Source organism: Arachis ipaensis, chromosome B4 (genome assembly GCF_059453495.1).
Source record: "Arachis ipaensis isolate K30076 ecotype BB chromosome B4, ASM5945349v1, whole genome shotgun sequence".
NCBI lineage: Eukaryota > Viridiplantae > Streptophyta > Magnoliopsida > Fabales > Fabaceae > Arachis > Arachis ipaensis.
Window position 1 is genome coordinate 46,180,400 of NC_142439.1, and position 72,089 is coordinate 46,252,488.

The following is a 72,089-nucleotide window of genomic DNA, read 5'->3' on the forward strand; positions in this document are numbered from 1 at the left end:
CTTTATGAGTATTGGGAACGCTTCAAGAACCTCTTAGATTCATGCCCCCACCACAAGATTGATGAGATGGTATTGATCAGCTACTTCACACAAGGCATGAATCCTCAGGATAAGACTACATTAGATGCTACAAGTAATGGCTCTCTGAAGAAGTATAAGACGGCAACAGAAGTGTGGCAGCTGATTGCCGATCTAGCTGAATCTTCCCAGAATGATAGGTATAGGACCAACCATCCTAAGTCTGTTGTGGAGGTTTCTTCTAGCAGTGAGACTATTGCACTCACACAGACTTTGGAGGAGATGACCAACATACTAAAGCAACTCCAACTGAATCAACAACAATCTTAGCCCCCCTCACCACAACATAGTCAACAACTGGTTCCTCATAGAGTGTGTAGGATATGTGCCGATTACAATCATTACACTGATGAGTGTCCACCGCTCCAACAAGAAGACAACACCTTAGCAGCTACTCATAACTTATATGACTGCCCAAATCAAGGATACTATCAACAAAGCGGGAATTATAACCAAGGTGGGAACTATAACCAAGGTTGGCAAGATAACTCCAACCATGGGTGGAGAGATAATTCCACCCAAGGCTGGAGGGATACTCCAACCAAGGATAGAGGGACAACTATAACAGAGGAGGCAGAGACAACCAAGGAAATCAGAGGTAGAATAATAATAATAATCAGCAGCATCGAAATCAGCAGAACCCTTCCTATCAACATCAGAACCAGAACCAGCCTTACAGAGTACCTCACCTAAGGCAGTCTCAATTGCCTCAGGACAACCAATAGTAGGCTCCTCAGATTACTTATCCCCCTTCCTCTTTTAATGATGAGATACTTCGTTCTCTTGCACAAGGACAACAAAACATTCAGACTACACTTAACTCTACCATAAATGGTCTGAATGCCACTTTACAAGCTCTCGTCTCCAAGATGGATTCATTCTCCGCTCCCAATAATCAACCTTCAAGCTCCAGTGGAATTCCTTCTCAACCTCTACCCAACCCCAAAGGTAGAATCAACGCCATCACTTTAAGGTCTGGAACCACACTACAAGAGAGAAATCATGAGGAGCCAAGCTTGCAAGAAAACACCCCAGTTGAGGACATGGTTAAAATGGAGGATGTTGAAGAGGAAGATGAAGTACAAATCATGGTTGAAGAAGAAAAAACTCAACCAAGGAATGGAGAACCAAAGGAAGCTGAAGTCATAAGAGACGCCATTCCTATCCCATTTCCACACCTTGCAAGGAAGCCCAGAAAGTAGAAGGAACTCGATCCCAAAATGGTAGAAATCTTCAAAAAGGTTGAGGTAACTATTCCCTTTTTTGATGCAATGCAGCAAGTACCTAAATATGCAAAATTTCTAAAATATTTGTGCATGCATAAGGATAAGATTAATGAATTAGAAACTATTCCTTTAGGTAGTTCTATATCTGCTTTAATGGGGGATATACTTGAAGAATGTAGTGATCCAGGTTCATGCATGGTTAACTGTACCATTGGGGTGTAATATTTTCTGACTGCATGTGTGATTTAGGAGCGTGCGTGAGTATTATGCCATTGTGTGTATATGATGCTTTGAGGCACCCTCCCTTAAAAAGGTTGGCAGCTCGTTTTATTTTAGCAGATAAAAGCATCATCACAGTGGTTGGAATTGATGAGGACGTGCTGGTGAGCATTAAGGGGCTCACATTTCCTATTGACTTCTATATTTTGGAGATGCCCCCTAATGACTCAGGAAGACCATCATCCATCCTGCTTGGAAGGCCATTTCTGAAGACTTCAAAGTTCAAGCTGGGTGCCTTCTTAGAAACTGATTCTTTTGAGATAGATGGAAGAGCAGTAAGCTTCAACTTGGATGAAGCTATGAAACACCCTCTGGAAGATCATTCTATCTTCCAATGCGACATCATTGATGAGACTGTATCTGCAGTCCACTAAGAAGAAATAGAAGAAATGCACATAGAGCATGGTCCAAGTGTGGGGAAACCTTCTGAACACAATGAGGACACTTTGCCATTATCACTAGCTCCAGATGATCAAGTGCCTAGCCATGAGCAGAAAATGGAGCTAAAGCCCCTTCCACCCCACCTCAAGTATGCTTACCTTGAGGATAATCAGAAGCTCCCATTCATCATTGCAAGGGAACTCACTTCCCAACAGGAAGAGCAGCTGCTTAGTGTGCTGAAAAGACACAAGAAAGCAATTGGGTGGAGCTTGGCGGATATTTTGTAGGCATCAGCCCTCAAGTTTGTGAGCACGGGATATTTTTGGAAGAGGGAGCAAGGCCTGTCCGTCAACCTCAAAGAAGACTGAACCCCACCATCTTGGAGGTTGTCAAGAAGGAAGTAACCAGACTGCTAGAAGCTGATATCATTTATCCAATCTCAGATAGCGAATGGGTTAGCCCATTATAAGTGGTGCCCAAGAAGTCTGGAGTCACAATAGTGAAGAATGAGCATGGAGAACTCATAGCAACTAAAGTGCAGAATTCATGGAGAGTTTGCATTGATTACAAGTGCCTCAACCAAGCCACTCGCAAGGATCATTACCCCTTGCCATTTATTGATCAGATGCTTGATCGCCTGTCAGGTAAATCACATTACTACTTTTTAGATGGTTATACAGGCTATTTTCAAATTCATATAGCTCCTGAAGATTAGGAGAAGACTACTTTTACATGTCCCTTTGGAACGTATGCTTACAAGAGGATGTCCTTTGTCTTATGTAATGCACTGGCTACTTTCCAAAGGTACATGATGAGTCTTTCTCAGATCTTATTGAGGTCTGTATGGAAGTTTTCATGGATGATTTTAGCATATATGGTGATTTTTTTAGCCTTTGCTTGGATAGTTTAGCTAGAGTATTAGACATGTGTGTTAGTTCAAACCTTGTATTAAATTTTGAGAAATGTCAGTTTATGGAATAACAAGGTATTGTTCTAGGACATGTTGTTTCTAATACAGGTATTTATGTAGATCCAGCAAAGGTAGATGTAATTTCTAGTTTACCTTACTCCTCTTCTGTGAGGAAAGTTCGTTCATTCCATGGTCATGCAGGTTTCTACTGGAGATTTATCAAGGACTTCAGTAAGGTAGCATTGCCTTTATCCAGACTACTGCAGAAGGATGTGGAGTTTGAGCTGAGTGAGGACTGCATGGAAGCGTTTGATAAGCTGAAAATCGCCTTGATTCAAGCTCCGATTGTGAGAGGACCAGACTAGAGCCAGCCATTTGAGATTATGTGTGATACCTCCAACCATACAGTAGGAGCGGCACTGGCTCAGCGCGAAGGTAAGGATCCTTTCATAATTGCATATTCTTCTAAGACCTTAGACGCTGCTCAATCTAATTACACTACCACAGAAAAATAGCTTCTGGCTATTGTTTTTGCTCTGGATAAATTCCGAACTTATTTACTTGGTACTAAGGTGGTAGTGTACTCAGACCATGCAGCTCTAAAATATTTATTAGCTAAAAAAGAGTCGAAAATAAGGCTAATACGTTGGATATTGTTGCTGCAAGAATTTGATTTAGAAATTAAGGATAGGAGTGGTGATGGGAGCGGAAATTGACGAGTTAAGAATGATTATAAAATATGCATTGCAAGTATAGTTCTTAACCAACCAGAAATCTGCTTATCAATTTAGAAAGGTGTCACAAAAATTAAAATTAAAATACTGGGAGTATGAATCCCAGGTCGTCTCCGAACGAGTTGCAGAAAAGTGTGCTATTTTATTAATCAGATGGTTTCAAAAAGGTTTGAGTTGAATGGCAGAAAATTAAATTAGAGAATTTATATATAAATCTAAATAAAAGCCTTGACTGGGAGTTGATTAGTTGGAAGCCCTATTCTTGTTGGAGTACTCTCAAGATTAATTGATAATTGGGGGTTATTATGTTTAGTTGCCCCTTACTAAGTAAGGGAAAGTCAAACGACTTGGAATGCTATATCCATCCACAAGTTCCAATCCACTCTTGGGAGGATTGGTGTTAATGACTAGAGAGTAATCCAACAATAACCCCAATTACAATCTTTCTCTTGAGTATCCCAACTTCAAGGGTTTCTTTCAATCAACTCCCCATCAAGTTAGGGAACTACTCGCTCATTGTAAATGTGAAATTCATAATATAAGAAAGGGAATTAAAGAAAGACATGATAAATAATAATCAAAATATTAATTAAAAATAAAGATAATTCTTGTATTAATAAATGCTAAAATAATCCAGTAGTGAAATTAAGTAAATTAAGGAACATGGAAGAGTAAGAGACAAGTAAAGAGAACGAACTAAAATGTCGAAGTCTTGATGAGGCAATAACTCTTCTCAATATCCCAATGCAAAACGATGAACATAACAAATCCTAAAAACTATGAATGTCTAGAGAGAAAACCTAGAGGAGAAGAAGACTAGATCTAAAAACTAAAACTATGCGGAATGAATGTTGTTGTTGGTTTTTGCATGTTCTCTGGCTCTAGTGTGCTTTTCTGGGCCGAAAACTAGGTCAAAATAAGGCCCGAAATCGCCCACAACGATTCTGCAGATTATGCAGATCACGCATGTCAAGTGGTCGCGTCATCCATGCGGCCGCGTCGCTTGTGCTATTCCATGCCGCGCGGTTGCGTCATCCATGCGGCCGCGTCACTGCAATTTCCTCTTCTTCGCGTGGTCGCGTGAGCCATGTGGCCGCGTCACTTTTCGCTGGTCATCTCCTCAATTCCTTGTGTTCCTTCCATTTTTGCAAGCTTCCTCTCCAATCTCCAACTCCTTCGTGCCCTATAAAGCCTGAAACACTTAACACACAGATCACGGCATCGATTGGAATAAAAGAGAAATAAAATACATAATTAAAAGTCTCTGGGAAGCAAGTTTTCAATCATGCAATAACTTTAGGAAGGAATTGTAAATGCATGCTTGTTTAATGAATAAGTGGGTAAAGATCATGATAAAACCACATAATTAAACACAATATAAACCATAAAATAGTGGTTTATCAACCTCCCCACACTTAAACATTAGCATGTCCTCATGCTTAGTTGAAGGAGATAAAATGAATGAGTAAGAACATGTAAAACCTATGAAATGCAATGCAACCTATATATGAATGCAACTATATGATTCTTGTCCACTTGATCAAAAGTAAGTAAGCTCTTCAAAATAATTACAAATCAAATTCCACTAACTCAATTCTTATATAGTAAGAACAGATAAAAATTCAAGAAGATAGCTCATGAAAGCAGAGAAAATAGAAATTCAAGCATGGAACCCTCACTGATGATGTATGTACACTCTAGTCTCTCTAGTGTATAAGGTCATCACTCTATCCTTCTCTAATCATGCCCTCTAATTTTTGTTCTTCTCCTAACCAATCAACAACATTTAATATATCAATGCAAACATCATGAGGTCTTTTCAATACATATATGGCTAAGTAAGCTTATAAATTAAATCTTTAATTAACCCAAGCTTTAACATAACCTATATATATATTCTATGTAACTTTAGAATTCATACCTAGCTACCCATAAATCTCTTTCACATCCATACTCATGTATCAACCTTTTATTTGAATTTTATCATACATGCATTGATCTTTGAATTCCTAACTTAATATTGGGGTAATTTTGTCCCCTTATTTATTTGTGGAATATTTTTGGATATTTTTTTTTAAATAGAAACATAAAAATAACACAGCTTATCAATGTACATAGATTTTTAATTCTTATAGTTTCACATGAGTAGGTATCCAAATTCCCATTATATTATCATGACTCATTCCCTTATTATCCTTTGTTCCCACAATTTCCCATACTTGATTGCCTCACACAATTCTATCTTAAGCTAACCAAAGATTCAATTTGGGATATATAATTGTTTTTCCGTTTAAGGCTATTAATGTGGTAAAATATAGAACAAATGGGATTTAAAGGCTCAAAGTGGCTAACAAAGGTAACTGGAAGGGTAGGCTTTATTTGGATAAGTGAGCTAAACAAATAATGGCCTCAATCATATGCAAACATATAAATATAATAAACATTGGACATATAGGATGAAACAAAATATAGATTACAATCATAGAGAAGTAAACACACAAGAATAAAATAATTATGGTTAAATAATGTAACCATTCATAAAGGCTCAAATCTCACAGGTTGTGTATTCTTTAGCTCAAAAATCATGTTCCAAATACAACTTCAAGCAAATTTAACATAAAAATTTTAATTAAAATTAGTGAAATTTTGTTCCAAAGATGGGGTCTTAGAAGAAACTTATTGTCTTTTTAATCAAGCAGAGCATGCATGTAACTAATCTATTACTATGCAATTTATCCTATTCTACAAAAGAAAAATCTAACTAAATATCCTAATTTATGGGTGCTAGGGAAGATAAATTACCTCCGGAAGTTAGGTACTGACCGACCTCCCCACACTTAAGGCTTTGCACCGTCCTCGGTGCCATCTGTCAGGAACAAAGGTGGGCTAGTAGCAGTATCTCCACAGTCGGGACCATCATGGCTCCATGTGCTGGTAAAGGAAGTGGATTCCGGGGTATCTGAGTCCTTGAATTTACCCATGATCAGCTCCTTGAGGTATGTGAATCGGCGCTTGTTACGTCGCTCTCTCATCTTAGCTTTCTGTTCCTGCCGATCCAACTTTTCAAGTATCTGCTGGAGCAGTTGGGCTGTTGTAGGTGCTTGTGGTATTGAAGAAGGAATATCTTCAACTGGTACAGTGGGCTGGCTGGTAGTGGCTGCTGGAAGTCTAAGGTACTTCCCGTTGGGGACATACTGATCATCCCGTGGAAGCATGGCTTTGGTGTCCCCAGCTCTGTAGGAGACTCCGGCTGTTGAGACAAGATCTAAGACCAGGGCGGGAAAAGGTAAGTTATCCGCAATTTGTACGTGTCCCACGGCATTCCGGATATGTCTTGGTAGATTCAGAGGTTGGTCTGTAAGGATGCACCATAGTAGAACGGCCATGTCCGCAGTGAAGGAGGACTCGTGAGTGCTCGGAAAGACGTAATGGGACATAATCTGTGCCCATACGCGAGCCTCCAAGGTGAGTGCTGAAGCCGAAATTCCCTTAGGGCGGGTACGATGTTATCCGTAGATCCATCTACTGCCAGGCAGTGCGATAACTCTGAGAACGGCGTCCCAGTCAAATTGGTACATATGGCGCTTGAGTGCGGCTTCTTGAAAGACATCCAATCCTTCTGGGATAGGGGGAAGACTTAGAACTTTTTGAATGGCTTCTTCAGTAATGGGGACTTGCTTTTGACAGACGTAGACAGACTGCAGGGTTGGTAGGTGGTAGTTGGAGTAGAACTTGACTACCCAAGAAAGATTGACCTGCCTTGGCTGTCTTTGTAGGAAACCCCATTGTCTTCGGGCAATCTGCGGCTCAACAAGTGTAGCAATGTGGTTCGGGAGGAGAAGAAGGTATTCGTTGTTGTAACTCCTTTCTACCAGGATGGGGAACATCTGCTCACAGTAGCGATTGGAGAATCGCGCAGTGTCCTTTGATGGGAAGGCTCTTTCTTTATCATCAACATTTATGATCCTCTTAATTTTCTTTGTTGAGGGCTTAACTACAGTTGAAGCGGGTTCTTCCACTAATGCTCTCTTTGTACCTCATCTTGCTAGTTGTTTGGGGGTAGCTTTCTCCTTTCCTTTCTTGGTGGCCATCCTGAAAAAGGAAAGAGAAAGTAAATTAAATTTAAAGGGGTAAAGCAAGGAAGAGAACGGAAAAGGATGGATGTAAATGCACATTAAAAGGTAAATGATGTTAACACACGCTCATGAGTACATGTGAAAACTCATTAATGGAAAATAGCTAGTGCATATGAGGACAAGTGAATGCAAGGTGTTTATTGGCATGCCGGCAAAGGGCATGAGTAGCATAGATCAAGCATCACTCGTAACAAACCATCACGTTTGTATTGACAATTAAATTCAATGAATAAAATAGTAAAGGGAATTTGTGAAAAGCAAACATTGAATAGTAGGATAATGTAGAAAAATGCATAATGCCATATTGGCTTTTTCACAAACACATAGCATGCATGTTAGAAGAAGCTCTTGAAAATAAGAATTTGAACATGCAAGTAATCCCTTAAAAAGCAATATATAATTGTCAAACAAATTTACAATAATCCACAAGCATATAAAAATAAATAATGACTCAAATAAATTGATAACACCAAGTAAAAAGGGAAAAGAAAGAAAAAGAAAATATGAATAATGAAGGTAAAAAGAAAAGAAAAGAAGATAACATATGAAAATAATAGAAAAGTAAAGAGGGAATGAGAAATAAAAACCTTGTTAATGGGGGTGAGAGAGAGTAAAAAGTGAGAAAGAAGGAAGAATGGAGGAAGGGAGGGAGAAGAAATAAAGAGGGAAAAGAGAAAATAGGATTTGGGGGGGAAAAAGATATGATAATTGGCAAATCAGGAAAACTGTGCGGCGCAAGCGACGCGGTCACGTGGGCACGCGGTCGCACGACTTGCGATTAAACTTAATGACGCGGTCGCATCGGTCACGCGGTCGCGTGACCCGTTTTATGCCATTGGCGCGAGGGTAACCTCGCACTCGCACAACTCTCTGTTCAAAATTATATTAGTGCCAAATTTTGGGTGACGCGATCGCATGGGGCATGCGATCGCGTGAGTGGGCTTTAGAATGATATGACGTGATCGCGTCGGTCACGCGATCGCATAAGAGGGACTGTGCGTCCAGCGCCAGTCTAGAACCACTCTAGCACAACTTTCGGCTGTGCACCCTTGTTACGTCGAAATCCAGGTCACGCGGCTGCGTGGGGCATGCGGTTGCGTGGGAGGCCATTGTTCCCATATGACGCGGTCGCGTCAGCGACACGATCGCGTGGAGTGATTTGTGCCATTGGCACGCCTCCAGCCCTGCTCCTGCGTAACTCTCTGTCCATATTATTATTGTCTCCCATCTCCTTACGACGCGGACGCATCAATGAGGCGGTCGCGTCGCGTGATTTTTTTTTTTAAATAAAAGTATGGAAATGCAGATGCACGAAATGTACTAATGAAGAGAAGAGTTATTGAATAAGAAAACTAAAAATAAAGAAAAGAACAATCATACCATGGTGGGTTGTCTCCCACCTAGCACTTTGCTTTAACGTCCATAAGTTGGACGCTCCACTAGCTCAGTCTTCAGCTATGTGGGGATCTTCCAAGAGGAATATCTCGAGCTCCTTATTTTTCTTCAGCTTCTCACCATGGTACAGCTTTAAACGATGTCCATTAACTTTGATAGGTTCAGAGCTTGAAGGATGGCTTAGGTGATAAACTCCGTACGGTTCGGCCTTCTCTACGCTGTATGGACCTTCCCATCTTGATCTCAACTTGCCTGGCATGAGCCTCAGTCGAGATTTATAAAGGAGGACTACGTCCCCAGGTTGGAACTCTTTCCTCTTGATGTGCTGATCATGTACAGCCTTCATCTTCTCCTTGTATAGTCTTGAGTTCTAATAAGCTTCTAGGCGAAGGCTTTCCAGTTCCTGCAGTTGCAACTTCCTTTCAGCTCCGGCTCTTTCAATTCCCATGTTGCATTCCTTTACTGCCCAAAAGGCTTTATGCTCTATTTCAACAGGGAGATGACAAGCTTTTCTGTAAACTAAGCGGAAAGGACTCATCCCAATGGGTGTTTTGTATGTTGTTCTATATGCTCAGAGTGCATCTTGTAGCCTGGTGCTCCAGTCTCTTCTATGAGGTTTGACTATCTTCTGCAAGATACGCTTTATTTCCCTATTTGACACCTCGGCTTGCCCATTAGTCTGAGGATGGTAGGCTGTTGCAACTTTATGAATTATCCCATGCTTCTTCATTAGTCCTGTTAGTCTCCTGTTACAAAAATGGGTGCCTTGATCGCTCACGATTGCTCGTGGTGATCCAAAGCGACAAATAATATGGTTTCTCACAAAGGAAACAACAGTGTTAGCATCATCATTGCGGGTAGGAATTGCTTCCACCCATTTGGAAACGTAATCTACAGCTAACAATATATAGAAATAACCATTAGAATTTGGAAATGGACCCATGAAGTCAATGTCCCAAACATCAAAAATTTCACAGAAAAGCATAATCTGTTGAGGCATCTCATCCCTCCTGGATATATTACCAAATTTCAGGCATGGGAAACAAGATCTACAAAATTCAGCAGCGTCCCTAAAAAGAGTAGGCCACTAGAATCCACAGTCTATGATTTTTCTAGCAGTTCTTTGAGGGCCAAAATGTCCTCCACTCTAAGATGGACTGGAATTCTGATTGAGGCACACACCGTCTAATTATCTGGTCAGCGCCACATCTCCATAAATATGGGTCATCCTGTATATAATATTTAGACTCGCTTTTCAGCTTGTCTCTTTGATGCTTAGAAAAGTTTGGAGGAAAAGTGCGGCTAATTAGATAATTAGCTATAGGCGCATACCAAGGGACTATCTCAGATACTGCTTGCACGTTATCAAATTGGAAATTATCAGCTATAGGAGTAGAATCATCTGTAATATGTTCAAGGCAACTCAAGTGGTCTGCCACTAAATTCTGGTTACCACTCCTATCCTTAATTTCTAAATCAAATTCTTGTAATAGCAGTATCCAACGTATAAGCCTTGGTTTGGACTCCTTTTTAGATAATAAATACTTATAGCTGCGTGGTCTGAATACACTACTACTTTAGTACCAAGTAAATAGGCTCGGAATTTATCCAGAGCAAAAACAATAGCAAGAAGCTCTTTCTCAGTAGTAGTGTAATTCGACTGAGTGGCATCTAAAGTTTTAGACGCGTAAGCAATAACAAAAGGATCCTTACCTTCACGTTGAGTCAGTGCTGCTTCTACTACATGGTTGAAAGCATCGCACATTATTTCAAATGGTTGGCTCCAGTTTGGTCCTCTTGCAATTGGAGCTTGAGTCAGTGCGGTCTTCAGCTTATCAAACACTTGTTTGCAATTTTCACTGAACTCGAACTCAATATCTTTCTGCAGTAGTCTGGATAAGAGAAGTGCTACCTTACTAAAGTCCTTAATGAACCTCCTGTAAAAACCTGCATGGCCAAGGAAAGAACGGACCTCCCTCACAGAAGAGGGGTAAGGTAAACTAGAAATAACATCCACCTTTGCTGGATCTACAGAAATGTCAGTATTAGATACAACATGTCCTAGTACAATCCCTTGTTTAACCATAAAGTGGCATTTTTCAAAATTTAATACTAGGTTTGTACTGACACATCTATCTAACACTCTAGATAATCCATCTAAGCAAAGGCTAAAGGAATTGCCATAAACACTAAAATCATCCATAAAAACCTCCATACAGTCCTCAATAAGATCAGAGAAAAGACTCATCATGCACCTCTGGAAAGTAGCTGGTGCATTGCACAAGCCAAAGGGCATTCTCTTGTAAGCATAAGTCCCAAAAGGACATGTAAAAGTGGTCTTTTCCTGATCCTCAGGAGCTATATGAATCTGGAAATAACCTGTGTAACCATCTAGAAAATAATAATGCGATTTACCTGACAGGCGATTTAGCATTTAATCAATGAATGGGAGAGGATAGTGATCCTTACGGGTTGCTTGGTTGAGGCATCTGTAATCAATGCAGACCCTCCAGGCATTCTGAACTCTGGTTGTCAGGAGTTTTCCATGCTCATTCTTCACTGCAGTGACTCCAGACTTCTTTGGCACCACTTGTATTGGGCTTACCCATTCACTGTCTGAGATGGGATAGATGATATCTGCCTCTAGTAGTCTGGTCACTTCCTTTTTGATAACGTCTAGGATAGTGGGGTTCAGTGTTCTCTGGGGTTGACGGACAAATCTTGCTCCCTCTTCTAAAAATATTCTATGCTCACAGACTTGAGGGTTGATGCCTACTATGTCTGCCAAACTCCACCCAATTGCCTTCTTGTGCCTCCTCAGCACACCAAGTAGCTGTTCTTCCTGTTGAGAAGTGAGTTCCCTTGCAATGATAACTAGGAACCTCTGCCCATCTTCCAGGTAAGCATATTTAAGGTGTGGAGGAAGGGGTTTTAATTCTAACTTCTGATCATGTTCAGGCTCTGGGTTGTCTGGAGTTGGTAACATTGGTAAAGCACTGTCAATGTCCTCTGAGAATGTCCCCACACTTGGATCTTGTCCTGTGTACTTCTCTTCAAATTCCTCCTGATGGACTTCAGCCACGGTTTCATCTATAATGTCACACTTGAAGATAGAGTGATCCTCTGGAGGATGCTTCATAACTCCATTCATATTGAAGATCACTACTCTGCCATCTATTTCAAAAGAGTATGTTCCTGAAAAAGCATCTAATTTAAACTTTGAGGTCTTCAGAAATGGTTGACAAACCACTATTTTATGGTTTATCTTGTGCTCAAATGAGTGGATTTCATCAACTCTTTACCCACTTATTCATATTATTTGCATGGTTTTACATTTGCCTTCCTAATTATGTGCTTTGATTGAAAACATGATTCTTTGATCTTATATTTGCTTATTATTAATCCTCTCTTATTACCATTAGATGCCTTGATATGTGTGTTAAGTGTTTTCAGATATTAGAAGGCAGGAATGGCTTGGAGAATGGGAAGAAAGCCTGCAAAAGTGGAAGGAATGCAAGAAGTTGGAGAAATTGCTAAGCTGTCCAGCCTGACCTCTCTGCACTCAAACGGCTATAACTTTAGCTACAGAGGTCAAAATGACGCGGTTCTAGTTGCGTTGAAAAGCTAACGTCCGGAGCTTCGATTTGATATATAATATGCTATAGTTCCCTTGACGCTAGGTGACAAGACCGCGTGATCCATGCGGCTGCGTTGCAGTGACAGAAATCCAGCGTGGAAAAATTTGAAACCAGCGAATTCTGGACTGTTTCTGACCCAGTTTGCGGCCCAGAAAACACAGATTAGAGGCTATAAAGTGGGGGACTGCATCCATTCATGAAGAAGGGCTCTCATTATTCACAATTTTAGGAGTAGATGTAGTTTTTAGAGAGAGAGGTTCTCTCCTCTCTCTTAGGATTAGGATTTAGGATTTCCCTTAGTTTTAGGAGTGACTCTCAATCCCAAGTTCAATGTTCTTTTACTTTATATTTATCTCTTACGTTCAGATACTTTAATGCCTATATTAGTTATGTTGCCTATCTGGCTTATGCTACATTCATGTTATGATTTTCTTAATTGATATTATTTGAGGTATTTCAGATTTAAGATTGCTTTGCTTTATTTATATTGATGCTCTATTTAAGATTGCTTTTAATTTAAATTAGATATTTTCTCCCTTTTGGCTTTGGTTAGGTAATTGGTAACACTTGAGTTGTCAAACTCAAGAGTGGTTGAAATTGGCAGATTTTGCTTTAGCTAGGATTGCTCTAACACTAGTCTCTCCACAGGAGTTGACTAGGATTTGAGAATCAAGCTAATTAGTCCACTTAACTTAACTAAGTGGGATTAAAATCCAATTCTCATCACATCTGATAAGGATAACAAGGACAGGATTTCCCATTCTCATACCTTGCTAAGAGTTTATTTTACAGTTATTTATTTATTTTTATTGCTCGAAAATATACTTGTGCGCATTGCCCAAACTTCCAAAACCCCCAATTTACAATCTTCATAACCAATAATAAGAACATACTTCCCTGCAATTCCTTGAGAAGACGACCCGAGGTTTGAATACTCGGTTATCAATTTCAAAGGGGTTTGTTACTTGTGACAACCAAAACGTTTGTACGAAGGGATTTTTGTCGGTTTAGAGACTATATCTACAACGCGACTGTTTTTATGACATTCTTTACTGGCAAAAATCCTAACGTCAAAATGGCGCCGTTGCCGGGAAATTGCAAACGTGTGCCTTATTATTGGTCATTGTAAATATTTGCTTTTTGCTTGTTTATTTGTTTTTATTTTTGCTTTTTCATAAATTAAGAGGTTATTGGTTTTTATTTAAATATAAAAAAAAATTTTCAAAAATTTTTTCTTGGTGTTCATCTTGATCTTCAAGTTGTTCTTCGTGTTCATCTTGACCTTCAAGTTGTTCTTAGTTTTTTTCTTTGTTTTTTATCTAAAAATTTTTAAGTTTGTTGTCATTTTATTATTTTTCTCTTTCCTTATTAAATTCAAAAAATCAAAATTTAAAAATCAAATTTCGAAATTCAAATTTTAAAATTTTCAAAATTCAATTTTAAAAATTTTTCAAATTTCAAATCTCAAATTTCAAAATTTAATTTTCAAATTCAAAATTTAAATAACCTTTTAATTTAAATTTGTTTTTATTTTTGTTTTTAATTTTTATTTGCTACTATGAACTCTCACCCCTTTGGCTATGAGTCTGGTTACAATTATGTTGCAGGAAGAAGAAATTACAATGAGAACAGGCATCAAGGTTGGAACAATCAAAGATGGGAGGAGCCACAAGGATTTGATCAACCCTCATGGCAACAACCACCTCCAATGGACTATCAACAACCACCACCATGTGCCTATGAACCCTTTCCTCAACATAACTTTGGACCACCAAACTCACAAGCCCCTTTCCGCCATTCACCTCCATATGACCCTAATCCTCAACCACCATACCAACCACCTTATGAGCCATATGAACCATATATAGAACCACCCCAATTCCAATCCAATCACTCCCAACCACCACCACTTTCTTTTGTATCATGTCCAAGTCCGGCAACCCGAGAAGTAGAGGTTCGCCTAAGGGAAACAGTAATTAAATTTCAGGCAACCGCTCAACAACTGGAGCAAGTATTAATTCAATGGGCTTCTAGGCGCTCAAATATACAAGGGTCAACCACATCCCCATGTGGATAGTCTAGTGAAGAGCGTAGCATGAAGGAGATACCAGAAACCCCAGTGGACAAGACAGAGAATGAATTCGTACTAGAACAAGTAGAAGAAGCTGTCATTGTTCAAGAAGAAGAGTTGGTTGAAGACTTAGGAGATGCAGAACCTCCATGGGAAAGTCAAGACATTGAGCCTCCTTCCAAGACAGTTGAAATTGATGCTGAGGAGGGTGTACAACCTCCAAAGCATATCATAGTTGAAGACTTGGAAGAGGTTGATCAAGAGATGGAGATTCAAGAAGAAGAAGCACAACCTCCCATTCCCTTGGAAAGCAATGAAGAGGAGATTGAATTGAAAGAGAGCTACCAAGAGGAAGAGGTTGAAATTGAAGAAGCTTGTAAAGAGGTGGTAATTATCAGAGAAGAGCACAAGGGAGTGGAGCTTGCAATTTCATTGAAAATACCTCCCCCTAAGTTGCCATCATCCTTCACAACATTCAAGTGGGTAAAATTCATATCCCATAGCTTTCTAATCCCACATGAATATGGGCTACTGGAGACGGATGGTCAACTTATAGCTCTTTGTGGCATTAAGAGTAAGATGAAGATGGCCAGTGATAAGAATTGTCAAGCAAGGTTCAACATGGTTGTGTGCTCAAAGTTTAAATGCAAAGGTTGGTGTAAAGCTCAACTGAATGGGTCTAGGAAGTTGTTTAGTCGCTTACGTGAGAATTTAGACTGCTTGCCACCCGGAGGGAACAATATTGCTCAACCAAAAGACGGGTGCAAAGGCAAGGTCTGGGACCCCGGAATCCATTCTATCAATCACCACTCTTGGGGCCTGGTCACTTGCTTTAAGTTACTTGAAGGCTTTCTGCGCCTAGTTTGGGATCCCGGAGGCCATTGGAATTACAAACATTGGTAGAGATTCCTGGATGAGTTCAAGCACAAGCCACCATAACAGGAAGCTCACCAAATGTCCAACTTAAGGACTTTAACTAAAAGTGCTAGGTGGGAGACAACCCACCATGGTATGATCGTTCATTTTTTATTTTTATTTAGTTTTATTTGTTTTCGAGTTTTATTTTATTATATTGAACCTGGAGTTTTGCATCACTTTCATATTAACACTGCATTCTTCATTTTTTAGATTATAAAAAAAAAAAGCGAGCACGCGACGCGATCGCATCAGCGACGCGTCCGCGTCGCAAGGAGATGGGAGACAATATTAATATGAATAGAGAGTTTCGCATGAGCAGCGCTGGAGGCATGCCAATGGCACAAATCACCCCACGCGACCGCATCGCTGACGCAACCACGTCATATGGGAATAATGGCCTCCCACGCGACCGCGTCACCCATGCGGCCGCGTGACCTGAAATCGGCGTAAAAAGGGTGTATGGCAGAAAGTTGAGCTGGAGTTGGGCTGGACTCGTGCTGGCAGCCCAAGCCCTCCCACGCAAACGCGTAACCCACGCGTTCGCGTCATATTGGAAATAAGGCCACTCACTCGATCGCATGCCCCACGCGACCGCATCACCCTGGATTTTGGCAATACTATGATTTGAACAGAGAGATGTGCGACCGCGAGGCTGCACTCGAGCAATAGCACAAATCGATTCACGCGATCGCGTGCCCCACGCGTCTGCGTCACCCAACCTTATCGTGCACCACGCGACCGCGTCACCCACGCGACCGCGTCGCCAGTGTCGCACAGCCTATCCAGATTAGTGCCAATTTTCTTCTTCCTTCTCTCTCCTTTCTCACTTTCTTTTTCTTCTTCTCATCTTTTTTTCCCTCTCATTTTATTTTATTTATTTGCATACTTTCATTCATTGCATATTTTTATTTTTTTCTAAATTTATTATTTTACCATTGGTGTTCAAATGTTCTTATTCAACTGTTATTTCTTTTCTGGTATTTATCTTGGTGCTTATGACTTGTTTTATTCTGGTTAGGTAATATTATTTAAATCAATGCCAATCTTTTATACCTGTATTACTTTTGTATTGATTTTTAATTTATATTATCTTTCCTTCCCCACTCTCTTCCCCATTGTTGCATATTCTGCACCACTGGTATGCTATGGCTTCTATTGTTTTCTCACTTACATGTTGTAGCTACCATGTAAATGAGACCCTTTTCATTTGGCATTAACCCAACCATAGTTCATTTATTTTCTTATCTCTATTATTGGGTTACCTTTCTTCCCTTTTTCTTTCAGGATGGCCACCAGGAAGAGAACCGGAAGACGTTTACATGGGGAGACAGACAAGTCCATCTGCACAATCCTTAAAGAAAAGCAACAGTTGAAACAAACCGTCCACCTACACATCTCAGCATGCACCGAGGACGGTGCAATCTTTAAGTGTGGGGAGGTCGATACCGATCTCCATGAGTTAGTACTTTCTTGTCTTAAACACCAATGTTTAAATTTTTCTTTGTAGTTAGTTGTTGCATTTGCATGTTTGATTGCATGATTATTTGATTTTTGTGTATATTTTACCACTTGGTTAAAGTAATATTTTCTTTTTCAAGAAACCTTTTAAAGTATTTCACTAATTTGAATAAAATTTTTTGTTACACTTGTTTGAAGAAATATTATATTGGAACATGGTTTAGAGCTCGAACACACAAAACCTGTGAGATTTTTTAGCCTAATTGATTGGTTGCATTTTGTCAACCAATAATTTATTTTTGATGTGTGTTTTCTCTCTCAAATTGTGATCTTTGTCTTGCTTGATTCTATATTTCCATTATTTAATGTATGCATGCACTTATATGATTGAGGCCTTTGTTTCACTGAGCTTACATACCCATATGGCCTTAACCCTTCATTATCCCTTGCAAACCAATTTGAGCCTATTATACCCCTTTGTTCTTTACTTTAGCACATCATTAACTCTAAGCGGAAAACAATAATGTCCTTAAATTTGAATCCTTGGTTAGCTTAGACTAGTGAGAGTGCTCATGAATTAAGTGTGGGGAAAAGTGGGTTTGGAAACATTTGGTTTGAGAATTGAGTATGTTAAAATTTTCTGAAAATGTGAAAGAATGTTGAGAATATGTTCATGCATTCAATACTTTAATCATATACATTGAGAAAAACAAAAGAAAAAAAATATATAAAAAAAGGAAAAAAAAAGGAAGAAGAAAAATAAAAAAAAAGAAAAAAAAAAATAAAAGGGGACAAAATGCTCCAAAGTAAGTGGTGAAAGCAATGCATATGTACTGTACTTAGAATTAGAATGCATGAATATGTGGAAAACATGGTTGATGGATAGTTAGATTTTGTACTGTAATTACATGGATTGTTTAAGTTAGGTGGAAAATTTAAGTTAATTAAGGATTCAGATTTCAGTCCACTTGGCCAAATACAATCCTACCTTGACCCTAACCCCATTACAACCCTTAAAAGACCTCTTGATATGTGTATCTGTGCATCAAATTTATGTTGATTGTTAGATGAAGAGCAAGCCTTAGAAAGCAAGGATAGTAGAGAATTGAGAGAATCGAACCTTAAACACTTGAGTGATTAGAGTGTATACACTACCAGTGAGGGTTCGATGACTCAATTCCTTGTTCCCGGCTTTCATGAGCTATTTTCTTCTACAAGTCTATTTGCACTTCATTTTCATGATTTGAATTAGTGAAATCCAATTCATATTTGTTCTTAAAAGCTTTGTTTATTTTTAACCAAGTAGGTAGAAATATCTTAGCATGTAGTTGCATTTATAGGTTGCATTTCATACATCCTACCATTATTCCTCTTCATCTTTATAGTCTCTCTTGAGCTTAGCATGAGGACATGCTAATGTTTAAGTGTGGGGAGGTTGATAAACCACTATATTATGGTTTATCTTGTGCTCAATTGAGTGGATTTCATCAACTCTTTACCCACTTATTCATATTATTTGCATGGTTTTACATTTGCCTTCCTAATTATGTACTTTGATTGAAAACATGCTTCTTTGATCTTATATTTGCTTATTATTAATCCTCTCTTATTACCATTAGATGTATTGATATGTGTGTTAAGTTTTTTCAGATATTATAAGGCAGGAATGCCTTGGAGGATGGGAAGAAAGCATGCAAAAGTGGAAGGAATGCAAGAAGTTGGAGAAATTGCTAAGCTGTCCAGCCTGACCTCTCTGCACTCAAACGGCTATAACTTTAGCTACAGATGTCCAAATAATGCGGTTCCAGTTGTGTTGGAAAGCTAACGTCCGGGGCTTCGATTTGATATATAATATGCTATAGTTCCCCTGACGCTAGGCAATGCGACTGTGTGATCCATGCGGCCGCGTCGCAGTGACGGAAATCCAGCGTGGCAAAATTCGAAACCAGCTTGCGGCCCAGAAAACACAACTTAGAGACTATAAAGTGGGGGACTGCATCTATTCATGAAGGAGGGCTCTCATTATTCACAATTTTAGGAGTAGATGTAGTTTTTAGAGAGGGAGGTTCTCTCCTCTCTCTTAGGATTAGGATTTAGGATTACCCTTAGTTTTAGGAATGGCTCTCAATCCCAGGTTCAATGTTCTTTTACTTTATATTTATCTCTTACGTTCAGATACTTTAATGCTTATATTAGTTATGTTGCCTATCTGGCTTATGCTACATTCATGTTATGATTTTCTTAATTGATATTATTTGAGGTATTTCAGATTTAAGATTGCTTTGCTTTATTTATATTGATGCTCTGTTTAAGATTGCTTTTAATTTAAATTAGATATTTTCTCCCTTTTGGCTTTGGTTAGGTAATTGGTAACACTTGAGTTGTCAAACTCAGGAGTGGTTGAAATTGGCAGATTTTGCTTTAGCTAGGATTGCTCTAACACTAGTCTCTCCACAGGAGTTGACTAGGACTTGAGAATCAAGCTAATTAGTCCACTTGACTTAACTAAGTGGGATTAAAATCCAATTCTCATCACATCTGATAAGGATAACAAGGACAAGATTTCCGGTTCTCATACCTTGCTAAAAGTTTATTTTACAGTTATTTATTTATTTTTATTGCTCGAAAATATACCTATGCGCATTGCCCAAACTTCCAAAACCCCCAATTTACAATCTTCATAACCAATAATAAGAACATACTTTCCTGCAATTCCTTGAGAAGACGACCCGAGGTTTGAATACTCGGTTATCAATATCAAAGGGGTTTGTTATTTGTGACAACCAAAACGTTTGTACGAAGGGATTTTTGTCGGTTTAGAGACTATATCTACAACGCGACTGTTTTTATGACATTCTTTACTAGCAAAAATCCTAACGTCAATGGTCTTCCGAGTAGGATTGACGATGGCTTGTCTGAGTCATTTTGGGGCATTTCCAGGATATAAAAATCAGTGGAAAACGTGAGTCCTTTAATGCTTACTAGTACATCTTCAGCAACTCTAACCACTGTAATAATGCTTTTATCTGCTAACATAAAACGAGTTGCCGACCTTTTTAAGGGAGGGAGCATCAAAATATCATATATAGACAAAGGCATTATACTTACACATGCTCCTAAATCACACATGCAATCAGAAATTATCACACCACCAATAGTACAATTAACTATACAAAGACCTGGGTCACTACACTTTTCAGGTAAACCTCCCATTAAAGCAGATATGGAACTTCCTAAAGGAATAGTTTCTAATTCATTAATTTTGTCTTTATGTATACATAAATCTTTTAGAAACTTTGCATATTTAGGTACCTGTTGAATAACATCAAATAGGGGAACAGTTACCTCAACCTTTTTGAATATCTCTACCATTTTTGGATCAGGTTCCAGCTGCTTCCTGGGCTTCCTTGCAAGTTGTGGAAATGGGATGAGAGTGGCGTTTTCTGTAGTGTATGTGCCTTTTAGTGCTTCCTCCTGTGGTTGCACTTCTTCTTCTTTAGCCACATCCTGTATGTCCTCTTCTTCTTCAACATCTTCTATTTCCACTACCTCTTCAGCTGAGGCGTATTCTGGTGGGTTTGGCTCCTCTTGATTCCTCTCCTGCAGTGTGGTTTCGGACCTTAGGGTGATGGCATTAATACCACCCTTGGGATTGGGTAATGGTTGAGAGGGAATCCCACTGGAGCTCAAAGGTTGATTATTGGAGTTATTCATTGAACCTATCTGGGAGACAAGTGCTTGCAAAGTAGCGTTCAGACCATTCAGAGTGGCATTAATATTGTTTTCCATGGTCTACTGTCTCTGATCAATAGATTGTAGTAAGTCATCATTGGCAGATGCAGAAGGATGGGTAAATTGAGAGGTCTGCTGTTGGGTATTCTGTGATCCTTGGGATTGCCTTAGGTGAGGTGCTCTGTAAGGCTGATTCTGATTCTGCTGCCTGTTGTTGTTGTTATTCCACCTCTGATTCCCCTGGTTATTTCTGCCTCCTCTGTTGTTGTTGTTGTCCCTCTAATTCTGGTTAGAATTGTCTTGCCATCCGTGGTTGTAATTGCCACCTTGATTGTACCCTTGGTTGGGGCGGTCATAGAAGTTATGCGTGGCTGCCACGGTGTTGTCTTCCTGCTGGAGCTGCGGACATTCGTCAGTATAATGGCTATAATCAGTACAGATTCTGCAAACTCGTTGTGGGACTAACTGTTGGTTTTGCTGTGCTGGAGAAGGTTGAGCTTGCTGAACTTGTTGTTGATTCAGTTGCATTTGCTTCAGCAAGTTGGTCATTTCACAAATACTCTGAGTTAGAGCAGCAGTCTCTCTGCTAGAGGATACTTCTGCAACGGCTTTTGAACGGCCTTGTTTCTGCCTGTAATTCCTAGTAGATTCAGCTAAATCACTGATTAATTGCCATGCCTCATCAGTGGTCTTGTACTCTTTCATAGACCCATTGCTAGCACTTTCCAATGTGGTCTTATCTTTGGGCCTCATGCCCTGTGTGACATATTCGAGTAACACTATCTTGTCAATCATATGGTGGGGGCAAGCTTACAGAAGATTATTGAAGCGCTCCAGTACTCATAGAGCGTCTCGGATTCATCCTGAACAATCATGGAAATATCTTTCCTCAGTTTATCAGTAACTTCAGCTGGAAAGAACTTTTCCAAGAATTATCTTCTCAGTGTATCCCAGTTGGATACAGTTGCTGCGGGTTGAGTGTAGTACCACTCTCTTGCCTTTCCCTCAAGAGAAAATGGGAATGCTTTCAGCAAAATTGAAGTTGCATCTGCACCATCACGCCTGACAGTAGAACAGGCTGCTTGAAAATCTCTCAGGTGCTTGATAGGCTCTTGAGCAGGTAAGCCATGAAACTTGGGCATCAAATTGAGCAATGCGGTCTTTATTTCAAAATCTGTATCTACCGCTGGGTGATGCGCTTGAAATGGTTGCATTGTAAAATCAGGGGCTCCAGCCTCCTGGATAGTAACTCTCCTGGCTGCTACCATGTTACCTGCGCGTGAAACAACCAAATCAGTAGAACGGGGGCTGGTTTCTTTCTCAAATGACGTTTCAGATCCACCCTTAGAGAGGACTAACCGACGCCGAGCTTGCCTTATTCGTGAAATAGTTCTTTCAATCTCAGGATCGAATATTAGCAAGCTTGGATCAGGAAGCGAACGTTTCATCTAACGAAAGAAACAAGCAGCTCATAGTAGTAAAATAAAATAAAATGCAAATAAATAAATTTCAATTAATAACTTTAGCACTCTATTGCAACTCCCCGGCAACGGCGCCAAAAATTGATGGAAGCGGAAATTGGCGAGTTAAGAATGATTATAAAATATGCGTTGCAAGTTTAGTTCTCAACCAACCAGAAATCCGCTTATCAATTTAGAAGGGTGTCACAGAAATTAAAATTAAAATACTGGGAGTATGAATCCCAGGTCGTCTCCCAACGAGTTGCAGAAAAGTGTGCTATTTTATTAATCACATGATTTCAAAAAGTTTTGAGTTGAATGGCAGAAAATTAAATTAGAGAATTTATATATAAATTTAAATAAAAGCCTTGACTGGGAGTTGATTAGTTGGAAGCCCTATTCTTGTTGCAGTACTCTCAAGATTAATTGATAATTGGGGGTTATTATGTTTAGTTGCCCCTTACTAAGTAAGGGAAAGTCAAACGAGTTGGAATGCTATATCCATCCACAAGTTCCAATCCACTCTTAAGAGGATTGGTGTTAATGACTAGAGAGCAATCCAACAATAAACCCAATTACAATCTTTCTCTTGAGTATCCCAACTTCAAGGGTTTCTTTCAATCAACTCCCCATCAAGTTAGGGAACTACTCGCTCATTGTAAATGTGAAATTCATAATATAAGAAAGGGAATTAAAGAAAGACATGATAAATAATGATCAAAAGATTAATTAAAAATAAAGATAATTCTTTTATTAATAAATGCTAAAATAATCCAATAGTGAAATTAAGTAAATTAAGGAACATAGAAGAGTAAGAGACAAGTAACGATGAACATAACAAATCCTAAAAACTATGAATGTCTAGAGAGAAAACCTAGAGGAGAGGAAGACTAGATCTAAAAACTAAAACTATGCAGAATGAATGTTGTTGTTGGTTTCTGCATGTTCTCTGGCTCTAGTCTGCTTTTCTGGGCCGAAAACTGGGTCAAAATACGGCCCGAAATTGCCCCCAGTGATTCTGCAGATTATGCAGATCGCGCATGTCACGTGGTCGCATCATCCATGCGGCCGCGTCATTCAGCTTTCTGCTTTGCCACGCGGTCGCGTCATCCATGCGGCCGCGTCACTGCGATTTCCGCTTCTTCGCGCGGTCACGTGAGCCATGCAGCCACGTCACTTCTCGCTGGTCATCTCCTCAATTCCTTGTGTTCCTTCCATTTTTGCAAGCTTCCTCTCCAATCTCCAACTCCTTCGTGCCCTATAAAGCCTGAAATACTTAACACACAGATAACGGCATCGAATGGAATAAAAGAGAAATAAAATACATAATTAAAAGTCTCTGGGAAGCAAGTTTTCAATCATGCAATAACTTTAGGAAGAAATTGTAAATGCATGCTTGTTTAATGAATAAGTGGGTAAAGATCATGATAAAACCACATAATTAAACAAAATATAAACCATAAAATAGTGGTTTATCAAGTGGTTCCTAGAATTTAGTGGCGGACCACTTGAGTCGCCTAGAGCACATTAAGAGTGACTTTACTCCTATCAATGATGCTTTTCCATTTAATAGCTTGCATGCAATATCTGAAGTAGTTCCTTGGTGCGCCTATAGCTAATTATCAAGTTAGCCATACCTTCCCTCCCAATTTTACTAATCATCATATGGATAAGCTGAAAAGCGAGTCCAAATATTATATATGGGATGACCCATATTTGTGGAGGTATGGTGCTGACCAGATAATTAGAAGGTGTATGCCTCAATCAGAATTCCAGTCTATTTTAGAGGCCTGCCACTCCTCTGAGAGTGGTAGACATTTTGGCCCTCAAAGAACAGCTAGGAAAATTTTAGATTGTGGATTCTGGTGGCCCACTCTTTTTAAGGATGCTACTGCCTTCTGTAAATCTTGTTCCCCATGCCAGAGGTTTGGTAATATATCCAAGAGGGATGAGATGCCCCAACAAATTATGTTGTTCTAATGGTTTCTCATATGTACTGTTAGCTGTTGATTATGTTTCCAAATGGGTGGAAGAAATTCCTACCCGTACTGATGATGTTAACACTGTTGTCTCTTTTGTTAGAAATCATATTATCTATCGCTTTGGATCACCACGAGCAATCGTGAGTGATCAAGACACGCACTTTTGTAACAGGAGGTTAGCAGGTCTACTAACGAAACACAGCATTGTTCACAAGGTGGCGACTGCTTACCACCTCCAGACTAATGGACAAGCCGAGGTGTCGAACAGAGAGATAAATCGTATCCTGGAGAAGATCGTTAAGCCCCATAGGAAGGAGTGGAGTACCAGGCTACAAGATGCGCTTTGGGCATATCGGACAGCATACAAGACACCAATCGGGATGAGCCTCTTTTTCCTGGTTTATGGAAAAGATTGTCACCTCCCAGTAGAGGTAGAGCACAAAGCATTCTGGGTGGTAAGAGAAATCAACATGGGATTTGAGAAGGCCAGAGCTGAAATGAAGCTGCTACTACAAGAATTAGACAACCTTCTCCTAGAAGCATATGACAACTCCAGGCTATACAAAGAGAAGATGAAGGCTATGCATGACAAGCACATCAAAAGGAAAGAATTTAGACCTGGGGAGCTAGTTCTCCTTTACAACTCAAGGCTGAGGCTCATGCCTGGCAAGCTGAGATCAAGATGGGAAAGTCCCTACAGAGTAGAGAAGGCAGAGTGATGAACGAACTTTGCTTGATGGTCTAGAATTTCTTCTTATAGAAGGAATAACTTCGTTGTAAGCATAGTTCCAAACCAACAAACAATTCCCACATCAAAAAAAATTTGGTTTTGTCATAATTAACAAACCCCAAATGAAAATTAACCGGAGTATTTGGACTCTGGGTCGTCTCACAAGGAATTGCAATGAAGTGGTCAATTATTGGCTATGAGGGGTATAGGGGGGTCTTGATTGATATGAGGGCAAGAATTTAAACGTGCAAGGAAGGTAAAGCAAGCAAACAATTTAAAGAAAGCAAGTAAGGAAGAGAGGCATTCATGGCAATGGATTGAGATCATAGGCTTTCTATCCTAGTCATGCATGATTAATTCATCTCATTTAGTTAACTCACACATCGGGAGAATGTCAAACAAGACTAATTAATCATGTCACAAATATAAACAAGAATTTATCTCATTACGTCAACTCCAACAAATAGGGAGAAAGTCTAATGAGACTAGCTAATCTCAATCTAAAAGTCCTAATCGACTTACTAATTAAAATAGCAAAAGATTAGCGTCAATGGAAACAATATTCCAAAAGTCCTAATCAACTCACTAATTTAATTAGCAAAAGATTAGCGTCAATGGAAACAATATTAGCTAACAACTCTAGATCACCAACACGAGTTGGGTTTTCATGACTCAAGATCGCCCAATTACTCTTTCCAAGCCAAGAATGCTCAAAATCTACTCTAACATCCTTCCAAGTATTTTATCAAACACTTGGAAGGCATACAAGGAAAGCATAATAAAATTGCAAGGATGTAAATCTACACTACTCAACTGCAATGAATTAAACAACAACAAATCCAAATCAACAATAAAGGAACATGAATCATAAATTGCATGGAATTGAAAATAGAAGAACAAAAATGCATTAACATAAAAGTAGAGAATTACATGAATGAGATACAAAATTAAAGAGAGAAAGAGTAGAGGAACAAGGAATTATAAAAGAAAAGTAAATCAAAGCATGAATTAAACCTAGATCTAAGATGGAAATTAACCTAACCTAATTCTAGAGAGAAGAGAGAGAAGCTTCTCTCTCTAGAAAACTAACTAAAGGCTCATGTTGGCTAAACTAATTGCTCCCCCCTTGCCCAATCTTGAATTCTGCATGAAATAGCTTCAGAAATGAGTTGGGTTGGACCCAAAGTGCTTCAGAATTCGCTAGGGGCGAATTCACTTTAGTGGGCCACGGCAGAATCGGTGCGCACGCGTACATGACGCGCGCGCCCCTGAGCGCAAAGTAACATATGGCAAATTTTATATCATTTTGAAGCCCCAGATGTTAGCTTTCCAACGCAACTGGAACCGCCTCATTTGGACCTCTATAGCTCATGTTATGGTCGTTTGAGTGCGAAGAGGTTGGCTTGACAGCTTTACGGTTCCTTCATTTCTTCATGAGTTCTCCCACTTTGCATGCTTTTCTCCTCACTTCTTCCATCCAATACTTGCCTAATGAACCTGAAATTACTTAACAAACACATCAAGGCATCGAATGGAACTAGGGTGGATTAAAATCACCAATTTAAGGCCTAAAAAGCATGTTTTTACATTTAAGCACAAATCAAGGGAGAATTGCAAAACCATGCTATTTCATTGAATAAATGTGGAAAAAGGTGATAAAATCCCCTAAAATAAGCACAAGATAAACCACAAAAACGGGGTTTATCACAGAGCCATACGGAGTCTTTCACCTGAGTCATCCTTCAAGCTCCAAATTCATCAAGGTCAGTGGACATCGCTTAAAGCTACAAAAGGGAATTGACCCGAGAGTTGCGCGGGAGTAGTGCTGGAAGTATGTTTTATGCACAAGCAAGCCCACGCGTACGCGTACTTAACGCGTGCGCATCGCTTGCGTTATTCGCCACCCACGCGTAAGTGTCTATAACGCGTACGTGTGGACTTGGAAATCGGCGTAAATGGGTGTTTTACACGAAAGATGTGCTGGCTTGGGGCTGGATTCGTGCTAGACACACAATCTTCATCACGTGTACGCATCCCTGACGCGTGCGCGTCATTTTCACTTTTTCCAAATCCACACGTGTGCGTACCTGACGTGCATGCGTCGTCTGCCTTTCTCGCCCTCGTGCATATCAACCCGAGAGTTGTGCGTGTGCGGGGCTGCCGTCGCGTAGTTCACACAAACTGAAGACACGCGTACGCGTCCATGACGCTAACGCATCATTTGAGCTTTATGCGACCCACGCCTATGCGTGCTGTACGCGTACGCTTTGCATGCGACACACAATTAAATCAAAACGACACCAGATTTCAATCCTCCCCCCCCCCCCAAAATCCTAATTCTTGTTCAATCCTTATTCTTTATTCTTCATTCTTTCTTCTTTATTCCTTATTACTATCTATCACCTTCTTCCTCCTTTTTTCATCTTCTACACCAGGTTTCTTTTCTTTGTCTCCTCTACTCTACTTTTTCATTCTTCTTTCACATTATTGCATTTACTTATTTTTCTTTCTTCTAAATTTTCTTTCATGCTTAGTTATTTATGGTTTCTTCTTTTTCATTCTTTTCTTTTTCCATGTGTTTCATGTTGGTGTTGGAGTTTTCTTTTGGATAGTACCTTATTTTCATTGAGCTTGTGGATATTTTGAGGAGTAATTTGACAATTGATATTTAATTTTGGCTTTCATATACATTTGGATTACATTATTTTTGTTCCTATTTCAACTGGCACACCAAGTGTTTGTGAAAAAGCTTTTATGGCATTTTGAATCCTACTTTCTTTTACTCTTTTACTTGAATGGCTCTTTTTCACAACACTTGTAATCTACATGTATTTGGGATTATCATTCACAATTGTCATCATTACAAATGCTCTCTAATTTGGCATATTTATTAGATGATGGTTGAGTTATGCTTCTCATGCCTATTACTTGCATGCTTTTACCATCTTGCATCTAATTATTATGAATTGCCTTCTTGATCATAATTGATGTCTTACCTACATGTTGTAGCTACCATGTATTTGAGCTAACATCTTTCCTTTGGCATTCATTATCACCTGGAATTTCTTTCCTCCGGTTCTTTAGTTATCTATCTTTAATATTCTTCCTTTTCTTTCTTCTTCAGACATGGGTACGAAGAAAAGAAACGAGAAGGCCACTGATAAGCCACCGGCTAGGAGAGGAACCAAGAGAACACTGGCAAAGGCACTTCCATCTACCAGTGTCAAGCCGCCAACAAAGCGGGTAAAGAGGATTATTAAAGTTGATGCAGCAGTGATCGCCTTTCCCGCACGGGACTCCACACGGTTCACTAACCGTTATTGCGAATAGATGTTCCCCATCCTAGTTGAGAGGAACTACAACAATGAGCATATGCTCATTGTCCCAACACACTTTGTTGATTTTATGGAGCCCCGAATAGAGAGGAGATAGTGGGGATTTTTGAGGAGATAACCGCAAGAGGCCAACTTATCATGGGTAGTTAAATTCTACTCCAACTTCTACTCGCCTACTCTACAGACTGTCTATGTTCGTCAGCAGCAAGTCACTATCTCCGAGTGTGCCATACAGAGAGTACTAGACCTTCCACCTAGTCCAGAGGGATTGGATGCATATCAAGAAGCTTCTCTTAAGCGCCAAATGTATCAGTTCGACTGGGCCAGTGTCCTTGGAGTTATAGCCCAACCTGGAAGCAAGTGAATCTACGGGGCAGCATCGTTCAAAACCCAAGAACATCTCCACCCAGTCACTCACCCTAGAGGCTCGCGTGTGGGCACAAATTATGTGCCATTATATCTTTCTGAGCACTCACGAGTCGACTTTCACATTAGACATGGTTGTCCTCATCTGGTGCATCCTGACAGAGCAACCTCTCAACCTGCCCCGACACATCTGGCAAGCAATGGGACATGTATAGATTGCGAGTAACCTGCCTTTCCCCGCCTTGGTTTCAGATTTAGTCTCTGCAGCAGGAGTGTCCTCTCGGGTAGGCGACATGAAGGTCATGATCCCTAGAGCTGACCAGTATGTCCCGAATGGGAAGTATATCAGGCCACTAATTTCCTCTACAAGCCGGCCTGCAGGCCCATCTTTGGATACTCCTCCTACTTCTACTCTACCATCATCCATACCACAGGCACCATCCATCCATCAGATGTTCATTCAGATCCTTGAGAGGTTCGACTGGCAAGACCGACGGATGGAGCAAAGGAAGCGCCGTAACAGGCGCCGATACAACTATCTGAAGGACCTCATAGTTGGTACACACCCACCTCTAGAACCAAAGGACACCCCGGACTCCCCTTCATCCAGTAGTACAGAGAGCCAAGGCAAACCAGACACTGGAGGCGACACTTCCAACCCTATCTTGCTCCTTACTGAAGGCACGGAGGACCGTGCCAAGGCTTAAGTGTGGAGAGGTCAGTCCTTGACTTCCGGAGGTAGCTTCTCTCTCTCTTAACACCAACATTTTACTTTTTCTTTTGTTAGATAGGATAGATTGCATGATAATAATTGTTTGCATGTATGTTTTGCTTGGTTAAAGTAATGAGTTTCCTTTCAAGACCCTTTTTATAGCATTTCACTAATTTAAATTGAACATTTGTGTTAAACTTGTTTGAGGATTGTAAATTTGAACATGAATTATAGCTAAGAACACACAACCTATGAGATTTGAGCTTAATTACATGGTTACATTATTTAACCATAATATTTTATTCTTGTGTGTTTTCTTCTCTATGATTGCAATCTATATTTTGTTCCATTCTATATGTCCATTGTTTAATGTATTTACATATTTGCATATGATTGAGGCCATTATTTGTTATTAGCTCACTTATCCCAAATAGCCTACCCTTTCAATCACCTTTGTTTGCCACCTTGAGCCTTTTAATCCCTTTTGTTCTATGCTTTACCACATTATTAGCCTTAAGCAGAAAAATAATTAATTACCCCAATTGAATCTTTGGTTACCTTAAGAGAGAGATTGTGTGTTAATTAAGTGTGGGGAACTGTGGGAACTTGGGTTGATGAAAGTGTACAGTGCTTCATTGACAAAATATTGGGAATTTGGGTACCTACTCATGTGAGACTAGAAAAAAATAAAAAAAAGTCTGTGTGCATTGATATGTTATGTTTACCTTTATATTTAAAAAAATATTCAAATAAAGAAATAAATAAGTAATTAAATAATGGGACAAAATTACCCTAATCCTAAGTTTAATAAAAGATCAATGCATATGTGATAAAATTAAAGAAATATTTGGTACATGAGTATGTGATACAAAAGTGGGAATTTTGGGTAGCTAGGCATGAATTTAGCGTTACATAGAGTGTGTGTGTGTGTAGGTGAAAGCATAGGCTATTCAAAGATTCATATTTTAGCTCACTTGGCCATACATATATCCTTACCCTTACCTTAGCCCAATTACAACCTTGAAAAGACCTCATGATGTTTGCATTGGTATACTAAATTTTTGTTGATTGGTTAGATGAAGAACAAAGTTTAGAAAGCATGACTAAAGAAGAGTAGAGTGAATTAACCCTAGACACTTGAGAGATTAGAGTGCATATACACTACCAGTGAGGGTTCAATGCTTGATTCTATGTTCCCTACTTTCATGAGCTATATTCTTACAAATTTACTTGTCTTTTATTGTATGATTTGAATTAGTGATATCTGATTTATTTTTGTCTTGAAGAGCTTATTTACTTTTAACCAAGTAGACAGAATCATCTTAGCATATAGTTGCATTCATAGGTTGCATCTCATGAGTCTTACTTTCCCCCATTCATTCTTTATATCTCCTTGAGCTTAGCATGAGGACATGGTAATGTTTAAGTGTGGGAAGATTGATAAACCACTATTTTATGGTTTATCTTGTACTCAATTGAGTGGTTTTTATCAAGTCTTTGCACACTTATTCATACAATTTGCATGGTTTTACAATTCCATCCTAGTTTTGTTATATGATTGAAAACTTGCTTCCTAAGCCTTTAAATTATATATTTTTTATCCCTCTTTTCTACCATTCGATGTCGTGATCTATGTGTTAAGTGTTTTTAGGCTTTATAAGGCAGGAATGGCTTAGAGGATGGAGAGAAAGCTTGCATATATGGAAGGAGCACAAAAAAATAAAGGAGACAACCAGCGAGAAGTGACGTGCACGCATGGCTCACGCGTGCGCGTGCATTGGAGTTCGCACGGCGACGAGTGCGCGTACCTGACGCGTACGCGTGACACGCGAAGATGATCTGCAATGCGTACACGTGACTGACGCGTACATGTGACAAGAAATATCGCCAATCGACGCCTATGCGTGACTGACGCGTACGCGTGACGTGCGCTACCTACAGAAATCTCAGAAAATGCTGAGGGCGAATTTGGGCTGAGTTTGGACCCAGTTTTCAGCCCAGAAACACAGACTAGAGCCAGGGGACAAGCAGAGACTCAACACAAATTCACATTACAGATAGTTTTTAATTTTAGATTGGAATGTTAGAGAGATATCACTCTTCCTCTAGGTTTTCTACATACTCATAGTTTTTATAGTTTATGCTTTTGCTTTGGATATTGAGAAGGGTCACTACCTCCGTTGAAGTTGCTATTATTCTAGTTTGTTTTCTTATTCCTTTACTCTTTTAATTGCCCATTAACCCTGTTCAGATAAGTATGTTTATGATTTTTGGATTTATTAATGCAAGGAATTATTTTTAATTTTAATTGATTTCCAATTATTGTTTAATTTATCATGTCTTCTTTTTATTCCCTTTACATGCTTGAGAATGTTATATTCATGTCAATGGAGTAGTTTCCTAACTTGATTGGGAGTTGATTAAAAGGAGACCCTTGAGTTGGAATACTCAAGTGTAATTCTAATTGGAAGTTGCTGGCTAACTCTCTAGTCTCTAACTCTAATCCTTCCTTAGGAGAGGATTAGGACTTGAGGATAGAGTTGGTTGGTTAGTTACTTGACTTTCCTTTCTTCAGCAAGGGATGACCAAGAAGAACAACAACCTTTTACTATTACACTTGGGAAATTCAACAAGGATAGAACTTCGAATTAATCTTCTCCCTGTCAAGGCTTTTATCTTCATTATATAAATTCTCTCGCCAATTTTCATTGCTTTAATTTATAATTATTTACTTTTCTGTTTCTCAACTCAAAAATTTCTCGGAAAACCCCTGACCAATAAACTGCACTCTTTTGTCAACTCATTGGGAGACGACTTGGGATTCTACTCCCAGTATTTTTATTCTCAATTTGTGACAATTTTTTTAAATTGATAAGCAGAATTTTCGTCGGTTAAGAACTGTACTTGCAACGCTACTTTTACTAAAATTTCTTAATCGTCAATTTTCCGCTACGTCACTTACTCTCTAAGAAACCTGTCTATGCTGCTCCTCATAGAGGTTGAAGGAGAGATAGGAGCTTACACTACAAGAAAAATACCCATTCAGCCACACTTTTTTTAAGCTACATTTGAAAAGCGTAGCCTATTCTATGAATAGGCTACGCTTTTCTCCATGTTGCCTTTTTATAAGAGAAAAGGATACACAATTGTGGCATCATTTAAAAAGTGTAGCCTTAGGTATTTTAGAAATCACTTATAAAGCGTAGCCGTAGGTTGATATCTATAGGTTCACTTTTCGTATCAAAGAGGACGCTTTTAAAGGGTAGCCTATTTGTTAAGTTTTGGGTGCATTTTAAAAGTGATGCCTAATGTATCTAGAGCAAAAAATTTGCCACTGAGTGAATTTTTTCCCTCTTAATTTTTTCCTGGCGTAAGGACGCACACTCAGCTCACACTTGGTGAAAATTTTCCTTCCAAGAGAAGAAAACTCTTTCACCTTTCACCTTTCACCTTTCAAAGAAGAAAACCAAGAGTGACCGGTGTTTTCACTACTTCTTCTGTTTGTAGTGGTCTCGAATGAAGGGTTATTTTCTTCTTCCTTACGTTTGCTTTCCTTAGTGAAGGGTTCAGAGAAGAAAACCCTCAGCTCAAACTCAGCTCACACTCAGAGAGAAAACCCTCAGCTCACACTCAGCTCGTCATCACCCTTTCACCTTTCAGAGAAGAAAACCCTCCAAGAGTCACCATTCACCGCGCGAAGAAAACCCTTTCAGAAAACCCTTCTGCATCCCGCGAATCGAAAACCCTCACCATCGCGAAGATCGAACCCCAGTCACCACTCACCACCACACACCACTCACCACTAACCACTGACCGTCGCTCCTCTTCGCCCTCCTGCACTGATCGTTGCGCGCCGCCCACACCGTCGTCGATCTCTGCGCTTCTCGTCGTCCTCTCTGTGCTCACGTCGTCGATTAGGTATGTATTAATTTTCATTTGATTCTGAAATTTGGGGGGTTTAGGGTTCCGATTTTAGTAACCGGTTTCTGCTCTGTAATCACAAACACAACAACTATGGTCTTGTTTATTTCTTGTATTTCAATTAGAATGTTGAAATTTGAGAGTAACGCATGAGCCAGATACGCCATTTTTGAGCTGAAATCATATTTGGTTTGGGTGACATTTTAAGATGTTTATTTATTTTTCAGGTGACATTTGTATTGAACTGTATTTAGTTAATTAGATTCCAGTAATTTGTTTGGTGTTTTGTTCACGGCATCTGAGGCCAAGACATTCTTTTTTACCATTTGATCACGAAAATTTTCTAAACACTTGAATAGTTTTGATTCCATCCAATACCCAATTCTGTGTTTAGGGTAATCAACGGTGCTGGAGGATTGCTTCTAAATTTATGAATTTAATTAATTTGTTACAAAATTAAATGGTTTGTTGAAGAAAAAGTTTATTTGTCCCATCATGGTTTGGATTTGTGGTTGCAATTCTAGCTGCAGTAAAATTTGCAGTTGATGCTGCTATAATTGTTGTAAAGGGCTATAAAATTGTAACATCAGTGCCCGTAATCTTGGTTGCAGAGTTTGAAAAAAAGGTTCTGTTTGCTTTACGTTCTTAATTCTTATGGCCAATTTTGACCTTTCAAGAAAGCCGGAGATGTTTGCCGGATTGCAGTTCACCAGCTCTCCGGTCACCAGGTCTCTCTCTCTATCTCTCTTGCTATTTATGTTCTCGCGTCCTGTTTGACTTCAAAAATCTGTGATTGGGGTTTCTATTTGAATTTGATTTGGGATTCAACTCTTATGATTAGAATTTATTGCTGATGATTAAGGTTCTAGTTTTAATTGATTGCCTATTCAGCTGCTGTGTTTAGGAAAGGCGAAGGGATGAGTTTACAAGAATGAGATTGCAGCTTAGAATTCCTGCAATTGAAAGGGTTTTTTTTACATGTGAAGATTCTGTACAGTATTTTGAAAATGGATTTCATATTCTTAAAGGTGAGTAGTATGTAAACATTTTCTTCTAAATTTAATGAACCTACTTTACATTTACTCCATCTTTCTCTTTATGCTGCTCATTTTTACTTAGATTTGGCAAATTAAATGTGCTGCAGTTCTTTCCAACTGCTGAGGAGTCAATGGATTACTATAATGAAAAATGATGTGTTGATGGAAAAGGACTTGTTCTGCCCAGTCAGATTGTAAGGTCAGCTTTGCTATGTGCTAGTTCGGCCGAAAATTGGGGATTCTGGAGTATTACACTCTTGCTTCTTCTTGTTTTATGTCTTACCTCTTACTTTATCTTTTGTTTAGAGGTATGTCAAATATTATATATGGAGGGACCAAATCCAGTTTCAAGTGCACAAGGAAGCACGTCAGAAAATTCAGGTTTGTTCTTATCTTCAGTTGCTGGCTCAGTTCATTAGGAATCTTTTGCATCCCAACAGAGATTAGCAGGCCATAATTTTTTTCTTGATTAATTTTTTCCTTTGATTTTTCATTCATTTTTTTCTTCTCTTCTTAATTTCCATTTCTACTGATGTTCTTATGCGTTACAACAATTTTTCGCTATTTCAATTTATTGCAATTTCTGTCCAAAAATTAAAAGAACTTTTGTTATTTGTTCTTATCATAAGTTGACCCCTTTATTGTATAATAGGACATGGTTTGCCTGTTCTAAATAAAGAAGGTAATCTGGCATCTCTAGATACTGATGAAGGAGGTTGGGTCTTCGATTCTTCATCTTCTGAGGTACAAATGTTACATCGAGTTATCCTATATTCCTTGTATCTACTGATTTTGTGGAGTATTTAGTGGAATTGATTTTAGAAAATGATATTGAATTGGTAAATAATTCTGGTATGACAGTGCTACAATACGCTGCTTATAGTTGGGATGAGAATATTAACATCAAGATTGCAAAATGTTGTGTTTGTAATTGAGAGGGAGTGAACTTTTCAATTATGATTTCTTTTGTATATAATAGGTTCAATATCCTGGAGTTCAGCATATCATAATGATAGATATCCATAACTTGCAAGCATTTGCTTTGTACATGCAAAAGGCAGATATCAAATTTGATCTATGTTCAATAACAACAGAAATGGAAACATAGGTGAACTTCCTTTTCTGATTATATTGACACTTTGTTGGTTCACACCTCATATATATTCCACACTTCCACAAAATCCTGCATTTTATTTTAGAATATTATAAAATTTCATTCGAGAGGTTGATTTAACTGGAAATTATCTATGTCAAGTTTATCTTTAACTTGGATACTCCTTGGTCATTCAGATTTCTTCAAAGACTTGAAACAGATTCAGCAACTGTGAAAAAAATCAGACAGGCGATTGACAACCAAACTGAAGTTACTGTACAACTCATTAATTATACAAAGACCGGTAAGCAAGTCTAATGTTTCTGCACAGAAAACTAATTTAATAGGCAAAGTTAATATAAAATGATAGGAAATGTTAGCAATTTTTTCCCTTATTAGCACTATTTAGTTCATTAAAAGGAAACAAAATACTATGAAGCTCGGTAGTGCTGCAGTTATTATTCCTATTATCTTTAACCTACAAAAAGATGCTGCTTTGTTATCACAACATTTTGTACTGTCCTGAATGGAGAAGGAGGAGCTATTTCAGTAGCTCTTGTCTTGAATCAAAATGCTGCCAAGGTAGCTGCGGCTTCGGAAACTGCTGCATTCTCCCAAAATCCTGCACTTGTTCTTGCTCCAGTTATCCCAAGGTATGCCTTTGTTGCTGTTGTACAAAGTCCTTTTGGAGAAGTATTTTCTGATGTTTCTGATGTTAGTATTTCAAATGCCATCTAAATAATACAGTGTCCAAGGCAATGAAAAGAGCTAACTTCTTTTTCATGTGATTGGTTATTTGGATATTATGGGCTTGATTGTGTAAATGTGTAACTATGATGACAGGGTGAAGTGGATGCTGTTTTTGTTCATGCTATACTGGCAGTGTGAAACTTGCAGTGTGTCTAGTGATTCTTTGATAGTGCTAGTTCAGTTGGATTTTTCATTTCTTCTTGCACTGGGATTTCCCTATAAGCCACATGGTTTACTGTTGCATTTGTCAGTTTGTTTTACACTTTGTCTACTTACTTTATATATTCTTTCCAATTTACTGGAATTTTGGTTTGTTTGATTTTCTGGATAGATGTACCGATAATTCACCCTGTTTGCATATTTGTGTTTTGCAGAGTCAACTGAAGGCTAAGTGGGAAGAGTAGAAGAAATTGCTTGAGAAGGCAAGAAATGACGCTGAGAAGAAATATGATGAAATAAATGAGCAGGTTTTCTTTTCACCCGTTTAGTTTGACTGATGCCTTATTCAGTTATCCTTCAGTGTTCTTGTTGAATTATTGTGTCCTAACTTGCTCTTATTGTCTAGTATTAAACTGTTGTCTACCCAACACATTAAAAAATTGTGGTCCATTGATGTGTATATGAGGAATTCATTATTTATTTGGTATCTTTGGTGAGTGTTGGTTGCAGTTTGCAACCTAAGATCAGTTACAGTTAGCAAGTCTAGTTAATCACTGTCAATGTGTAGTCTGTGCCACTGTCGGTGATTGAATGACCTCTTCCTCCTAACTCTGTATTTTCTCTTTATCTTCAACTCAAAATATAAAAGAAATAATGGGTCACATTGTAATGCAATTTAAACAGCATGTCCATAAACTGTATTTGATAGTAGGCAGTAACACTGTTTCTTCCTTATGGCAAGCCCACATAGTGTGAACTATTTTTATTATTTATATTTTATTGCATTGGTTTCTTTCAAATTACTTGTGTGATTGATGTCATCAACCTCCTTCAGAATAAAATACTTCATAGCCATCTTGAAGCTTTGCATATTCGGAAGGCAAAGAAGGAGCACAATGCTGCTGGTATATCATTTGGAAGTAGTAGTGCAGATACATTTGGTGATGCTGGTCTTCAAACTGTGATGACTTGTCTCTGGAATTCAAAAGAAATTGTAAATACTTTTCATGTTCTGCAAATTTGTTTCGCTTGTATATTTGTATATTCATTTTAAGTTCTCTACTTTCACAGTCAGAAACAGAAGTGTCAGCTTTGATATTAGTAGTAGTAAATTTTAAGTGATATTATGGTTATTTTGATATTATTTAAAGAAATTATTTAGTATAATTATGTATTTATTTTTATTTTATAATATTCAACTCATTTAAATAAAAATGCAGAATTATTATACATGTAATCATATTAACTATTATGTTGTATTGATAATTATTAGATAATTATATATATATATAGAAAAAAAAAAAACAAGACCTAAGGCTACACTTATATACAGTAGCTATATTATACAAAAAAAAAAAATCGAGACCTAAGGCTACACTTATATACAGTAGCTATAGTATATATATAAAAAAAAAGAGGGACCTAAGGCTACGCTTATAAAAAGTAGCCATGGTATACAATGTGGCTACGCTTTACAAGTGATGCAATAGCGTTAAAAAGCGTAGCCTATTATGGAAGAATGAAAGCTGAAAAGCGTAGCCTTTGGTCCTGGACAGCATCACTTGAAAAGCGTAGCCTATTCCTAAACGCCAAAAGCGTAGCCCTTGGTGCAGAAAAGCGTAGCCTTTGAGAATAGGCAACGGCCGAATAGGAATCACCCCAAAAAGCGTAGCCATAGCCCAAAAAGCGTAGCCGTAGCCTAAGGCATCATTTTTTTTCACTTTTGGCTACACTTTTCAAGTGTACCTGAATGGGTGTTTTTCTTGTAGTGTTATTTTGGTATTTTGATGTATTTTAGGACACCTATGTATGTATATATATATACTCCGGCCAGCCTTGGTTTCGCAGGCTAAGTCAGGAGCTAGTTATGTTGTAAACTTGGCCTTCTTTTACTCTATTACTTATTCTTATCTTTATCTTTTAAGTTTCTTAGCACGTAAGTAATCGTATCTCTTGAGCATTGCGCTTTTCATTTTGCGACTTTTGTTTACCCGTTTTGTTTAAGGCTCCTAGTATATTATCTTTTTCCTCTATTATGTATTTATTCTGCTGTTTAGAGGTCCGTAACACCACACTACCTCTATTCTACGACTTAAGCGTAAAAATCTGTATAGTAGGGTGTTACAGATCCCACGAGGATTAACGGATTAAGCAAACAATAGTTGATTGATTATTCTAGTTAGACAAATATTAAAGAGAGATAATCAACAAGAAATGTAAATGACATGAAAGTAAAAGGAAAGTAATAAAGTGCATGAAAGTAAATGACATAAATGTAAAGTACAAGAAAGTAAAGTGTTGGAAAATAAATGACCATAAAGTAAATATAAGAACAAAAGATAAAATAAATATTGGGATCAAGAGATATTGCATTCTCCAGATTAATTGATTTAATCTCATCTTCAATCATGCAACTCATTGACGTCTTGGCAATCATGAGTGATTGAGTCCCAATTCCTTGGTAAATTAATCTCCCCAATCTTGATCAATAGCCAATTCCTTGGTCTAGTTGCTCATGAAAAGAGATAAAGCTTATTCCCTGATTATACCACACATCCTCATGGATCCAAGTAATGGGTAGTGGTGCAGAATTTATAACCACAAACTAACCGACAAGTGCACCGGGTCGTACTAAGTAGTACCTCAAGTTAATAAGGGTCGATCCCACAAGGATTGATGGACTAAGAAACAATGGTTGATTAATTTACTTATTTAGACAAACAGAAAATGGTGTTGAGAGTTCAAATTGCATCAAACAGTAATTCAGAGAATCAGAAAGCATGCAGTAAGTTGTTTGTGAAATATATGGAGAAAACAGTTAAGGCTTCAGAGATATCTATCTTCCGGATTAACTTTTCTTACTAACTATCTTAATCATGCAGGATTCATTTCATGGCAAACTAAATGTGACTAAACCCTAATTCCTTAGACCTTTTTAGTCTCCTCTAACCTTCATCAACCGCCAATTCCTTGGTCACTTAATTCCAATTAGAGGGTGAAGTTCAATTCTAGTTTATATTCCACAGAAACCCTAATTATCCAAATTAAATATAAGAGGATTATATGTCACGTATCCCGTTAAGTCTAGATAATTAGAAATTTAGGAGAAATTGTTTTCAAGTTGTTGTTCAAGTAAAGAGCTTTTCCATGTTAGACACGAACTCAATTAGAACAAGGGTCATACTTCCGTTCCACCCAGATTCATAAGATAAAGAACGAAAACAATTATTGAAATAGAAATCAGTACATAAATTTAAATAGAAAAATAATAGTATCAATCCATACAATAGACAGAGCTCCTAACCTTAACAGTGGAGCTTTAGCTGCTCATGATTCAGAGAGAAAACTAGGATTCAGAAAAACTGTAAATTGTGGAATGAGTAGAAGAGAAGAGAAGAGCCCGAATGGCTGAATTTTTTCCCTTTTATATCTAATCCTAATTGATGTAAATTATATTTCCTGAAACTCAATAATATATTTTCCTATTTTAAAATAAAAAATAAAGTTTAATCAAGATTATAGATTAATTCGTACAGGCCTTGTATGATGAAGAGGGGCCACTTTCATTCTCAAGTGTGGCACCAAACTTGAGCATCTTCAAGTTTGGTGTGAAGTGATCCGAAAGCTCCCCCTTGGTTCTCTTTGCTGGCGCCAAACTTGAGCATCTTCAAGTTTGGCGTGAAGTGGTCCGCAAGCACTCCTTAGAAACTTTGAGTGTGGCACCAAACTTGTGTAACGTCAAGTTTAGCTTGAAGTCACACGTGAAGCACTCCTAGGAAAATCCTTGCTGGCGCCAAACTTGAGCATCTTCAAGTTTGGCTTGAGCATATCCGCAATGTATTCTTGAGGGATGAGTGGGTGGCACCAAACTTGGAGAATCCCAAGTTTGGCGCCGTGAAGGCAGAAAGCAATGCGAGTTTGTGAAGCACTCCTGGTCCTTCTGTAACTTCATTTCTTCACATAAACTCTGTTAAATTCGTTCAAAACGCTACCTCAAATAACAAAATTGCACAAAACTCAAAGTAGCATTCATGGTGGCTAAAACATATTTAATTATTGATTAAACTTAACAATTCAAATGCAAATTCACTAGGAAAATGTAGGAAAGATGCTCATGCATCAGGTAGATCTAGCGTCACAATTATCTAATCCCAAAACCTAAATCTACTCAATGTGAGAAAGTATTTCAAGCATGGTTTTATGATTTCTCTTCCAAGGTTCACATAAAACCCAAATACATTCAATCTCTTTTCCAAGATAATTGAATGCTAACATGAAGAAAAAAATTCCTTCTAGTAAATTAAAGAGAGATGAAGAGAAGAAGAAGAATAAAAATAATTTAATCCATCAAATAGCAATAGAGCTTTCTTTCCAAATGGAAAGAGTTAGTGATTTATAACTAAAATATTTACAAGTAAGAAAGTGGAAGAGGAGAGAAGTGTGGGTGAGAAGAGGGAGTCCGAAGACCCCTCCTCCAATTTTGTCCAGAATAATCCCTCAATGTGTGTGTGGTGGTCCTATTTATAGCTATCTTAAATTATAAACTCATGTGAAATCGAAAGCAAATTACAATGAAGTGAAAATGAACTATTCTAGATGCTTCTTGTGGCCTTGATTGATTAACAATTGTGGCTTGAATGAGAGTTGAAGTGGGCTTGGTTGAAGGTTAGGGCTGCAAAGAGATGTTGGCGTGTGGTTTCAAGTGCCACGCCCAATAGAAATTTCTCACTAGAGTATGACCCACTTTGCAATGCTGAAGGGATGGAGTTGTTTGGGCCTCAAAATGAATGTCCACTATAAAGTATTATAGATATTTGGAAATCCTTGGATGTCAGCTTTCTAATGCCACTAGAATTAACTCATTTGGACCTTCGTAGCTCAAGTTATGCCCAGTTGAAGGTGAAGAGGTTAGTCTGTCAAATACCCCGGCATGCCACTCCCATTCTTGCCATGCCACGCCCCTTCTTGGCGTGCCACACCCCTTGTGTATTGAAACTAGTGTGCCACGCCCATTCTTGGCATGCCACACCCCTTGTGAAAGTAAAATTGGCGTGCCACGCCCATGTTTGGCGTGCCACGCCCATAGACATGTCCAGCTTGTGACGCTGAAAGAATTATCTTTGTCACCTCCATATTTAAAATCCACTAAATTGTTATAGATCATTGGAAAGATCTAGATGTCCACTTTCCAACGCCACTAAAATCACATCATTTGAACATCTACAACTCAAGTTATGTTCCTTTGAAGATGAAGAGGTCAGGATGGTATCTCTACAGGGACGTGTTCTGCTCCTTCATGTTTTTGAGGTTAATATCCTCCTCAATTCCAGTGTCCACTATATAGTGTTATATGTGGTTGGAAAGTGCTGGATGTGTACTTTCTAATGGCACAGGAATCACTTCATTTAGAGCTTTGTAGCTCAAGATATGTTCATTTGAATGGGAGAGGTTGGTGCACGAATTGTAAATCACACTTTTCACAACTCGTACCACTAATCAGCAAGTGCACTGGGTCGTCCAAGTAATACCTTACGTGAGTAAGGGTCGAATCCCACAGAGATTGTTGGCTTGAATCAATCTATGGTTATCTTGTAATTCTTAGTCAGGATATCAATTATAATTATCAGTTTGGATTGAGAAAAATAAAAGAGCAAGAATTAAATACTTGTTATGCAGTAATGGAGAATATGTTGGAGTTTTGGAGATGCTTTGTCTTCTGAATCTCTGCTTTCCCCCTGGCTTCTTCTTCACGCACGCAAGGTTCCTCCTATGGCAAGCTGTGTGTTGGTGGATCACCATTATCAATGGCTACCATCTGTCCTCTCAGTGAAAATGGTCCAGGTGCGCTGTCACTGCATGGCTAATCATCTGTCGGTTCTCACTCATGCTGGAATAGGATCCATTGATCCTTTTGCGTCTGTCACTACGCCCAACCCTTGTGAGTTTAAAGCTCGTCACAGTCATTCAATCCTTGAATCCTACTCGGAATACCACAGACAAGGTTTAGACTTTCCGGATTCTCAAGAGTGCTGCCAATGGATTCTAGCTTATACCACAAAAATTCTGATTAAGGAATCCAAGAGATACTCATTCAATCGAAGGTAGAATGGGAGTGGTTGTCAGGCATGCGTTCATATATTGAAAATGGTGATGAGTGTCACGGATCATCACATTCATCATATTGAAGTGCGAATGAACATCTTAGATAGAAACAAGCGTGTTTGAATAGAAAACAGAAATAATTGTATTAATTCATCGAGACACAGTAGAGCTCCTCACCCCTAACAATGGAGTTTAGAGACTCATTCCGTCAAAGAGTACAAAGTTCAAATCTAAAAATGTCATGAGATACAAAATAAATCTCTAAAAGTTGTTTAAATACTAAACTAGTAACCTAGGTTTACAGAAAATGAGTAAACTAAGATAGATAGTGCAGAAATCCACTTCTGGAGCCCACTTGGTGTGTGCTGGGGCTGAGACTTGAGCTTTACATGTGCCTAGGCTGTTTCCAGAGTTAAACGCCAGGTTGTAACCTGTTTCTGGCGTTTAACTCCAACTTGTAACCTGTTTCTGGCGTTTAACGCCAGAATGCAACATGTAACTGGCGTTGAACGCCAGTTTACGTCATTTATCCTTGAGTAAAGTATGGACTATTATATATTTCTGGAAAGCCCTGGATGTCTACTTTCCAACGCAATTAAGATCGTGCCATTTGGACTCTTTTAGCACCAGAAAATCCATTTCGAGTGCAGGGAGGTCAGAATTCAATAACATCTGCAGTCCTTTTTCAGCCTGAATCAGATTTTTGCTCAACACCCTCAATTACAGGCAGAAAATACCTGAAATCATAGAAAAACACATAAGCTCATAATAAAGTCCAGAAATATGAATTTTGCCTAGAAACTAATAAAAATATACTAAAAACCAACTAAAATATGCTAAAAACTACATGAAATTACCCTAAAAAAGCGTATAAAATATCCGCTCATCACAACACCAAACTTAAACTGTTGCTTGTCCCCAAGCAACAAGACAAATAAAATAGGATGAAAAGAAATCAAGAAGCAATAATATCTCAGAGTTTTAAGTGAAGCTCAGATTCTAATCAAATGAGTGGGACTAGTAGCATTTTGCTTCCGAACAGTTTTGGCATTTCACTTTATCCTTTGAAATTCAGAATGATTGGCATCCATAGGAACTCAGAATTCAGATAGTATTATTGATTCTCCTAGTTTAGTATGTTGATCCTTGAACACAGCTACTTTATGAGTCTTGGCCGTGGCCCTAAGCACTTTGTTTTCCAGTATTACCACCGGATACATAAATGCCACAGACACATAACTGGGTGAAGCTTTTTAGATTGTGACTTAGCTTTGCTAAAGTCTCTAATTAGAGGTGTCCAGAGTTCTTAAGTAGTTTTTGCTTTGGACCTCGACTTTAACCGCTCAGTCTCAAGTTTTCACTTGACACCTTCACGCCACAAGCACATGGTTAGGGACAGCTTAGTTTAGCCGCTTAGGCCAGGATTTTATTCCTTTTAGACCCTCCTATCCATTAATGCTCAAAGCCTTGGATCCTTTTTACCCTTGCCTTTTGGTTTTAAGGGCTACTGGCTTTTTCTACTGCTCCTTCTTCTTCTTTTTTTTTTGCTGCTTTTTCTTGCTTCAAGAATCAATTTCATGATTTTTCAGATCATCAATAACATTTCTCTTGTTCATCATTCTTTCAGGAGCCAACAATTTTAACATTCATAAAATTCAATATCAAAAACATGCACTATTTAGGCATTCATTCAGAAGACAAAAAGCATTGCCACCACATATAGATAATTAGAATTTTCCTTATTAAGAACTCGAAAAAATATTGCCTCCTTATTCTAAAAATCTGCTATTTTATTCATGTTTGATGATGATGAGAAAAATAAATTATAGCTTAATTGGAGATAAAATCAAAATAGAGATACTAATTACTACTACTCATATATAACTTCTAAGGTAAATTTCTAATAAGAACAATTATCACAGAGTTAAGGCTAAGATTAGAACTCAACAACCTTGAATTTGGGAGGTGGATGCCTCTTTAGTCTGTGGAGTGCTTGGCCCTTCAAGAGATAGCTTCTGGCGCTTCTGTTCCTTCAGTTCACGCCCTTGCTCTTCTTGTTCTCTAAGCAGTTTGCAGAGCATGCTATTTTGATTTTGCTGTTCTTTCTTCAGTTGATCCACAGCTTCTTGCAACTTGGTGACAGATGCTTCTAGGCGCTCCCAGTATTCAATTTGAGGGATTTCCAGGAGGAACTCCTGTGCTCTCCTCTTGATGGGTTCGTCCTGCACTTGTTGTCCTTCCATAGACTTTTTGGTGATTGGTAGCTCAACTGGGATGTACTCATCTACTCCCATTTTTATCCCAGCATCTTTACATAACAGAGAGACCAAGCTTAGATAAGCCCATCTGGCATCTTTGGAGTTCTTGTTTGCAATCTTGTAAAGCTCACAAGCAATCAGCTGATGAACTTCCACTTCCTTTTCCAGCATAATGCAATGAATCATCACTGCTCTTCTGATGGTGACCTCAGAGTGGTTGCTAGTGGGCAATATAGAGCACCCAATGAAGTCCAGCCAGCCTCTGGCGACTGGTTTGAGATCTCCTCTTTTGAGTTGGTTCGGGGCACCCTTTGTGTTGGTTGTCCGTTTAGCTCCAGGGAGACATATGTCCTCTAGGATCTTGTCCAAGTTCAGGTTTGATCTCATCATTCTCCTATTAAAGGAGTCTGGGTCATCTTGCAGTTGAGGTAGCTTGAAGATCTCCCTTATTTTGTCAGGGTGGGTGTGAACAATCTTCCCTCTGACCAGAGTTCTATAGTCATAGAATGCAGTTCCCGCTATTCTCTGCCTGTCCGTCTGCCACATATTTGCGTAGAATTCCTGAACCATGTTTCTTCCCACCTTTGTTTCAGGATTAGCTAGGACTTCCCAGCTCCTGTTTCGAATTTGCTCTTGGATCTCCGGATATTCATCTTCTTTCAGATCGAATTTAACTTCCGGGATCACTAACCTTAGACCCATTATTTTGTAGTAATGGTCTGAATGTTCTTTGGTTAAGAACTTCCCTTGATTCCAAAGTGGTTTTGGAATATTCTCTTTATTGCCTCTTGAGTTGGTTTGTTTTCCCTTAAGAGCCATGATCTTAGTGGGTATTGGCTTAGTGATCACGGATAAACACACCAAACTTAGAGGTTTGCTTGTCCTCAAGTAAAAGAAAAGAAAGGAGTGGGATATGAGGAGAGCCAAGTCTAAATTGTAGAGGTGGGGGGGAGGCCAAACTAGGATTTAAAGGGAAGGGGGGTGGGTTTTCGAAAATTTTGAAGAAGATATGATAAAAGATATGATTTGTAAAAGATAAGTATGATAGGAAAAGGATGCACTTTAAAATTTTAAAAGATATGAATAATATGGAAAATATTTGAAGAAGATAGCTTTGTTTTGAAAAAGATGTTATGAAGATTTGAAAAAGATATTGATGAGTTGAAAAGATTTTAGAAGGAAAAGAGATAGATTTGTTTTGAAAAGGATTTGAAAATAATTTGAAGAGGATAAAAAAAGGGTTTATGAATTAAGATACATTTGATATCTTTTGAAAAAGGATTTGAAAAATTAGGATTAGTAACATGTTTGTGCAAGAAATCATGAATTGAAACATAGAAAATGGAAAAAATTTGAATTGAAAACGAAATTGCCTACTCCCCACAATCCTGGCGTTAAACGCCCAACTGCTGCATGTTTTGGGCGTTTAACGCCCAACTGGTGCTTGGTCTGGGCGTTTAACGCTCATCTGTTGCTTTCAGCTGGCGTTAAAAGCCAGAAACTCCTTTGTCACTTGGCGTTTTTCTGAATGCCCAGGATGCTGTAAATCTGGCGTTTAATGCCCAGATGGCTACCTCTACTGGCGTTAAACGCCCAGTAGATGCTCCTTTTGGGCGTTTAACGCTCAATTGTGCTTCTTACTGGCGTTTTCTTGCCAGTGAGCTCCTTTTTCCTGTTTTGTGCTCTGAATCCTTCTGTATCCCTGTAAACTTATGCAATTGATTCTTTACCTTGTTAATATTGAACTTATATGCTTCAAAAATAAATAAAATAAAGAATAGAATAAAATAAAATAACAGAAAGAGTTTTGCTAATGGCTAGGTTGCCTCCCAGCAAGCGCTTCTTTATTGTCTTTAGCTGGATCTTGCTGAGCTTTTTAATCTAGCCTCAGCCTTGAGCATTCTTGCTCAACATTGCCTTCAAGATAATGTTTGATTCTCTGTCCATTAACAATGAACTTCTTATTAGAATCAATGTCTTGAAGCTCCACATAGCCATATGGTGACACACTTGTAATCACAAATGGTCCCCTCCACCGGGATTTCAGTTTCCCGGGGAATAGCCTGAGCCTAGATTTAAATAGAAGAACCTTCTATCTTGGTTCAAAGACTCTAGATGACAGCTTTTTGTCATGCCATCTTTTTTCTTTCTCTTTGTAGAGCTTGGCATTTTTGAAAGCAGTGAGTCTGAAGTCCTCTAGCTCATTCAGCTGGAGCAATCTTTTTTCTCCAGCTAATTTGGCATCAAAGTTTAGGAATCTGGTTGCCCAGTAGGCTTTGTATTCCAGTTCCACGGGCAGATGACAGGCCTTACCATACACAAGCTGGTATGGAGAGGTCCCTATAGGAGTCTTGAATACTGTTCTGTAAGCCCACAGAGCATCATCCAAGCTTCTTGCCCAATCCTTTCTACTGGTACTTACAGTCCATTCCAGGATTCTTTTCAGTTCTCTGTTAGAGACTTCAGCTTGCCCATTTGTCTCTGGATGATATGGAGTTGCCACTTTGTGGCTAATTCCATACCGGACCATGGCAGAGTAAAGCTATTTGTTGCAGAAGTGAGTGCCCCCATCACTGATTAGTACTCTAGGGACACCAAACCTGCTGAAGATATGTTTCTGGAGGAACTTCAGCACTGTCTTAGTATCATTAGTGGGTGTGGCAATGGCCTCTACCCTTTTAGATACATAGTCAACTGCAACCAGAATCTAAGTGTTTGACTGTGATGGTGGGAAAGGTCCCATGAAGTCAATGCCCCATAGATCAAATAAATCAATCTCCAAGATCCCTTGTTGAGGCATGGCGTAACCATGAGGCAGATTACCAGCTCGCTGGCAACTATCACAGTTACGTACAAACTCTCGGGAATCTTTATAAAGGGTAGGCCAGTAGAAACCACATTGGAGGACCTTGGTGGCTGTTCGCTCGCCTCCGAAATGACCTCCATATTGTGACCCATGGCAATGCCATAAGATCTTCTGTGCTTCTTCTCTAGGCACACACCTTCTGATTATTCTGTCTGCACATCTCTTAAAGAGATAGGGTTCATCCCACAAGTAGTACTTTGCATCAATAATTAATTTTTTCTTTTGTTGCCTGCTGTACTCCTTGGGTATGAACCTTGCAGCTTTATAGTTTGCAATGTCTGCAAACCATGGTGTTTCCTGAATGGCAAACAAATGCTCATTCGGAAAGGTTTCAGAGATTTCAATAGAGGGAAAGGACGCCTCTTCTACTGGCTCTATCCGGGACAGATGATCAGCCACATGGTTTTCTATCCCTTTTCTGTCTCTTATTTCTATATCAAACTCTTGCAGAAGCAACACCCATCTTATGAGCCTGGGTTTTGAATCCTGCTTTGTAAATAGATATTTAAGAGCAGCATAGTCAGTGTACACAATCACTTTTGATCCTACTAAGTATGATCTAAACTTGTCAATGGCATAAACCACTGCAAGCAATTCCTTTTCTGTGGTTGTGTAATTTTTCTGGGCATCATTTAAAACACGGCTAGCATAATAAATGACATGCAGGAGCTTGTCGTGCCTCTGCCCCAATACTGCACCAATGGCTTGGTCACTGGCATCACACATTAATTCGAATGGTAATGTCCAGTCTGGTGCGGAAATGGTGCTGTGACGAGCTTAGCTTTCAAGGTTTCAAACGCCTGCAGACACTCTGTGTCAAACACAAATGGCGTGTCAGCAGCTAGCAGATTGCTCAGAGGTTTTGCGATTTTTGAAAAATCCTTTATAAACCTCCTATAGAATCCTACATGGCCCAGAAAGCTTCTAATTGCCTTAATATTAGCAGGTGGAGGTAATTTTTCAATTACTTCCACTTTAGCTTGATCCACCTCTATTCCCTTGTTTGAAATTTTATGCCCAAGGACAATCCTTTCAGTCACCATAAAGTGACATTTTTCCCAGTTTAAAACCAGGTTAGTCTCTTGGCATCTTTTCAGAACTAGTGTCAGGTGATCAAGACAAGAGCTGAATGAGTCTCCATATACTGAGAATTCATCCATGAAGACTTCCATAAATTTTTCCACCATATCAGAGAAAATAGAGAGCATGCATCTCTAAAAGGTTGCAGGTGCATTACACAGCCCAAATGGCATCTTTCTGTAGGCAAATACTCCAGATGGACATGTGAATGCAGTTTTCTCTTGATCCTAGGGATCTACTGCAATTTGGTTGTAACCTGAATAGCCATCCAAAAAGTAGTAAAAATTATGACCTGCTAGTCTCTCTAGCATCTGGTCTATGAATGGTAAAGGAAAATGATCCTTTCTGGTGGCTGTATTGAGCCTTCTGTAGTCAATACACATGTGCCACCCTGTAACTGTTCTTGTAGGAACCAGTTCATTTTTTTCATTATGAACCACTGTCATGCCTCCCTTTTTGGGGACAACTTGAACAGGGCTCACCCAGGGGCTATCAGAAATAGGATAAATAATCCCAACCTCCAGTAACTTGGTGACCTCTTTCTGCACTACTTCCTTCATGGCTGGATTTAACCGCCTCTGTGGTTGAACCACTGGCTTAGCATCATCCTTCAATAGGATCTTATGCATGCATCTAGCTGGGCTTATGCCCTTAAGGTCACTTATGGACCACCCAAGAGCTGTCTTGTGTGTCCTTAGCACTTGAAGTAGTGCTTCCTCTTCTTGTGAATTCAAAGCAGAGCTTATGATCACTGGAAAAGTGTCACCTTCTCCCAGAAATGCATATTTCAAGGATGGTGGTAATGGTTTGAGCTCGGGTTTAGGAGGTTTTTCCTTTTCCTGAGGAATTTCCAGAGGCTCTTTCAATTCCTCTGATTCCTCCAGATCAGGCTGAACATCTTTAAAGATGTCTTCCAGCTCTGATTCGAGACTCGTAGCCATGTTGATCTCCTCTACTAAAGAGTCAATAAGATCAACTTTCATGCAGTCTTTTGGTGTGTCTGAATGCTGAATGGCTTTGACAGCATTCAACTTAAACTCATCCTCATTGACTCTCAGGGTTATTTCCCCCTTTTGGACATCAATGTGAGTTCGTCCAGTTGCTAGGAAAGGTCTTCCTAGAATGAGAGTAGCACTCTTGTGCTCCTCCATTTCCAGCACTACAAAGTCAGTGGGGAAGGCGAATGGCCTAACCCTGACAATCATGTCTTCAATCACGCCTGATGGGTATTTAATAGAGCCATCAGCAAGTTGGAGACATATCCGGGTTGGTTTGACTTCTTCAATTAAACTAAGCTTTCTGATAGTGGATGCAGGTATTAGATTGATACTTGCCCCAATATCACATAAAGCTGTCTTGATGCAATTACCCTCTAATGTGCATGGTATCATGAAGCTCCCGGGATCTTTAAGCTTTTCTGGGAAGCTTTTCAGAATGACTGCACTGTATTCTTCAGTGAGGAGAACTCTTTCAGTTTCTCTCCAATCCTTCTTATGACTCAAGATCTCTTTCATGAACTTGGCATAAGAAGGTATTTGCTCAAGTGCCTCTGCAAACGGAATCTTTATTTCAAGAGTCCTGAGATAGTCTGCAAAGCGAGCAAATTGCCTATCCTGCTCCTCTTGGCGGAGTTTTTGAGGATAAGACATTTTGGCTTTGTATTCTTCAACCTTGGTTGCTGCAGGTTTATTTCCTACAGAGGTGGTTGGAGAAGCCTTTTTAGAGGGGTTGTTATCAGCACTTGTGTGTGTCTGATCCCTCACTAGAATTTGAATGCCAGGGGTGGAAGATGGATTGGCATTGGACGCCAACTCCTTACCTGTTCCTGGCGTTTGAACGCCAGAACTGAGCTTCTTTTGGGCGTTTAACGCCAACTCCTTGCTTGTTTGTGGCATTTGAACGCCAGAACTGAGCATGGGTTGGGCGTTTAACACCAGCTCTCCATCTTTTTTTGGCGTTTGAGCGCCAAAATCATTCCTCTCTGGGCTCTTACTGTCCTGAGAGGGATTTTGGATGATATTTTGCTCATCCTCTGTCAGTTGTTCTTTCCTTGGCTTTCTGTTGCTCTGAAGCGAGGTATTTAATGTTTTTCCACTTCTTAATTGAACTTCCTGGCACTCTTCTGTTATCTGCTTTGATAACTGCTGTTTTGTCTAATTCAATTGTGCCTCCATATTTTTATTAGCATTTTTAGTGTCTTGTAGCATCTCTTTGAATTCTGCTAGCTGTTTTGTTAGAAAGCACAATTGTTGATTGAGTTCAGCAACTTGTTCTAGAGGACCAAGTTCAGTAGATACTGCTTTGGCTTCTTCTTTTATGGAGGACTCATTACTTATGTACAGATGCTGGTTTCTGGCAACTATATCAATAAGCTCTTGAGCCTCTTCAATAGTTTTCCTCATGTGTATAGATCCACCAGCTGAGTGGTCTAGGGACATCTGAGCTCCTTCTGTAAGCCCATAGTAGAAGATGTCTAACTGCACCCACTCTGAAAATATTTCAGAGGGGCATTTCCTTAGCATCCCTCTGTACCTTTCCCAGGCATTATAAAGAGATTCATCATCCTCTTGTTTAAAGCCTTGGATATCCAGCATGAGTTGTGTCATCCTTTTTGGAGGGAAATATTGATTCAGGAATTTGTCAGATAACTGTTTCCATGTCCTTATGCTTGCTGTGGGTTGGTTATTTAACCACCTTTTAGCTTAATCTTTTACAGCAAATGGAAACAGTAATAGTTTGTATACATCCTGGTCTACCTCCTTGTCACGTACTGTGTCAGCAATTTGCAAGAATTGTGCCAGAAACTCAGTAGGTTCTTCCTGTGGAAGACCGGAATACTGGCAGTTTAGCTGCACCATGACAATGAGCTGAGAATTTAACTCAAAACTGCCTGCTTTGATGGAGGGTATACAGATACTACTCCCATATGCAGCAGCAGTGGGGTTAGCATATGACCCCAGAGTCCTTCTGGACTGTTCATTTCCACTTAGATCCATGACGGAAAAAGGGAGATGATGTGAATTGCAAGTAAAATATATTTATATTATTTTTTTTAGAAAACGGAAATTAGAAAAAAAAAATAAAATGAAATGAAAAATGGGTGAGGATTTTCGAAAAATGAAGAGAGAGAAAAAGTGGTTAGGAGGTTTTGAAAAAGATATGTTTTTTTTAAAAACTTGACAACTAAGATATGATAAGATAAAATTTTGAAATTAAAATCTGAATTTTTATGAAAAATTTCGAAATATTTGCTTAAAAATAGTTAGAAAAGATATTTTTTTTATTCTTCAATTTTATGATGAAAGAGAAAAACACATAAAAGACACACAACTTAAAATTTTTAGATCTAATGCACCTTATTTTTGAAAATTTTGGAGGAAAAACACCAAGGAACACCAAACTTAAAAATTTTAAGATCAAAACACAAGGAAGACTCAAGAACACCTTGAAGACTCACAAGAACAACAAGAACATGAAGATAGAACACCAAACTTAAAATTTTTTTGAAAACCAAAATAAAATTTTTCGAAAACTAAAGAAAAATCAACAAGAAAACACCAAACTTAAAGTTTGGCACAAGATTTATTCAAAGAAAAATTATTTTTGAAAAAAATTTTAAAAAGAACATAAGCACAACGCTCTAGCCAATTGAGCTATAAATTTAACGTGTTTTAATAAGGTATTTAATAAATAAAGATTTTTTTGAAAACTGATATTTTGAAAAAGCACAAGAAAAACAAGAAAAGACACAGAACAAGAAAAACTAAAGATCAAACAAGGAAAATAAACAAGAATAACTTGAAGATTAAGAAAGAACAATGAACACAAATTCGAAAATTTAAAAGAAAATAAAAACATGCAATTGACACCAAACTTAAAATATGAAACTAAACTCAAACAAAAAAAAACTCAATTTTTAGCTAATAAAAATTTTCGAAAACAATTAAAAAGAGAAAATAAGGATTTAAAAGTAATTCAACCAAAAATAATAATAGAAGACTCTAACCCAAAAAGAAAAATTTTTCCTAATCTAAGCAACAAAATAAACCGTCAGTTGTCCAATACTCGAACAATCCCTGTAACACCCTAACTACCAAAGCTCACGCTTCCGGCTGTGTGACTCTGATAGCTCGGACATTACGACGACACTTATACTATTTAATACTAAAATATGAGCCTATTTAAAACTTTAAACCAGAAAATTGCTCCCAAAAATACTTTCGTTAGACAAAGTACATCCATAGATACCATACAACTTACAAAAACTCATATAGAATACATCCATATATATATATATATATATATATATATATATATATATATATATATATATATATATATATATATATATATATATAACATTACAAGCATTAACCAATACAATTCCTATCCCTCTTACAGAATATATCAAGATAAAGGCGAGGGTACAACAAGTAATAATCTGAAGCAATACAGAGCATTTCAACAACAACTAAATAAACTCTTCGTGACTTCTGCGCCATATCCTGAAAGGGGAAAAATGTAGGGGGTGAGAACATCATCCTCGAAAGGGTTCTCAGTAGAGGGTTTTTAGGAATTACTGTAATAGGATACGTGAAGATAAACCGTACTAGTGATTAATAACCGTCTTATGCCTCTTTTCAAAAACAACGGTTTACAATAAAAGTAAAGTCGAAAATCTTTTCTGAAAGAGGAACCATTCAATTCTCAAAAACTTAAAAGCCTTTCAAAACAGTTTATCTATGCTAAAACAAAATAGCCTTTCATATTTTATTCCAAACCAGAAACACAAAACCGAAATCAACCATCGGTTCATCTCATTCTAACCACGGCCCTAGGCCCAAACAATCCAACCATCAACTAATCACCACAGTCCAACAGAGTCCCAGTTGCAAACACAGATAGGAAGTTCAAGCACAAACAAATAATTACAGCAAGTAGAACAATTAGCAGTTAATCACATAGGAAAACCAAGTACAATATGCACACCCAAACAATGTCACATAGATACATATGATGCATGCCTGTCCCTAGTGGCTGATGATATCATCTGTCGGTTATATAGCCAACCCGACACGTCCTGGTAGCTAACCATGGACAGAAACACCCATCGGGGAGCAAGTAGGTTTGAGCTACAACCCCATTGCTACTACCCGCTCAACCCAGAGCCAGTGGAATAATCACTACTGCGGCTACTACCCAGGCGGGTGTTTAAAAGCTCAACCTGGAGCGAGTGGAATCACCACTACTACCGCTACTACCCAGGCATCACAGTCCCTGACCTGGAGCAAGTGGGACAAACCATAACTATTGCTACTACCCAGGTATCTCAAGCATATATTCATTCAGTCCCGGCCATGGATCAACATCCATCTCAGCCATCCGGCTTAAATTCATAATTCATAGTTAGCCATACGGCCCATAACTCGTTCGGTAATCAGCCATAAATCAATATCATACACAGCCATTTCGGCTCACGGTTCAATCCAGAACCAGCCAATATTCATAATCATACACAGCCATTCCGGCTCATAACAAAACAGCACTTCAACCATTCAACATCATCAAATTCATAAAACCGGCATTTAAGCCACAAATCACTTTTCTCAAGCCATTTCACTTTGAAATCAAATTTCAACTCTTTTCAGCTTTGGCTTTAAAGATCTCATTTCTCAAATCATCTCAGGCTCATAAGCCAAATTTACTCAAAGTGAGTTCCTTGTTTAAAACAAAGCCACTCTCGGCATTCTCTTTCCAAAACTTCCAAAACCATGGCAAGTTAAGGATTTATTTCAAAGTATTCAAAATCACCCATCCATCAATGGGATTTTATAACAAAAGTTTCTCGGCAGAGTCCCAAGTCTTTAGGGGAGAATATCATAGCTCATTTTTCCAAATTAACTTAAAATCATTAAAACCTTAGCTTTCTGCTTTGAGTAATAAAATAGGATCTAAGCCAAACCGAGTCATGAAATCAATTACTCCTTTCAAAGCCATTTCCTTTACTTAACAAAACCGGCTTCAATTCCACAACTAAATCTAAAGCGTTTCAAACTACCAAGAGAATCATTTTCATTGTGTTAAACTAGAGTTTAAAAGATACTTTGAATCTTATTTAAAACGTCAAAATAATGAGGCTCATCAATCGAAATCCAATTCCTTTTAAAATCACGAAAACTCTTCCAAGGGATAATCTTTATGTTTAATAGAGAAAAACATAAACCCATTTTCACCTTTTTAAAACAGCCTCAAAGAAAAATTCTCTTTCGAATGACTTGTACCCAAAGACATAATGTTCTTCTTGGAAAATAAAGAGAAATCATGATTCTCTTTTCAACAATTCTTTCAAAGCGTAACTTTATTGCTTTCTTAATTGTTCTAAGTAAAGGTAATAAAAGAAGCCATAATTTCACAATCCTCGAAATAAATAGGAAAGGCATTAAACTCAAAATTCTCCAAATAACATTTCAAATAAGGACTCGGATTCTATAGAAATTTCGGCAGCATCTCCCCTAAAACTTGGACTTTGCCATCCGGTTCGGGTCCTAACTAAACCGTTCCTCAATCCCTTTCAACAGTCCAAAAATCCAAAAAAATCAATTCCAATTCAAGCTAAATCCAACAGTCGCCTCATTGGCATATCTCAAGGAAATCATTTCAAAATCAAATCAACATCAACCAATTTAACTCATTTCCAAATCTTTAAAGAAACGGCTCAGTAACAAAGCATTTGTCCCAAATCCAAGTCAATTAAAGTAATCCAGGCTGAATTCAAAAGTATAATCGACTTTTCACATCATCAAAATAATTGACTCAATTCAAACCAATCCTCAACGGATTAAGCTTAGATTTCAAATTTTTTAAAGAATCAACTTCAAAACATTACATTTCACAAAGCCGCACAACAATTCAGCCAAACCAACATCCATAATCATCCGAGTCAATCAAAAAATACATAGGGCAATTACAATCACCAAATACACAATATCTCACATCAGTATCCATATGTAATAATTCCAACAATTAACTATAGTTTTCGGAAAGCGCCCCTACCTCAACGCAAAACCATAGCCCAAACGCGTCACAGAGTCTTTTCCGCCTCAACCTGAAATCAACAATCGAAATCCCGGCAACCAAAACCTTGGTGCCACTTTCGCAACAGTCTCAACAACTCTAATCGCAACATACAACAACCGAAACTCAATCGTATAGCAATTAACGTCGCAAAATGTCAGTTATGATAATAAAACAGCGATTAAAGAGCTCTTCCAAACAAAACGCTTACCGAGCTCGAGGGAACCAAGTAGCGGCTGCACCAGTGGTGGATTCCGGCAACACCAACTTCACAGCCGGTGACCAGAACGACGGCAACTCGTGGTAAACTCCTGACACAACCAGCTTTAGCAACAACTATCATGGCCCATGGAGAAATTAACAGGTAAAGAAGTTGAAGCAGGGTTAGAGCTTACCATCATAGAAGACTCAACGGCTGTTTTCGGCAGCAGAGGTGGCGGCATCGAGGTTTTCTGGCAGCCAAAACAATAGCAACAGCACTAACCTAAAACAGAGCAGAATCTGAATGAGTGGCAAAATCCCAAGACAGTTCCGGCGACACAACAGTAGCATACGGCGAGCCCAGTAGCTCCGGTGATGGATCTTCGGTGATGGTGGAAGAAGGCAGTGACCCTCAATAACGGCGAGCTCAGCCTCGCAGCGGCGACAGCAACCCCGCGGCGGCTCCTTTTTCGCGCACCCTCTCTCTCTATGCATGTGGTCAGCATCGGTGGTAGGGACGGGTTCGACGGCGGAAACCCGACGAAACCAGCGGCGCTGTGCCTCCTCCACGCTCACGAGCTCGACGGCACCGATGGTGCGGCGGTGGCGGGCTGAACTGGAGCGCGATTGGCGGCTCGTGGTGAGTTGCAGTGAGGACGATGGCGGCGTGGGTGAAGCCTCCTCTCTTTCCCTCAGCTCTCTCAGAAGTTCTCCTCCCCTGTTATGTGTGTGCGCTTTTCATTTTTGGGGGGAGAAAGGGGCTTGCGGCTGCTGCTGCAGCTTCTGATGGGAAACGGTAACGGGTTAGGATTTTTAGGGTTAGGGTTTCATTTTCAAAAAATTAGGGTTATGGGCATTTTAGTAATTTCACTTAAAATTGGGGATAATATGGTAATTGAAACCCAAATTAAATCCAACACTAGATGTATATAGAAAATACTATTTGCTCGTCAATTTTTACAAATTACTTTCAATAAAATGCCCAAATCAAATAATTAGAAATAATTTACTTAATTTCTTCATTTTTCCAAAATAGCAATAGTAATATTTAAAATATTACTTACTTAATTCAAATCATATAAAATCCTTATTATTTTATAACTATCAACTTTATAATTTAAATATAGAAAATAATCCAATAATTATAAAATTGGATAATAATCATAACTCGTCTCAAATTCAATAAATCAAAACTTGCCTTAATTACCTTTAATAAAATAATTTCTGAAATTAAGGCTATAAATAACCATATGATTTGAGACTTGATCATAAAAAGACTTTTCAAAGGTTCTGGGTCTTACATTCTACCCACCTTATAAAAATTTTCGTCCTCAAAAATTGATACAAATCGAAAGAAATCTCATAATAGTTCACCCTTGAACACATTTAAGGAAGAAGGAAAAATATCTCAACATATAAACATATATACTGTTTTCAAATACTTGGATGGTCGTATGCATAAAGATACAAAGGCAGGAGTGTGATTGTAAAGCAAACGTTATAAGACAGGCTCAATGCACAATGTCATATGATCTCAATGCCTCACAAAAACTTGAGGTGCCAAAATAGGGTGCAAATCAAGATAGGCGTTCACAAAGCAAAGATGACATAGTTCAAACATGTAATAGTAAAGCAAGGCATCGAAGGCTATAAAACATGATGGGGTTAAGACGATGTGCTTAACATCCGCACACTAATCTCATATCAACCTCAAGGCTTCAACTTTCCAACTCCGTCAAGCACTTTTCAACCTCATAGCCAATCATAAGCCTAACACCCGCAAGCTCGTTTGCAAGGGACAAAACACCCACAACTCATCATAACGTTACACACCTACCGCTTCACCTTCTATATACACATATCACGTCTTAAAGAACTAATGCATCGCGTTACGTATACGTCTACAAGTCGCACGTGATATCAAAACAATTCTCGAGTCTACTCAGAAGGATACAAGATTTAGAACGGAGAGTCAAATGTCAAGGATAGCAATAATAGATTTGAGAGAATATATCCAATCCCAGATAACCAAGGATACTCAAGTAATGAAGTTTTCTAGACACAATTCAATTGATAACCTCAAAGATAATCCTTGAATCAAATAAATCCAATAGGATCAACAAGGAGAAGGATCAGCGCATTAGTTTGAAACAAATTTAAGCTGAGTCGAAGAAGTATGAAGTTTATAGAGAAGAATCTCTCAAACCCAAGACAAAGCTCACAGAACTTCAAGAGCACGATTAAAAACACTTCCGAGTACATTGTTCATAAAAGAATCGAAAACATGCAGGAAAATCACCTCGCAGTCTAAAAGAAAAGTTAAGCAACAAATATCCTTCAAGAGAGTAACAAAAGCATAAACGTGGCTTTGCTCTAGTTCAATTTCACGCCGAAGTAGATTATGTAGAGTTTTAAAAACAAGATGCACACCGGCTTGGCTAAGAGCTAAAATATTTTCATCAAATATTTTAGAAAGTTAGTTAAGTGCACAATCTTAACCAAAAGTAATTCACAAAACTCAGGAGAGAAATCAAATGCTTGTTCGAAAACTCCCAAAGTTCATATTCAAACAAGCGTGTATGAAAGTCTTAGCAAGGACGAAAGAGAAAGTTAAACTCTACTTGGAAGAGAAAATCCGAGGTAAAAGTTTGCGTGTAAATTGGTAAAGGAAACAAGTGGTGCGTTACAAATGAACCGGTTTTCCACTAAACAAGGAAACTTTTCAAAAACTTCATTTAAAATAACGCATGCCAACTTAAAAATTAACTTCGTCAAAATTGAACAATGGTTTCAATCTCAATCAAGCAACAGAAAAAATAAATTCCGTTTAGTGTTTCTTCAAAGAGAATTCAAAACTTCCTTAAAAGTTCAAAAACAAGACTCACAAGTGTTCTTGAAATCACCATCTCAGAAGGATATTCAGGGAGATTAGAATGTACTTAAAAGGAGTCAAGCCATAAAAGAAAGAATCTTAAATCAAAATAGTTAAAACAAGATCCACTAGGCGTGGGACATCAAACCAGCTTTCAATTGATTCAAAAGGATACAAAAATCACAGGAAAAGACAACTCAATCATTAGTAACTTCTCAAGAATAAATCTTTGACTAAAACTCTGTTAGAGACAATGAGAAGATAAACAATGCACTAATTTAAAACGAATCAAACTGACTCACATAAGGATGAAATTTACAAGAGAAGGAGAACCAAAACCAATGGTAATGTTCACAAGGTGCAAAAGATTAGTTAAAGACAAAGTCAAGTATGGCGTCCGTAGAGATAGAAGGCTTAAGAGAAACTTTAGTCCGTTCATAAGGAGAAAGTTATGAGTCCAACATTTTCAAAAGAACAGCAATGGCATAACCATATAGCATGCTAAATCAAACTCAGTTCAAAATATGTTAAATAAAGCTTATCAAACGAAACTCAACCGAGACAAAAGTGGTAAATCCTCTTTTCAAAATTTTGAAAAATATCCAAATACATAATCAAATGAAGATGTGCATTGGAACTATAGTAAAATTACTAGAAAGTTAAATTGTAATTTAAAGTAAATGCAGTTCCGTAAAACAGTAAAAGTACAGGCAAGATATTAGGAATAAATAGTTATTAAACTGTATAAGAAATCTTCAAGGTTTCATATATAGACAAGTATGTATCTATTCAACAGCAATTTTTATAAAAATCTCAAAATTGGCTGTGATCACTGTTAAATAAGAGAAAAACTGAATCAACAAGTTCTCTAAGAATGGGCTCGGAATCCGGAGTTAAAATGTACAACGCAATAAGATAAGTTCAAAGCTGTATCAAAAAACACGTGAATCAAGAAGAACTCAAATAGAGAAAGCCAGATACAACAAGGATTTCAAACAAGCATATGCACTTAGGATCAAACAAGAATACATATGAATAGAGGAATAGAGTGGAACATCAAACTACTTTTCAAGAGGAGTAGCAAATGAGAACTTCAAGTTAGGACATGAAAGAACAGGTCAACTAGAATAGAATTCAAGACACACAACTGAATAGCCTCGAGAAATAGTTTCCAACGTTCCCAAAACCCGCGATTCGCTTTACCCGAAACTCGTATATCATCTATGATAACCCATCAGTGCTTTCATATACATAATTCACTAGTATCAAGCAAGCCAAACATAATACCAAGAATTATGCAATGCAAGACTAACAGCGTTAATCAATAGATCGTCATGTGCATAAAGCTCTAATTCTCGTCATTCGACAAGACCTAATACATGACAAACACTCAGAGCATGCAACTGAAGCATAGTCGGTCCATTCCTCAGGCTCTACAGGAAAGACCGCTCTGCTACCATAATGTAACACCCTAACTACCAAAGCACACGCTTCCGGCTGCGCGACTCTGATAGCTCAGACATTACGACGACACTTATATTATTTAATACTAAAATATGAGCCTATTTAAAACTTTAAACCACAAAATTGCTCCCAAAAATACTTTCGTTCGACAAAGTACATCCATAGATACCATACAACTTACAAAAACTCATAAAGAATACATCCATATATATATATATATATAAATAACATTACAAGCATTAACCAATACAATTCCTATCCCTCTTACAGAATATATCAAGATAAAGGCGAGGGTACAACAAGTAATAATCTAAAGCAATACAGAGCATTTCAACAACAACTAAATAAACTCTTCGTGACTTCTACGCGATAACCTGAAAGGGGAAAAATGTAGGGGGTGAGAACATCATCCTCGAAAGGGTTCTCAGTAGAGGGTTTTTAGGAATTACTATAATAGGATACGGGAAGATAAACCGTACCAATGATTAATAACCGTCTTATGCCTCTTTTCAAAAACAATGGTTTACAATAAAAGTAAAGTCAGAAATCTTTTCTGAAAAAGGAACCATTCAATTCTCAAAAACTCAAAAGCCTTTCAAAACGGTTTATCTATGCTGAAACAAAATAGCCTTTCATATTTTATTCCAAACCAGAAACACAAAACCGAAATCAACCATCGGTTCATCTCATTCTAACCACGGCCCTAGGCCCAAACAATCCAACCATCAACCAATCACCACAGTCCAACAGAGTCCCAGTTGCAAACACAGATAGGAAGTTCAAGCACAAACAAACAATTACAGCAAGTAGAACAATTAGCAGTTAATCACATAGGCAAACTAAGTACAATATGCACACCCAAACAATGTCACATAGATGCATATGATGCATGCCTGTCCCTAGTGGCTGATGATATCATCTGTCGGTTATATAGCCAACCCGATACATCCTGCTAGCTAACCATGGACAGAAACACCGATCGCGGAGCAAGTAGGTTTGAGCTACAACCCCATTGCTACTATCCACTCAATCCAGAGCCAGTGGAATAACCACTACTGCGGCTACTACCCAGGCGGGTGTTTAAAAGCTCAACCTGGAGCAAGTGGAATCACCACTACTACCGCTACTACCCAGGCGTCACAGTCCCTGACCTGGAGCAAGTGGGACGAACCACAACTCTTGCTACTACCTAGGTATCTCAAGCATATATTCATTCAGTCCCAGCCATGGATCAACATCCATCTTAGCCATCCGGCTTAAATTCATAATTCATAGTCAGCCATATGGCTCATAACTCATTCGGCAATCAGCCATAAATAAATATCATACACTGCCATTCCGGCTCACGGTTCAATCCAGAACTAGCCAATATTCATAATCATACACAGCCATTCCAGCTCATAACAAAACAGCACTTCAACCATTCAACATCATCAAATTCATAAAACCGGCATTTAAGCCACAAATCACTTTTCTCAAGCCATTTCACTTTGAAATCAAATTTCAACTCTTTTCAGCCTTGGCTTTAAATATCTCATTTCTCAAATCATCTCAGGCTCATAAGCCAAATTTACTCAAAGTATGGCAAGTTAAGGATTTATTTCAAAGTATTCAAAATCACCCATCCATCAATGGGATTTTATAACAAAAGTTTCTCGGCAGAGTCCCAAGTCTTTAGGGGAGAATATCATAGCTCATTTTTCCAAATTAACTTAAAATCATTAAAACCTTAGCTTTCCGCTTTGAGTAATAAAATAGGATCTAAGCCAAACCGAGTCATGAAATCAATTACTCCTTTCAAAGCCATTTCCTTTACTTAACAAAACCGGCTTCAATTCCACGACTAAATCTAAAGCGTTTCAAACTACCAAGAGAATCATTCTCATTGTGTTAAACTAGAGTTTAAAAGATACTTTGAATCTTATTTAAAATGTCAAAATAATGAGGCTCATCAATCGAAATCCAATTCCTTTTAAAATCACGAAAACTCTTCCAAGGGACAATCTTTATGTTTAATAGAGAAAAACATAAACCCGTTTTTACCTTTTTAAAACAGCCTCAAAGCAAAATTCTCTTTCGAATGACTTGTACCCAAAGACATAGTGTTCTTCTTGGAAAATAAGGAGAAATTATGATTCTCTTTTCAACAATTCTTTCAAAGCGTAACTTCATTGCTTTCTTAATTTGTTCTAAGTAAAGGTAATAAAAGAAGCCGTAATTTCACAATCCTCGAAATAAATAGGAAAGGCATTAAACTCAAAATTCTCCAAATAACATTTTAAATAAGGACTTGGATTCTATAGAAATTTCGACAGCATCTCCCCTAAAACTTGGACTTTGCCACCCGGTTTGGGTCCCAACTAAACTGTTCCTCAATCCCTTTCAACAGTCCAAAAATCCAAAAAAATCAATTCCAATTCAAGCTAAATCCAACAGTCGCCTCATTGGCATATCTCAAGAAAACCGTTTCAAAATCAAATCAACATCAACCGATTTAACTCATTTCCAAAGCTTTAAAGAAACGGCTCAATAACAAGGCATTTGTCCCAAAACCAAGTCAATTAAAGTAATCCATACTGAATTCAAAAGTGTATTCGACTTTTCACATCATCAAAATAATTGACTCAATTCAAACCAATCCTCAACGGATTAAACTCAGATTTCAGATCTTTTAAAGAATCAACTTCAAAACAAAACATTTCACAAAGCCGCACAACAATTCAGCCAAACCAACATCCATAATCATCCGAGTCAATCAAAAAATACATAAGGCAATTACAATCACCAAATACACAATATCTCACATCAGTATCTATATGTAATAATTCCAACAATAAACTATAGTTTTCGGAAAGCGCCTCTACCTCAACGCAAAAACATAGCCCAAACGCGTCACAGAGTCTTTTCTGCCTCAACCCAAAATCAACAATCAAAATTCTGACAACCAAAACCTCGGTTCCAAGCCACTTTCGCAACAGTCTCAACAACTCTAATCGCAACATACAACAACCAAAACTCAATCGTATAGCAATTAACGCTGCAAAACGTCAGTTATGATAATAAAACAGCGTTTAAAGGGCTCTTCCGAACAAAACGCTTACCGAACTCGAGGGAACCAAGTAGCGGCTGCACCAGTGGTGGATTCCGGCAACACCAACTTCACAGCCGGTGACCAGAACGACGGCAACTCGCAGTAAACTCCTGACACAACCAGCCTTAGCAACAACTCTCATGGCCCATGGAGAAATTAACAGGTAAAGAAGTTGAAGCAGGGTTAGAGCTTACCATCATAGAAGACTCAGCGGCTATTTCCGGCAGCAGAGGTGGCGGCATCGAGGTTTTTCGGCAGCCAAAACAATAGCAACAGCACTAACCCAAAACAGAGCAGAATCTGAATGAGTGGCAAAACACCAGGACAGTTCCAGTGACACAACAGTAGTATACAGCGAGCCCAGCAGCTCCGGTGATGGATCTTCGGTGATGGTGAAGGAAGGCAGCGACTCTCAACAGCGGCGAGCCCAGCCTCACAGCGGCGACAGCAACCCCGCGGCGGCTCCTTTTTCGCGCACCCTCTCTCTCTGTGCGTGTGGTTAGCAGCGGTGGTAGGGACGGGTTCGACGGTGGAAACCCGACGAAACCGGCGGCGCTGTGCCTCCTCCACGCTCGCGAGCTCGACGGCGCCGATGGTGCGGCGGTGGCGGGCTGAACTGGAGCGCGATTGGCAGCTCGTGGTGAGTTGCAGTGAGGACGATGGCGGCGTGGGTGAAGCCCCCTCTCTTTCCCTCAGCTCTCTCAGAAGTTCTCCTCCCCTGTTATGTGTGTGTGCTTTTCGTTTTTGGGGGGGAGAAAGGGGCTTGCGGGTGCTGCAGCTTCTGATAGGAAACGGTAACGGGTTAGGATTTTTAGGGTTAGGGTTTTATTTTCAAAAAATTAGAGTTATGGGCATTTTAGTAATTTCACTTAAAATTGGGGATAATATGGTAATTAAAACCCAAATTAAATCCAACACTAGATGTATATAGAAAATACTATTTGCTCATCAATTTTTACAAATTACTTTCAATAAAATGCCCAAATCAAATAATTAGAAATAATTTACTTAATTTCTTCATTTTTCCAAAATAGCAATAGTAATATTTAAAATATTACTTACCTAATTCAAATCATATAAAATCCTTATTATTTTATAACTATCAACTTTATAATTTAAATATAGAAAATAATCCAATAATTATAAAATTGGATAATAATCATAACTCGTCTCAAATTCAATAAATCAAAACTTGCCTTAATTACCTTTAATAAAATAATTTATGTAATTAAGGCTATAAATAACCATATGATTTGAGACTTGATCATAAAAAGACTTTTCAAAGGTTCTGGGTCTTACAATCCCCAGCAAGGCGCCAAAACCTTGGTGCACGAATTGTAAATTACACTTTTCACAACTCGTACCACTAACCAGCAAGTGCACTGGGTCATCCAAGTAATACCTTACGTGAGTAAAGGTCGAATCCCACGGAGATTGTTGGCTTGAAGCAATCTATGGTTATCTTGTAATCCTTAGTCAGGATATCAATTATAACTTTCAGTTTGGATTGCGAAAAATAAAAGAGCATGAATTAAATACTTGTTATGCAGTAATGGAGAATATGTTGGAGTTTTGGAGATGCTTTGTCTTCTGAATCTCTGCTATCCCCCTGTCTTCTTCTTCACGCACGCAAGGTTCCTCCTATGGCAAGTTGTGTGTTGGTGGATCACCGTTGTCAATGGCTACCATCCATCCTCTCAGTGAAAATGGTCCAGGTACGCTGTCACCGCACGGCTAATCATCAGTCGGTTCTCACTCATGCTGGAATAGGATCCATTGATCCTTTTGTGTCTGTCACTATGCCCAACCCTTGTAAGTTTGAAGCTCGTCACAGTCATTCAATCCCTGAATCCTACTTAGAATATCACAGACAAGGTTTAGACTTTCCGGATTCTCAAGAGTGCTGCCAATAGATTCTAGCTTATACCACGAAGATTCTGATTAAGAAATCCAAGAGATACTCATTCAATCGAAGGTAGAACAGAAGTGATTATCAGGCACACATTCATAGATTGAGAATGGTGATGAGTGTCACGGATCATCACATTCATCATATTGAAGTGCGAATGAACATCTTAGATAGAAACAAGCGTGTTTGAATAGAAAACAGAAATAATTGCATTAATTCATCGACATACAGCAGAGCTCTTCACCCCCAAAAATGGAGTTTAGAGACTCATGCCGTCAAAGAGTACAAAGTTCAGATCTAAAAATGCCATGAGATACAAAATAAATCTCTAAAAGTTGTTTAAATACTAAACTAGTAACCTAGGTTTACAGAAAATGAGTAAACTAAGATAGATAGTGCAGAAATCCACTTCTGGGGCCCACTTGGTGTGTGCTGGGGCTGAGACTTGAGCTTTACACATGCCTAGGCTGTTTCCAGAGTTAAACACCAGGTTGTAACCTATTTCTGGCGTTTAACTCCAACTTGTAACCTGTTTCTGGCGTTTAATGCCAGAATGCAACATGGAACTGGCGTTGAACGCCAGTTTACGTCCTTTATCCTTGAGTAAAGTATGAACTATTATATATTGCTAGAAAGCCCTGGATGTCTACTTTCCAACTTAATTAAGAGCGTGCCATTTGGACTTCTGTAGCTCCAGAAAATCCATTTCGAGTGCAGGGAGGTCAGAATCCAACAGCATCTGTAGTCCTTTTTCAGCCTGAATCAAATTTTTACTCAGCTCCCTCAATTTTAGCCAGAAAATACCTGAAATCACAGAAAAACATACAAGCTCATAGTAAAGTCCAGAAATATGAATTTTTCCTAGAAACTAATAAAAATATACTAAAAACCAACTAAAATATGCTAAAAACTACATGAAATTACCCTCAAAAAGCGTATAAAGTATCCGCTCATCAGAGGTCAGGCTGGCATATGCCCTGGCGTGCCACGCCCAAGACGACGTGCCACGCCCATGTAGAACTTTTCAATCTTCTTTGCTGGAATGTTGGCCTGGTGTGCCACACCCAAAACACCAAGTGGCATGCTCTCTTTAAGATCTTGAGTTCACATGCTTGGCGTGCCACGCCCAGAGCACCAAGTGGCACGCCTATTGATGAGAGTTGGGTTCACAAGCTTGGTGTGCCACGTCCAAAGCACCAAGTGGCACGCCCATTGATGAGAGTTGGGTTCACAAGCTTGGCGTGCCCTGCCTAGAACACGCCAACTTTCTTTGCTTGTTCTGTGCTTTTTGCTTCTTTTTCCACCATTTTCTACAAAGTTAAACAATTCAAAGAAATCAAAGCAATATACAACTTAAGATTAAAAATACTCAATAATTAAGCATAATGAATTAAATTTTGATATAAAAAAGCATAGAAAAACATAACATGATGCGCAGTCATCGTAACACCAAACTTAAGCTTTGCTTATCCTCAAGCAAACAAAGAATCATGCAATAAATTTTGACAAACCAAGGTGAGAAGAGTAGCAATTTTTATGCTCATGGTTGGCTAGTTTCTTATGCATGCTACAATCACAAAAGAGATTCAAATGATTGATGCTTCTATCTAGCTCATTTTATGAAATCTTTTTCTTTATGTTCCTTCCTTGAAACAAGGTTTTCATTTTTTTCTTAGCTTAGCTTTTTGGGTGCTTTGCACCATTTGTTGAGAGCTACGACTCTAAATGCTTTGTTTTCAAGTATGACCACTTGATACATAAGTACCACAAGCATTTAATTAGAGGACCTCTTTAAGATCATTAGTTTCTTTTCTTTATTCTCTAATAATTGATGCTCAGATCCTTGAGCTTTGAGGGAGTGCTTTGCACTTGAGCCTAGCCTTGACTCTAAATTTTTTGTTTTTAAGTCTTTTGCTTGATACATAAACACCATAAGTACTTGACAAATGAATTCTCATTGGTACTCAGAGCCTTCAGCTTTCTAATTCTTTCTCTTTTCTTTTCTTGCCTTAATTGCATTTGCTTCTTCAAGGTTTTCAAGATTTCAAAAAAAAATTCATAAAATATCCTAGATGAAAACTTCAATTAAACAAATTCAAATACAATTGGGCAACAATAATAATGCTAACTTCCCAATACTTATAAGCTCATACTAACTTCTTCTTTAATTACCTTGTTTGTTTATGATCGTGATGCTTAATTACTTTGAACTCACAAAACTCAAGATGGTAGTCATAATGTCATAGCACATGTTACAATTCAGCAATAAAGCTATGCTTATTCACAACACACATGTATACAAAGGAATAAGAGACAATCATTGGTGTACGAAATTGTGATCTCTGGTAATGGCTCCAAAAACTTGGTGCTCTAATCTCAATTCATAATTTGTCACAACTTCGATACAACTTACCAGCAAGTGCACTGGGTCGTCCAAGTAATAAACCTTACGTGAGTAAGGGTCGATACCATGGAGATTGTTGGTATGAAGCAAGCTATGGTCACCTTGTAAATCTCAGTCAAGCGGATAATAATTGATTATGGAGTTTTCGAAAATAATACTAATTAAACAGAAAATAGGGATAGAAATACTTATGTAATTCATTGGTGAGAATTTCAGATAACCGTGTAGAGATGCTTTCGTTCCTCAGAATCTCTGCTTTCCCACTGTCTTCATCCAATCAGTCTTACTCCTTTCCATGGCTGGCTTTATGCAAGGGCATCACCGTTGTCAGTGGCTACATTCCCTCCTCTTGTGAAAATGGTCCAAATGCTCTGTCACAGCATGGCTAATCATCTGAGGTTCTCGATCATGCTGGAATAGGATTCACCCTCCTTTGGCGTCTGTCACTACGCCCAGCAATCGCGAGTTTAAAGCTCGTCACAGTCATTCAATCCCAGAATCCTACTCGGAGTACCACAGACAAGGTTTAGACTTTCCGGACTCTCATGAATGCCGCCATCAATCTAGCTTACACCACGAAGATTCTGATTAAGAGATCCAAGAGATACTCATTCAATCTAAGGTAGAACGGAAGTGGTTCTCAGGCACGCGTTCATAAGGAATGATGATGATTGTCACGTTCATCACATTCAGGTTGAAGTGCGAATGACTATCTTAGAAGCGGAACAAGTTGAATTGAATAGAAAAACAGTAGTACTTTGCATTAATCTTTGAGGAACAGCAGAGCTCCACACCTTAATCTATGGAGTATAGAAACTCTACCGTTGAAAATACATAAGTGATAATGGAGTTCATTGGTCTCGGCCCCAGAGGGGAACCGAAGTAACCAAGACTTCTATGATCCGAAGATAAAACTCAGGATGATTAATACAATAGTAAAAAGTCCTATTTATACTAAACTAGTTACTAGGATTTACAGAAATAAGTAATTGATGCATAAATCCACTTCCGGGGCCCACTTGCTGTGTGCTTGGGCTGAGCTTGAATGTTACACGTGCAGAGGCTCTTTCTGGAGTTGAACGCCAGCTTTTGTGCCAGTTTGGGCGTTGAACTCCACTTTGCAACTTGTTTCTGGCGCTGGACGCCAGAATTGGGCAGAGAACTGGCGTTGAACGCAAGTTTGCGTCATCTAAACTTGGGAAAAGTATGGACGATTATATATTTCTGGAAAGCCCTGGATGTCTACTTTCCAACGCAATTGGAAGCACGCCATTTTGAGTTTGGTAGCTCCAGAAAATCCACTTTGAGTGCAGGGAGGTCAGAATCCAACAGCATCAGCAGTCCTTCTTCAACCTCTGAATCTGATTTTTGCTCAAGTCCCTCAATTTCAGCCAGAAAATACCTGAAATCAAAGAAAAACACACAAACTAATAGTAAAGTCCAGAAATGTGAATTTAACATAAAAACTAATGAAAACATCCCTAAAAGTAACCAGATTCTACTAAAAATAGTGCCAAAAAGCGTATAAATTATCCGCTCATCAATCATGCAATTGAATGTACATAGAACAAATAAGAGAAAAAGAAACTTTACCACCTTGTAGTTAATCTTCATTGTTATTGATGTCTTTTCCTCATATTCTTCTCCTTCCCACACCAACTTAGAATAATTGCTTCAAGCAACAAATAAAAACAGTAGTGATGGGATTTATGATGGGTCATGAATATCTTAAACAATGGAGTGTTAGTAGTACATGTGTTTTAGGCAAGAAGAATTAAGAATCACAAAAAATGCACAAGAAACAGAGATATTGTGATTGCAAAAATGAGAGAGTGTTCATGATACATTACATAGAAAATGAGTGGCACACCAAACTTAGTGTGACACTTTCAATGGGAATTGATGCAAGTATCCAGTAAAGAATTGGAAAGAAATTGTTGCAAGGCAACACCAAACTTATCTTATGCAATCTCATCTCAATTTATTTGAAAGAAAACTAAGCAAATAAAGAAACTGTTGTGTGTCAATAACACAATCACCAATAAACAAAGAATTTCATTTTGTCACCAAGAAATCCTTAGTGAGGCATTAACACAAACAGTTGATTGGCAAGAGAAAATAAAGGAACGAAAGTAATAAAAACAAAATAAAGGGTGTCTAATCTAGGTAATCAACCAACCGGTAGTTTGTTAATCACAATTAATCCCCGACAATGGCGCCAAAAACTTGATAAGAAAAGAAATTAATTCTTCCGCAATAACTACCGGCAAGTGCACTGGGTCGTATCAAGTAATAAAACTCACAAGAGTGAGGTCGATCCCACGAGGATTAACGGAGTAAGCAAACAATAGTTGATTGATTATTCTAGTTAGACAAACATTAAGGAGAGATAATCAACAAGAAATGTAAATGACATAAAAGTAAAAGAAAGCAATAAAGTGCATGAAAGTAAATGGCATAAATGTAAAGTACAAGAAAGTAAAGTGCTGGAAAATAAATGACCATAAAGTAAACTAGTCTAATACCCGCGCATAACGCGGGTTTCTTTTAATCAATTTTATAAATTACAAATGTCCTAATTATACCTGTGAAAGATCATATAGCGGATAAAAAATATAATAGTATTAACATAATTGAATCTCAGGAAAAAAAAAAATTAACTATAAAATTATTAATGGAAACGTACCATGTAAAAGTCTTGGATCTTTTTTAGACATATGTTTAATTTTTATTTAAATTTTTGTTCTATGGATATAAATGAAGTAATTTACAATATCAATCAATTTATGTCAATCAAATTGAATTAATAGTACACAATTTTAATGTGAGTTCAATAGTAACTATCTAGAAAGATTCCCAAAAAAAAAAAACAAATCACAGGTCGTATAAGGACCTGATAGGTACATAGAGTTAGTCAGTAATAATGTAATATATTCAGAATTTGTTTTTGTTAAACCCTTATTTAAATTTCATAGTTTCCCAATTTTCTTTTGTTAAAAATGACGCCCCCTGTATTGGAAAAAAAATCCTCACTTTCTCTGTGCCTAATACTAAACCAAAATACCCATAACCCATACATCATTCACATATTCCATTCACACTCCTAATAGCCATAGCAACCATCTTCTCCATCACCCAACGCCTCTTCCCCCCCCCCCCCAAAAGTGTCGTGGTTGTGGGAAATGTCATGGAAAGAGCATTTCGCCGCCGTCCTCTTCTGCTCCAGGCTCTATTATCTCTCTGTTTTACATGCGCATCTTCCTCCTCTGCTACGTCTGGCATCATCTATTTGTTCGCTATACAAGGCCGTTCTACGCAGCTCCTCCATCGTCCTGTTGAAGCATCTATTTCTTCGTCTTGTCCCGAGCTGTGCTGCCTCCAGCTGCAATTTGTTCCTCGCTCATCCTTGGTCGCCTGGAGGCCTTATTTTACCTGCCAGTGTGGCTCGCCTCTGTTAGGTTCATGAGTTTCACTGTTGTTTTTTCGATTTTGGATAGATTTCGTTGATGGCTGCTCAACTGCTATGTTGTAGTACTGTGGAAGGTTATTCTTGCTTCTTTAATTTAATTTAATTGTTCAGTTTCATTATGTTTCGTGCCTTCTTACTATGCTTTTTTTCCAGTTTACTTATTGTTGTGTTTGTTTTGCATTCTTGCTTGTTGTTTTTGTTGCCTAATAATTGGTACACAGTGGTTGTTGTTGTTGATTTGTTAATAATTAGTGCTTTATTGTTGTCTTGATTTTCTTTATACATAAACTCTGAATTTGTTTTCGAATATTTTGTAATAAATTATATACAAAATATTATGTGAATTTGTGAATTTTACAAAATAGTTCTTATTAAATTTAAGTGTAGGGAATATCTTACTGAATTTATAATGATTTTATGTTATATTTAATTAAATTGGTCTAATTACGGTTTGACTCTGGTTGAATCATTGAACCAGTGACTTTAGTCTGACTCGTCCGGTTATTGCAACCTTGTATTAATCTAGTGCTGTTAGTCATAAAACACGAATAAAGGGAACTTTCCCTAGAAAAGATTCTTAAAACCAACTACTTCCCTTCATACAGTATTGTGTCTAATTAATGGTCATAAATGTCTATCTACCAAAATCACCAAACAGAGTCGTTGTATCTATCCATGTAAAGAGAGTCGACCATAGGAAATGGACAATTTTAGACAGTTGTATGGTTGATCCTTTGATAATCATAATAGCTCTTTACAGTATACCATAATTCTATAGATTTGCCTCTCGTTGGTTTG

At 38.4% G+C, this 72,089-nt stretch overlaps 1 protein-coding gene, 2 long non-coding RNA genes and 2 pseudogenes across 5 annotated transcripts in view; 3 read left to right on the forward strand and 2 right to left on the reverse strand.

Annotated features, from left to right (window-relative positions):
- Window positions 1–33,151: 33,151 nt before the first annotated feature.
- Window positions 33,152–35,607, forward strand: LOC148567417 (uncharacterized). The gene is made up of 7 exons (XR_015880989.1): window positions 33,152–33,459; window positions 34,074–34,190; window positions 34,354–34,490; window positions 34,607–34,698; window positions 34,806–34,880; window positions 35,152–35,243; window positions 35,479–35,607. It is a non-coding gene; the product is annotated as an uncharacterized LOC148567417 (long non-coding RNA).
- A 518-nt stretch (window positions 35,608–36,125) lies between these two features.
- LOC107637756 (uncharacterized) lies at window positions 36,126–37,655 on the forward strand. The gene is made up of 3 exons (XR_015881258.1): window positions 36,126–36,245; window positions 36,717–36,809; window positions 37,337–37,655. It is a non-coding gene; the product is annotated as an uncharacterized LOC107637756 (long non-coding RNA).
- Window positions 37,656–56,278: 18,623 nt separating this feature from the next.
- Window positions 56,279–56,939, reverse strand: LOC148567418 (uncharacterized; annotated as a pseudogene).
- Window positions 56,940–63,705: 6,766 nt separating this feature from the next.
- Window positions 63,706–64,364, reverse strand: LOC148567419 (uncharacterized; annotated as a pseudogene).
- Window positions 64,365–70,774: 6,410 nt separating this feature from the next.
- The window catches only part of LOC148567420 (kinesin-like protein KIN-UB), a 4,080-nt gene continuing 2,765 nt past the window's right edge, over window positions 70,775–72,089 (forward strand). Inside the window, exon 1 of one of the 3 annotated variants that reach the window (XR_015881123.1) lies at window positions 70,775–72,089. This exon is cut by the window's right edge and continues 434 nt beyond it. Coding sequence is in view for 1 of the 3 variants with exons in the window: in XM_088485373.1 (XP_088341499.1) it covers window positions 71,329–71,365 (37 nt within the window). In the remaining 2 variants the exon portion in view is untranslated. The other 2 variants (XM_088485373.1, XR_015881124.1) reach the window with 2 other exon arrangements.